At 44.0% G+C, this 60,948-nt stretch overlaps 2 protein-coding genes across 2 annotated transcripts in view; both read right to left on the reverse strand.

Moving 5' to 3' along the window:
• The window catches only part of LOC121271011 (probable G-protein coupled receptor 139), a 4,936-nt gene extending 3,463 nt beyond the window's left edge, over window positions 1-1,473 (reverse strand). Inside the window, exon 1 of the mRNA XM_041176695.1 lies at window positions 1,404-1,473. Within this exon, the coding sequence (XP_041032629.1) occupies window positions 1,404-1,473 (70 nt within the window). The remainder of the gene's footprint in view (window positions 1-1,403) is intronic.
• Window positions 1,474-38,621: 37,148 nt separating this feature from the next.
• Window positions 38,622-59,955, reverse strand: LOC121271012. The gene is made up of 7 exons (XM_041176696.1): window positions 59,871-59,955; window positions 55,503-55,571; window positions 54,450-54,534; window positions 52,857-52,920; window positions 46,722-46,791; window positions 43,843-44,154; window positions 38,622-39,722 (listed from the first exon to the last, which is right to left on the reverse strand). The coding sequence occupies exons 1-7, from the start codon at window positions 59,953-59,955 to the stop codon at window positions 39,667-39,669; spliced, it is 741 nt and encodes a 246-aa protein (XP_041032630.1). The 3' UTR covers window positions 38,622-39,666.
• Between the last annotated feature and the right edge of the window lie 993 nt (window positions 59,956-60,948).

Here is a 60,948-nt window from a genome sequence, read left to right on the forward strand (position 1 = left end):
CTGTCACATTGTAAATGAGCTGATGCCCATGAGTGTTTTCCATGGGAGCAAGTGAGAACGTGCGGGATTGTGTGTTACTCTCAATTGGGTATTTATGGAATATTATAGATTCTTTCTCGCCGAGTCCGCCCTTTGATCTCAGAGTTTGTGATGTGGGCAAGCACAGTCTCACTCTGAGATGTCAACAGAGATCGTAAGGTCAAAACCTGATCTTGCTTTGACGTGCAGAAGAGTTTGGAAGAGTTAAGACATGACTTAGCTGATAAGTAAAACATAAGACCTCGATGATCACTACCTTTTTTAAACTGCCTATCACTGTGGCGCATGGATAACAGAGAAGCAATTGCGGACCAGTGTAGAAGAGAACATTGAAAATAATTGTTTAATATCATTGACTGGATCTGTGAATCGGGTGCATGCAGGCGGCAAGGATACACAATAAGCGTTTGCAATTGCGCAAATCGCCCAATGACTTTACACAATTAAATACTGTTTGGATGAAATGATTAATCCTCATATGTCAGCTGGCTTGTGTCTGGGAAATAATGATCAGGTGAAGCCCGCTTTTTCGCTGATGTCGGTCACAAAACGTGACCGCGGGACAAAGTCGATCCTTATCCGTCATCTGACAGTGGGTAACAAGCGTTTGGGCTGAAATATTCTTAGAAAGTCAGCACGTTTTTTTTTCAATTCGCGTTGCTATGCAATTAGTCTGCAGTGGCATCAAATGCAAGCAAGTGTGGAAGGGAGAGAGGGAGTAAGAAATATCAAGAGTCAGAGGTAGAGAAGGATACGAAAAGTCAAAAGACAAAAGCAAAGTAAGGATATGGCAGCTCCAGTCAAATAAATAGATCCATTGTCTTATTTCCAAATATTTTGAAGTAGTCATGGACAAATGCAACTTAATCTCTCATAAATTGTGTTTCAGATATGCATCAATTGAAAGCTCACTGTTAATTTTATCTTATTTATACCGATGGATTATGACTAGCACCACACGGGTATATTTATTTAGAGATGAATTTTACTCCCACGTGGTGACACAGTCCAAAGTACAATATTGGCTACCCCTTACGTCGGGAGTTTGAATAGTGATCGTGTCCCATTAGAAGTTTAAAGCGAGACATGGCATTCTATAAAGTTAAATGCTGTTTGCTATGTCACAACCTGGCTAAGAAATAGCAAATCGTGTTATTTGGAAATATGTTCTACATTGGAGCGGAAGTAATTATAATATCTAAGAAAAGTCGTGTTGGGTAAATAATGCAAAATCACCATAGTTAAACAATTAAGCGTTTAGCACTGACTACGTTATTTTCAGCAAGCCCAACTATCCAAGCCGATCGAATATAAGCAAGCACATATTATCACAGGTTTGCGGAACTGGGAGGATCACAACTTACCCGGAATACCGATGGCGGCAAGAATTGGATAGTAAATAGCATACACCTGACCAGTAACTGGTTCGTGCATTTTCTCCCAGAAGCGATATCCTCTCAACAGCTTCAACTCCTGTTTTGAGGCTGGTTCATTATATAGACCAGGGGAGCCCCCAGTGGCACAATTAGGCTACATCATAACTGATGGGAGTTTGTACTCCTTTCCACAATGGATCTCACAATGTTACTTTCATTGCAACCCTGTAATGGAAGCGATAAGGATTTGTCCAGTCTCAGCAAACAAGGAAGTAAAAATAAAATGCTGCCTGTTCGAAGGGGCAGAACGAATTAGATGCAAATTATAAATAAAAACAAATTGGAACTTGGCAACATAAATAATTATATGAAAAACAGAAAATGCTGGAAATACTCAGCAGGTCTGACAGCATCCGTGGAGAGAAAGACAGAGTTAACGTTTCGAGTCCGTATGACACTTCTACAATTATATTATAATTAAATGCTTTATTATATTATATATATATATAATTTCCCATAATGACGACATTCTCTACAAACTCTGTTGCTCATCCATTGTGGAAGATTTTAACCCATTGACCAACACAATAAAGTTCCTTATTTCCGTCCACTCGGTCATGCCTACAGAATGAGCCGATGTGACTTTCATTATAATTAGTTCAGTTAGGCATTGAGGGCAAATTGGGTTAACAACCCAAGGAAATAAATTGAACACAGACCCACACACCGACCGCCGACGCCCCCCCCCCCCCCTCCCTTTTTCTTATGGAGGGACACGAGGATAAACGCCCAAACCATAAGAATGACATAAGCCCCGACCAATTTAAATAATGAATGTTTTCTGTTTAACCACATTGTCCAGGTCCTCCAGTGCCCACCCACCACGGAAATCTAATGGTGGCCATGAAACCATTGCTGTAACCCATCTGGTTCACTAGTGCCCTTTGGGGAAGCAAATATGCCGTCATTACCTTGCCTGAACTTCATGTAGCTCACCGTTACCGGCCAAGGATATTGAAGACCCCGCTCATCCAGTCCAGATGAATGCCCTGCAAACATATAAACAACCCATCCTTTTTCAAATTTTACTGTACTGAATATCAATATAGCATCTGCCTATACCGCAATTTGTATTAGTATATTTACTTGTATTGAGTCCGATGTTGGCCCTAGTCGGTCGGGTCAGGCGGTAACCATGGGTGAGGTGGTATCTTTGGTTCAGGGCTGGGACGGTGTGAATCTCTGTCCTGGGACAGTGTGAGTTTCTGTTCTGAGACTGTGTGATTCTCTGTTCTGGCACTTCGTGAGCATTTGTGTTGGGACTGTGTGAGTTTCTGTGCTGGGACTGTGTGAGTTTCTGTGCTGGGGCTGTGTGAGTTTCTGTGCTGGGACTGTGAAAGCTTCTGTGCTGGGGCTGTGTGAGTTTCTATGCTGGGACTGTGTGCGTTTCTGTGCTGGGACTGTGTGACTTTCTGTGCTGGGACTGTGTGAGTTTCTGTGCTGGGACTGTATGAGTTTCTGTGATTGGACTGTGTGAGACTGTGAGCTGTGTTGAGCCCCTCTGCTGGGATTGGGTGAGCTTCTGTGCTGAGACTGTGTGAGTCTCTGTGCTGGGACTGTGTGAGTCTCTCTGCTGGGACTGTGTGAGTTTCTGTGCTGGGACTGTGAGTTTCTGTGCTGGCTCTGTGTGAGTTTCTGTACTGGGACTGTGTGAATATCTGTGCTGGGGCTATATGAGTTTCGGTGCTGGGGCTGAGTGAGTTTCTGTGCTGGAACTGTGTGAGTCTCTATGCTGGGACTGTGCGGATTTCTGTGCTGGGACACTGTGAGTTTCTGTGCTGGGGCTGTATGAGTCTCTATGCTGGGGCAATGAGAGTTCCTGTGCTGGGACAGTGTGAGTTTATGTGCTCGGGCTGTATGAGTCTCTGTGCTGGGGCAGTGTGAGCTTCTGTGCTGGGGTTGTGTGTGTCTCTGTGCTGGGGTTGTCTGTCTCTCTTGCTGGGACTGCGTTTTTCTGTACTGGGACTGCATGTGTTTGTGCCCTGGGATTGTTTGAATCTCTGTGCTGGGACTGTGTGCGTTTCTGTGCTGGTACTATGTGTGTCTCTGAGATGGGACGTTGTGCATCTTTGTGCTGGAACTCGATTCTGGGATGCTGTACGTCTGTACCCGGTGCTTTGGGACTGTGAAGCAGTACCTGGTCGCCCTGTGTATGTGTGAGGGTCTCAAGCTGACGTGAATCTCCAGCTGGTCCACCCCCTGTTCCTTGCTATATCTGGCCCTGGTTGAGCTGTGTGTCTTGGATTTGTGCACTTGCTGTGAGGGACAAATTCCCAAAGCTGTGTGATGTTAATCATTGGGAAAATGGAGGAGTTAAATGAAGTCTGAGAGGGAGAATGACGTCTGCTGCCAGAGCCTCCTTGAAAGGGACTCAAGCATCCTCCGATCGCTTAGTGACCACACAAGACTCAAGTTTCTTTTGACTGGTTTTATTCAAGCATATGCAAGGGAACCGCAACCATTCCATAATATGGCGACCCAGCTCCCTGATTAATTATATTCCTCTATTTTTGTACTATTTTCTGAAAACAATACAGTTCAATACTTTTGAATACATCAAATCAGTGCCTGACACATTGATGCTCTACTATCTGTGCCCTATTGACTTCGTATACATGTGCCTATGTTTATCCAATCATTTCAAAATATGTATACATGATTATACCAGTCAAACATATCCATGGTTGTATTATCCAATCAGATTCAAGACACGTACACATGGGCTTTAACTCCTGTCTGGTCCAGGCTATGACTTGTGATTTTTCAAAGCTACCTCTTTGTCATTTGTATTTGGTTTTTAACCCTTTCGCCTCCCCCTTCACTCCTTGTCTCACTTTGTTCTTGGAATCTCATCTGCTTCTTTCATGCTTCCCAATTTTACTTTTTGCTCACCTCATATTTTCCTCTTTCTAATTTTTTATCTGCTCGTTTTTGAGTCCATCTTTTGCTGCCTTTCTGCCTCTTTCTCTGAGCCATTTTGTATTTATTATCCTTGAATCGATAGGTTTCATTCTCACTATCCCATCGCAACTGAGTATCACTGTGACCCCACGTTCACGTGAACTTGACAAATGTTTTATTTATGCAGCCTCCAAACTTCAATTCGTTGCAACAGTTTTCACTAATTGCACTTTAGCAAACTGTATCCAGATGCAGGCAGCTCCTGATCTAACGACTGAAATACTGAGACCCTCAAACCAACGCCTGTAGTAGCTTCCAACTGCCAGCAGAGGGTGGGGTTGCATCACTTTCTACATTAAGTATTTGATAAACAGGTTTCAGGAGGAGGTAAGCTTTGATACTTCTTAACTCATTCATCCAGGGGCAAGGTATCACCAACTGCAGCAGTCAGCTAAGTGAAAATTGGCACCAAGCAGATCTTTCATTGCACTAGGCTGCATTGATCGAGATGTACAAGATTATGAGGGGCATGGACAGGGTGGATAGAAAGCAGCTGTTCCCCTTTGTTGAAGGGTCAGTCACGAGGGGACATAAATTCAAGATGAGGGGCAGGAGGTTTAGCGGGGCTGTGAGGAAAAACTTTTTTACCCAGAGGGTAGTGACCGTCTGGAATGCGCTGCCTGGGAGGGTGATGGAGGCGGGTTGCCTCACACCCTTTAAAAAAAGTACCTGGATGTGTACTTGGCACAACATAACATTCAAGGCTATGGGCCAAGTGCTGGTAAATGGGATTAGGTTTTTTTTATTATTTAGGTAATTAGCTCAGGTGTTTCTCAAGTGTCGGTGCAGACTCGATGGGCCGAAGGGCCTCTTCCACACTCTGTGATGTGTCTATTTTGTGTGTGTGATAGTCTTTGTGAGACTGGTGAGCGACTCATCATGTTTTTAAACACCCGGGCTAAGTGCATCATAATAAATGACCTTCCTTATTTTAAACCTCACAATAACCTGAATACTGCAATTATTAAATTGGGGTAATCTCTTCGAGGCTACGAAAAGAAACACGCGCCCCTTAGATGAGAAATTGTTGATCAAGAGCAGTAAAAACGAACCCATAAGTTCTACCCGTGGCACAACTAAAGTGAAACATAGAGAGACAGCAATGTTTGCATCACCATGATAATATCAAAGTTCACAGCATGGGGTTAATGATCCGACCCAGATTACATCCTCAGGTATAACCTCGATAATCTCTATATATCCATAATATGCTCAAAATGGGTAGATTCTTATTCAATGTATCATTTCAGTCTCTAACAAGCCTTTTCAATTATCCCCAATATTCTGCTTCAAATTTCAAGAATATTCCATTTCGTAGTCTTCCTTTGGAATCCACAAATAATTTCGGGCTGGAATAATCTCAAGCTATGAGGCCGAACTATTAGGACTAAAAGGAGAAATGTCTAACCTCAGTGAGTTACAATCCTTTGTAGCTCTCTGTCCTGGGGAGCTGTGAATGCTTAGCCACTGAGTGCATTCAAGGTTGAGATATGTTTCGGCACAGAGGGGAATCAAGGGGTGTGAGGAACCCGTGACACAGTGGAATTGAGGTCAAAGGTCAGCTATGACCTAATTGGATGAGGAGTAGCCTCAAGGCAGAGACACAAGAACACAAGAAAGAGGAGCGAGAAGAAGGCCATTCGGGCCCACGAGCCTGTTCTACCATTCAATAAGATCATGGCTGCTCTAACTGTGATCTCAACCCCTCTTTCATGTCTCTTCCAATAATCGTCGACTCCCTTGTCGATCAAAAATATGTCTAACTCAGCCCTGAATATAATCAAAGACCCTGCCTTGACTCCTCTTTGGGGAAGTGAATTGCATAGACTTACGACCCTGGGGGAGAAAAACAAACCTGATCTCAGTGTTAAACTCTGAAGCCCCTAGCTTTTAAACTGTGACCCAGGTCCAGAAAGACCAACAAGTGGAAACATCTTCTCAGCTTCGTCTCTGTCACGTTACCTCAGGATCTTATATGATTCAATGACATCAGTATTCGTTATTTTCAACTACAAAGGGGGCATTGGCCCAAAGTACTCAACCTTTCCTCATGAGATAACTCTTCGCTCAAAGAATCAGACGAGTGAACCCTTTTCTGAACTGCCTCAATTGCAATTATATCCTTTATTAGGTAAGGAGACCAAAACGCTACACAATACTGCAGATGTGGCCTCACTACGGCCTTGTACAGCTGTAGCAACAACTCTCTCCTCTTATGCCCGATTCCCCCTTGCAAGTAAGGCCAGCGTTCCATGTGCCTTCCCAATCTCTTGCTGTACCTACATGCTAACTTTTTGTGACCCCATGTATCAGGACACCCAGATCCCTCTGCACCGTAAAGTTCTGCTATCTTTCTCCATTAAAATAACATGCATTTTTTTCCTTTTCCTGTCGAAGTGGACAAGTTCACATTTCTCCACGTTATACTCCACCTGCAATTTCGCATTTTACCCCACTCACATAGCCTGTCTATGTCCCTTTGTAGACTCTTTTTGCTCTCTTGAAAACATGGTGACTCTGCTTAATGGCATTATGATTTTCTAAATGTCCTGTTGCTGCTTCCTTCATAATGAACTTTTGCATTTTCCATATGGCAGATATTAAGCGAACTGGCTGATGGTTTCCTCCATTCTGTCTCCCTTTTTTATTGAATAGATGTGGTACAATTGAGATTTTCCAATCCGCTGAGACCTTTCCAGAATCTAGAGATTGAGGGAAATTGTAGATGATCAAAAGTTTGGTAGGGAACTGGTTTTAAGCAGGATGGCAAAGGGAGGAGAGTTGTTCCAGCGATTGTTCTAGGTTGGGAATGCCGAGGGTGAAGGTCAACGCGGCTGAAGGCATGGCCTCTAATCAGGGATAAATGTCCCGGATGCGGCCAGAGAGCAAATGTTGGGAGGTGCATATTTCTCGGAAGTTTCTGGGTCTACAGAAGTTAACAGAGTCAGGGAAGTGAGTGCTCATGAATGGATTTGAAATCAGGAACTTTCCTCCAAATTGCGCCATTGCTGGGCCGGGCGTCCCGTGCATTTTATTGTGAATGAAACTGTGTTGCATTCGTCTGATGGTTCATCAGGCTTTCAATTTTCCAGAATTTATCAAACAAGTAACTCAGCTGCAATTTCACCCCGCGCCAACAAGCAGTCAGGTCAACCACAACAGTCCGGGTTTTTCTGCGCTATTCCTGAGATGCAAATTCTGAACCTTCCCAGACTAAATCACGGCATCTATCAGTTCAGATGAACATCTCAATAGGTTTCAATCTGCTTGCTCTCTATATCTAATGTCGTAAAATTCCTCAATTGTCACAGACAAGTACCTTCCCTCAGTTTAGTTGCCACCGAAACACCTCAAAGAGCCTTAAGTATTTAATGTAGAAATATACTAATCCACGTCTCTATTCAAGCATCGCTAGGATCAGTGTTCCGTTTTCTCTATTTATTCTGTCATGGGACGTGAATGTTGCTAAGAAGCCCAGCATTTGTTGAGCATCTTAAATTTCCCTTGAACTGAGTAATCTATTTCTGAATATCAAGGCTGATGAAGACCATAAAAGTATTGTTGTAAAAACATGGATTCACTATTATCCTTTCCGAATGGAAACCTGTCATCCTTACCTGTGGCTGGCTCTTAAAAATGCCTTGTGAGCAAGGGCCATTAATGCATCCACATCCCATGGACGCATTTAAGAATCAATCACGTCTAGGTCAGACCAAGTAAGGACGGCAGATTTCCTTCGCTAAAGGGCATCGGTGAGTCAGATGGGTCTTTACAAAAATCGATAATAGTTCCATGGTCACCATTACTGAGACAAGTTCTCAATTCCCGGCTTTATAAATTGAATTTAAATTCCACCAGTTGCTATGGTGGGATTTCAACCTATATCCCCTGTGCATTAGGCTAAGTCTCCTGAATCCGGACCAGTGATATCACTATCTGCACCTTAATCTGCCCCAAAATGAATTGTTGACTCTGCAAAACCCACACGATTCATAGGTTTGTTTGCTGCAATCTGACTACTGGATTTTCCAGTCTGCATTCTATGCCTGTATGGCTCGATCAGGTTGACTGCATTAATTGAGCTTGGATTAATTCAAAAGAACTTTATAAACACTTATTGGCCTGGACGAGATACAGATGGGCATCTGGGGGAGGGGTTAATAGTGGGGCCTGTGGTAGGGTGGAGTACGGTTTAGTAACAGATTCTGAAAAGAAAACTGGAGTTTCTTAATTGTTTATTTTAATTCGGAAATAAAATGTCATTTTCAAGATAATTGGCAAGTTTTAGGAGACTGAATTTTAAAATGGATGATTCTGATCGCACTGTTTATTTGCTGATTGGTCTTGGATGGAAAGTGCAATTCGAGATAGATTCAGCATTGAGCTGTTAAATGCAGCTGGCCTTTGCTGACACTAATACATTTCAGTTAGTGACTGAGCAGTGACTCTATTATAGTATTCAGCAGGTTAAACATGAACCCTGAGCGTGGAGATGGTATTTGCTGACAGAATCACAGTGCTTATTTGCAGCTTTACATGAAGTCAGGTTTCCAGTTACCGTTGGTAAGACCAGTCTCAGCGAGCTCTGCATCAGGGACTTATTCACCACCCAGGTGATTATTTCCACATCTGACATGATCCCAGGGAGGATTCCCCCATTGAGGCCCCACGTAATGTTTGCAGGTGGATTAGCTCTAATTCTGGAGGTATAATTAGTCCAATCTGCAGAGGTAGTGCAGATCGGACCCACTATTACTCTGGGTTTAACTTAAAAGAGGGGGAAAAGATAACCAATTATAGTTAACAGTTGCATTTTCGTAAAAAAAGCTAATTTATATGTTGAAAGAACCACAATAGTTGTGGCAGAGTCTGAAAAAGAAACACATTTAAAAAAGATAAAATAATGAAAACAATCGACATAGCACCAGCTCAACAGCATGCTATATTTTCAAACAAATCAGGTTACCACTAAGAAGAAAAATTATAGTTAACCTCAGGAATGTCCATCCCAACCAGACTTCTCCTGAGAGATGGATTGGGAGATTGCTCTGAGAAGAGGAAATACAGCTGATATTTAAACGTTTAATGTTCCCAAAAATGTGCTTTAACTGCCAGTTTTTGGTGAAAAAAGTCAAATAACTTCCCTAATTTTGCTCCTTTTAACATCTTCCTTTGTGGTAGACTGATTTATTTCTTCAGCTGTTAGGCTAACAATGTGACAAATCAAACGGTGCAGGCTCTAAATATTAAATTGTTAAATCAACATTGATACATATTTGGAGAGGCTTGAGTTAATTGAGGACACCCAGCTCGGAGGTTGATGAGGGGGAAGCAATAAGTGCTGCCTATATGGCGTCTAATAAAGAGTTTGACGAATTACCACATAAAAGTCTGGTTACCTAAATTAAGGCTCATGGAGTAGGGAGGTGTGTCAGCTTGGTTTAAAAAAAAGTAGCTTAAAGAAAGAAAACATCCAATCTTGGTGAATGGTTGTTTTTAAGACAGCTGGATGGTTGACGTTGGTGCTCCCCAATCTTCTTTCTAGGAGCACAATTATTTTTTTGATATTTATAACCGACTTCTATGTTCCAATAATGAATAAAATTTCAAAATGTTCTCACATTTAGAACTAGATAGGTAGGAAACTAGAGAAAGTGGTGGACAGTGGCAATGATTCTAATCTTATTCAGCTGGGCATAAGTTACCATCATTGGCAGACATGTTTCAGATGGCATTGATTACCGGGAAGTGTGCAGTGACGTATTTGGCTGAAGGGGTAGGGAGAGGTCATATAGACTCCAAGCTATACTCTAGGCAGATAATTCAATTTAGCATCAATAAATGCGAGGATAATCTATCCAGATGGGACTGAACGAGGTATAAATCTAGGCAAGACGGAGTAGACTGCAAATGCTATCAGATTGTGAAAGGGAATCTGACTTTTTAAAGTGTTTATCTTATTCAGAAAACAAACATTTTTAATGTCATCGTTTACTTCTTCTGTTCCTCCAACTTTGCCTTTCGTTTATGCAGCGAGTTTCAGAAAGTACTAATGACTCTGTTCATTGGCTATTGGTCATTAATAGAAAGTGCACCGTGTATTAACTGGAGGTAGATTCAGTATGGAGCTGTTGAATGGAGCTGGCATTTGCTGACACTATTATAATTGAGTTAGTGACTGAGCCGTGATTCCAGTATAATATTCAGCAGATAAAACATATACCCTCAGTGCAGAGCTAGTATTTGCTGACACTATTATCTTTGAGTCAGTGACCGAGCTTTGACTCCATTATAGTAATCAAAAAGGTTAAACATCTACCGTCAGTGTGGAGCTAGCTTTGCTGATAGAATCGCCGTGGTTATTTGCTGCTTTACATGAAATCAGATTTCCAGTTCCCGTTGGTAGGCCCAGTCTCAGCGAGCTCTGCACCAGGGACTTATTCACCGCCCGGGAGATGACTTCCACACCTGACCTGATCCCAAGGAGGATGCTCCCATGGAGGCCCCATGTAATGTTTGCAGGTGGATTCTATATTATCCTGCAGGGGCAGTTAGTCCAATTTTCAGAGATGATTCAGACAGGCCCCCCTATTATTCTGGGTTGATCTAAAACAATTATTATATTTAACAATTGCAGTTTCCAAAAATAATTAATTTGTTTTTTGAAGTAAATGCAATAGATTTGGCATCTTATCTTTTTTTCAAACTAGGAAATAGTACCAATTGTACCTATTGTGATTTTAATGGCGTGTTTTTATATTTACTTAGGTCGGGTTAGTCCTTAGGGACAATATCATATTTAGTCTAATGAATGTTCGTCAAAAACATATTTGTCTTGAGAGACGTTCTGGGAGATTCCTCATGCAGAGCTAATGAAGAATGTTAATAATTTATAATATTCCCATAATGTGTGTTATCTGTCAGTATTTGGGGGAAAAAGTTAGTTTATTTCAACGTATTCCCTAGTTCTTCACTTTAATACCTTTCCCCTTGTTGAGGGCTGCCGTGATTCTTCAGATGTCCAGTAACAAGAGACAATTGGACATGGATAACTAACAAGGGTGGGCAGACAAGCGTCAAATTGAAATGAATACAAGGAACTGTTGGGTGATGTATTTAGGTAGAAAAAAAGCGAGAGGCTGCATTGAATAAATGGCACAGTTCCAAAGTGGGTACGGAGCAAGGGGGACTTGGGGATGTTTGTGTCTAGATCCTTGAAAGTGGCAGGACTCAAAGGAGGCAAAGTTTGTGGGATCTTGAGACACTAAATACAGGGAAGTTATGCTGGAACCCTATACAGATCCAGGTAGGTCACAGTTAGAAGATTGTGTCCAGCTTTGGTCACCACACTTTATGATGGATGTGAGTGTCCTGGAGGGGCTGCAGATGCGATTTGCCAGAATGGTTCCAGCGATTGGGGATTTTCGTTGCAACGTTAGTTCACAGAAACTAGGGTCTTTCTACATTAGTCAAATTTGTGGAATATTTCATATTGTGTACGAGATTATAACAGGAAGCAAAGAAAATATGTTCCCATGAGCTGATGATGGGACAAGGACTTACAGACATGATTTAAGGTTTTGGTCAGGAGAGGCTGCGGGATTATGAGGAAGAACTCACTTGTAAACGACCTGGAACTCAATGTATACGAGATGGACGAAGTGAAGACAATGAATGATTTCAAAATGAAACTGATTGGACTCTTGGAAGAAATAAATTCGCTTTGTTGCCAGCAAGGAGCAAAGGGATGGGTCCGTTTGGATTGCTCGACAGAGAGATGGCATGGACCCAATTGGCTGAATCTCATCATTCTCCACCATGAGTGATTTATAACTATACGACAGATCACTATGAGGGTTGCCATCACTAATCCGATATATTTGGAGAATATATGCTCGTCAAAATGTGAAATGTTAATTCTCTGGAATGAAAAAATAATTCCGTCAGAAAACCAGCATTACTTGTGAAGAATTGGATGCAGAATATTGTCTGCATTAAGTTTGCTTGTGGGCCAAACTCATAAAGATACCATCCGCTGAATTAATGTCACAGTGAGCCATATTCCATTCCTGCCAGCCTGAGCCAAAGCCAGGTTTATTTCTATGATTGGAGCCATCGAGGCTATGCCCAGCCCTGCCTGCACAAAAGGCCCTGCCACTACCTCTGTCCCAGCATCATTCAATTTGCAGCCTTCCAGCAAGGGTATAAGGGAAAGTTGGAATTTAACGCATAGTTCGTGAGATGAAAGGCAAGTGTCAAATTGAGAAGATTATGCACACTTACGCTGCACAGAAATCTGTGTGGAACTGTTTATGGTGCCCAGGTTATATTCAGCCACGCACCAATATTAACCGTCATCTTCAGAAGTCATGCTGAGAAACATCTGTTTTAATTCACCAGTGGAAGAGCTGTTGATTTCTTCACCATTTTTCTCTCATCTTAAACTGTTGGCCGATGTTCCCCTGACGGTGCAGTATAACAATGAGGAGTTGCCTTCCACGACAGAGGAATTGACTGTTGGTTTTACCAATCACCTAAAACAGGCATAAATGCAAAACATGAATGACGAGTCATGTCATTCGGCTCCTAGAGAAGTCATTTTGTTGGCTTCAGTGCTCCTGTCTGATTTGGGAACCTCCGAATTTATTTGTCACGTAGTCTGAAAGGACAAGAAGAATCTATCTTCCTCGGGCATTTTCTCCTCTTCCCATTTCGGCTACTTGTTGGTACGTCAACGTTAGCACTCTTCGCTCTTTCAGGCCAATTCTGAAGTCAAACCAGCGATGACATCTGACGTCATTGAAGAGAGCCGCTGTCGATGCTGATTGTAATAATACACTTAATACTGACTAAACTCAGAGCATCACTGGAACCCACTAGAATCATAAACACCTAACATGTGGAGTCCCCAACTTTGATAAGTGAACTGGACGGCTACATGTGATTCGGAACATTCCTCAAACGGAGGATAAGCAATATCACGGGCGGTCAGTTTTACTGGGGTAATTTCCATTTGGCATTGCCTTTAGTGGAGTAACTATCGCGTTTATTATGAGTGACTCTCCAACGTGTGTTTCAACTATCCTGAACACTCAGCCGAAGAAATGGTAACATTTGCCCACATTTGGTAACAAGTGGTAACATTTACCTTGGTTCATTCACTGGAGTGACAGTATACAAAGGAACAAAATAACCACTCACTTAAAACAGGAACCCGGACTTCAGAATTCTCAGTGCGAAACTTAGAATAAGGCCACTTGGAGGTGATTTTCGCGATGAATTGACATGTCCCCTCATCACTCATGTTAATGTCCTTCTTCAGGAGGGAGCATCGCCCTGTTTGAAGGTTGCCACTGAGTTCAGCTCTCCCACGGAAGTTATTACGCTGCCTGTCTGGGTTTTTCGAATCACAGATAGTGAAACCATCGAGGTTACCAGGAACAGAGGTATCCTTAAACATTTTCCCTCTAATTGGCTGCTGTACTCAGTAATATCAATCCTACACGGGAGCATTGCAGTTGAACCCACCGTGGCCGACACATTTTCAGGCATCACGCTACGAATGACTGAGAGAGAAAAAACAAACATTAGATACCCTTTAACTATTCATTCAAAGTCCATTGCATCAGCTTTAATACCAATTAAAAATTGTATTGATTGACAAACACTTGCCCATTAGAATCGCAATTTATATATCATTTAATGCGTTTTCAGATCAAATAAAGTGCTAAGCAAATACCAATCACAACTTTTAAAATGATTATTGGAACATCAATTTGATTAATGCTAATGAGCTACCCAGTAATATATTCAATCCTCAGCTAAAAGCGTACACGTTGCTCCCTAAATAAATCTTCAATAACAACATTTATGAAATATACATTCAAACACGTTTAATTGAAATGAACATTACATAGTTATTGTCTATCAATCGAAATGCTCAATAAACACGAATCAGTGTTCCACAAAAGTGCATTATAATGCTCGTCAAATGTAATGTGAGATGTCCAATATTTAAGTATTGTATGAATAGGCAACAAAAGACGATAAAACACTTGTAAATCACAAGCTGAACACATTATCACTGCTCGCCAGTTTTCGAATAAACCACCAAAATTAAGTCTATTTTGCGCTCTGTGTTCACTTTCCAGGGGCTATAAATCGTCTGAAACTGAAATTAATAAAAAAGATAAAAAATTTACCCGTGGTCAATGTCAGGAAGGGAACAAACAGGCCAAACAACTGCGTTACTGGTTTGATAAATTCTGGAAAATTGAAAACCTGATGAACCATCAAACGAATGCAACACAGTTTCATTCAAATTAAAATGCACAGGACGCCCGGCCCAGCAATGGCGCGATTCAGAGAAATGTTCTTGATTTCAAATCCCTTCATGAGTTCTCACTTCCCTGTCTCTGTTAACTTCCGAGAAATCTGCACCCCTCAACTTTTTAGTCTCTTGCTCATCAGAGACATTTACCCCGATTAGGGGTCATATATTCAGCCGCCTTGACCTTCATCTTCGGCATCCAAAAACAATCGCTCGAGCAACTGTCCTCCTTTGCCAAATTGCTTAAATGCAGTTCCCTACCAAACTTATAGTAATCTATAAGGGGTTGAGGCCACAATCAGAGCAGCCATGATCTTATTGAATGGTGGAGCAGGTTCGAGGGCCGAATGGCCTGTTCCTATTTATTCTGTTCCTGCGTGTCTATCTGGAGACTACTCCTCATCCAATCCAGTCGTAACTGATCTTTGACCTCAATTCAACCGTGTCGCGAGTCCCTCACATTCTTTAATTCCCCTCTGGTCTGAAACATATGTCAGCCTTGAATACGCTCAGTGGCAAAGCATTCACAGCTCTCCGGGATAGAGAGCTTCAAAGGTTTGCAACCCTCTGAGTTTAGAATTTTCTCCTTTTAGCCTTAACTGCTCGGCCTCACAGCCTGACACTAGTCCAACCCCAACCTATTTGTACATTCCAAGGGAAGACCACGAAACGAGTTATTCTTGAAATTTGAAGAAGGATATTAGGGATAATTGAAAAGGCGTGTAGAGATTGTAATGATACATTGAATAGGAAGCGACCAAGTTTGAGTATAATATGGATATATAGAGGTTATACCTGGGGATGTAATCTAACTTAACCCCATGCTGTGAACTTTGATATCACCATGGTGATGCAAACACTACTTTCTAAGAGTGGTTCACATGAGATGTGTCACGGACAGAATTTATGGGTACCCTTTTACTGAACCTGAACAATAAGTTCCTATATATGGGGTGTGTGTTTACATGCCCTCAAAGAGATTGCCCCGAATAAATAATTGCAGCATCAAGATTATTGTGAGATCTAAAATAAAGGAGGCCATTTATTATCACGCACTTAGTCCAGATGTTTAAGAACTTCACGACCCATTAACTTGTTTTACACACACTACCGTAAACACAAAAAAGGACACCGATGAAGATAAAACAATATGGTTGCAGCTCATAACTTTCCCAGTCCCGTTCGTGGAAGTCCTATAGTTTCTGAGATGAATTGATGCTTGTGTTGAAGTGAAGGTCTTGTGAAGCAAATTATTTTTTGTAAGCTGTAAGGCTTCTTGTGGTGATATTTCCAGGAGATAGGTTCTTGGATCTCAGGTGACCTCGGAGATGGAACGAGTTAGGTGGAGCCCATCCCCAAGTTTCACGGTATTGCTGTCCATTTCTTTATCTTCTGGGATGGTTTCCAGGTAGTTTGAAGACTACAGTTGGAACCATGTCTGCAAGAAAACGCATTCCTTTTTTAAAAAAAGTAGACGACAATGCGGCTTTCTCATCATGTGACTTGGACAATTTCGGTGGTATATAAATTGGGTGGTATGTTGTTTACAAGCCCAAAGTTGTCATTTCAATGATTTTGTATCTTAGTGACCCAATGAATTTGATTAAGGTTTTGAATTATCTTAAGGAAAGGACATTGATTCAACATCACTCTGGAAGGTTCCTTTTGTCCCTCTTGAGAAGGGAAGTGGGGTCAAATCCAGAAAATTACGGTGGCCCTCAGGCTTCATCTTTTTGACGCCTTTTGTGATCAGTTTTAAAATGTGCAAACAAAAATGAAGTTCAGGAAATATTGGGCCATGGCAGTTTGCTAGGGTCAGAAGTTACTGCTGTGATAAAGCATCTTCTCTGCACTGAGAGATTCACAACCTGTTACCGAGGCTGAGAGGTGTAGATGACATTGTATCCGGGCACTCCATTAGTTTTACTTTCACATGAGCTTGCCGTAAATGAAACCAAGATTGATGTAAGCATTGCAGCTTCACGCAGGACACAAAACAGGGCCATACATGTGCCTGAAATCAAGTTCCAAATCCTACTAGGAGGAATGGGTTCAAATGCTGCCAGATCCTTCTGGGGTGAAGAGGCCACAACACAATAACAGAACCACAACAAGCATTTTTAATGAGATTACGTGCTGAGTTTGAGGAAATGGCAGAATTAATCAGACTTCGAATTCTTCAACGTCAATATATATGAAATGTGAATTTACATTCAGAAAGAAAATTTGCCTTGCAACTAAGTTGTAACTTAGGCCAATAATGAACAAGAAGATATTTTTGATTATTTTAGGAACCTTCCCCTGGATAATTGTCAGCCCAGTTGGAACAGTCGCTGCAGTTATCACTCTGATCCCGATCGCGGTGAAGGTACACAGGTATGTGTGTGCTGCATAAATAATTCAACACAGATTTGAAAGGGTGCGGGGCATCAGGATTTCTGCATCGGCGGAGTTATTGCTTACAGGGTTTGCCCTGAAATTCCTCATCCTGAAACTGAGCTAAGAGTTTTGAAGGGTCTGTTAATGGAAGCCAGGCCGTTGTGCAATGAAAAGACAGGAATGACAAAGGCTCACGCCCCCTGGTCAATCCCGGACTGGGCTATTGATCATTTACCTCCTCTGCCAGCAACGATAACTGAATGATTGTGCTTTAGAACGTGGTTTGGAGCCTTTCCCTTCTATATCTCACAATTGTAGGTTCAGAATTCAGAATAAAGTATGTCAACGGGGTCTTCCGGAACACTGCAGTGAGAGACACTGCCTTTGGTTAGAGGCATGTCATGTGGAACAATATCTATCTGCACAAACCGGCGGGAAAACTCACATGGAAACCTCGGTGCAACTGGAGTGAAGTTCTCACTGCCATTCCAAATATCTACCCCAGTTAACCCACGACAACAGAATAAGTGACCAGTTGCTGTTTATGGGATCTCCCCTGCATTAAATGGCTTCCACTCGTCTGTTAGAAACAGCTTATGTCAATTTCAAATCTGATTAATTGGCTGAGAAATGATTTGGAGACATGCTTAAGTAAATGCATTATATGATTGCAGCTCCATAATTGTTACCCCCGACTTTAATAATCATGCAACAAGTTGCATTGCTGAAGCGCCTTGTTCTTCCCTGAGCTTCACAGAGGTAAAATGAAGCATAACTCGGACACGAATTCAAAACTGCAGATAGGGCTAGGAGACAGGGTAGGAGATAGGAGCGATGCTGATCCTCGGCAAAGACGTTTGTTTATGGAGGGCCTTCATGGTGAAGAGGGATCTGGGGAGGCGGCGGGTAAGAGGGGTTAATACCAGTGAGTGTGGGGACTGAATGTCTGAAGTTGTGACCAGCAGTGGAAGACGAAGCGAAGAGGAGAACTGGAAGCTGAAAATAAGATAGGGAGGCTCAGAAACTTTGGGATTGTTTTAGGGCAAGGAGCAGTGACGGCGGCAAATCGGGGAGAATGTATGGATGGCTTCATAAAAATGTAATTATCTAACTAATTGTAGAGTGCGGATAGTCGCATGGTAATTAATACATGTATTCTGGGAGAATATGATAGGGCCAAGGCGTTATTTTTTCTGGTGCCTTCCTACTACAGATATTTAGTTTCAATCTGCTTCCTAGAAGTATATTGCCCGAATTTCTGAATTTGCAAAAATAACGGACTGCTAAAATCTGCAAAAATGCAACTGGGGCCAAGCGAATTGAATGAACTCGATAACTCAGAAGAGGTTACATTCAAAGTAACTTCACGAAAGTTTGTATTTGCAAAGAAAGACTTGGTTCTCCCCTCAGCCTCGTGCATGGTAGCAACTCCAGACAGGACATCAGGTACATCTGAATATATTCTCACATGCATGTGGGATTGAAATAGTTTGTCGTCCCCAGTTCTCCAGCGCCTAAAGAAGAAACAGTGAGCAAATTACATTTGACAAAAGTCATTTAGAATTGAAAACAAAACACAGTCCAGGTTTCCAAACCGAACGCGAAGAACTAAATTGATCGTTTAAGCCCAATTTCCACCAAATCGCTTTTAATCTGTGCAACGTCAGCCATTGATGTTTGAGTACAATACTGGAATACACTTCCTTCTGGTGTGATGGGTTATCGACTCTAGTCCTGCCTTCAATAGGAAATGGCATTAGTTTCTTGCTGGGGCAGAGGTGGATCACAGTGAACATCAGTGTTGTCACAGGTAACACCTGCTCCCGGTTGTCTCCGGGATTGGTTTAGGCAACCTGACGGAATCTGCGAGGGACTTCAAATCATAATGTTAGTCTTATTCCCAGAACCCTTCCTACCTCCCCCTGGAGCCTGCAGGAGGGAGTGTGAGGAAGGAAAGGGGAGACTGTAATTGGAGGAACCGTTTGCCAGGGAAGTACAATCCTGATGGTTTAACCCTGTGACTGGCCCCCTGATCGCCACTTTCTTTTGCTCGTCATTTTCGTTTCTTTCAACAGGAAGTTCTACCTGCTATTTCAGAAGTTTATTTTTTGATATAACATTAATATCTCCCGTCAGCCTTGCACCCAACGTGTTAAACCAATATCGGGAACTCCTGCCTATTAACAATGTGTGAACTGGCCGCAGAAAACATTTGTTTGCTACTTTACATATTAAGGCTCTGCATGAAACTCATAATCACCTCTCTAACTTAGTGTTAACAAACAGTAACACTCCCTTACATGTGTTAGGTGTGCACACGTTTTATTTAAAAATTAATTCATTTATATTTTAAATAATGTTAACTTAATGTGTGGAATGACTGTGCCTGATATTTGGCCAAGTGTTACAAGCTCTCTACACAGGGGATGAAACTCTCTGCTGACTGATGGACCCGCCAGCACTGGCAGAATTTAAGTCATTGATAAACTTTCTGAGGTAGAGGGAAACCTTCACATAATAAGGTGCATGCTTACGAGCAATAAGTAAACAGGAACCAAACTTGGTCAGTGTTAATCAGGAATCGACAGAGGGCAAAGTTCCTGATGGTACAGCAGGCAGCTATAATTGAAAACAGCTCTGAAGAAGAGTCATGTGGACTCAAAAAGTTAGCCCTGCCTTTCTCTCCACAGATACTGCTAGGCCTGCTGAGTTTTTCCAGAATTTTCTGTTATTGTTGCTATAACTGAACAAACTGGCACTAGTAGGTTTATGAAGTTCATTCTAAACAGCTGTGAGATTAATCTTACTTTTATTTAATAATCAGGAAGATGAAAAGTGACATCGCTTGTGTCCCCATGACCAACAGCGATGTGTTGACTTAAGCTGTGGTGCAACATCCCTGGACAACCCAGGTTAGTGAGTGGAAGGAAATTGACCAATATCGAAAGGATATATCGACCTGATTATTAATCTGTTTGCAACCAATGTGAACAACTCCAAAAGTGCAATTCAACCATTTAACGAGTGTTGTGAAACCTTGTTTGACTGAGCATTTTAATAATGGACAGGCCGCCCCAATACCCTGACTGGAGGTGATGCACTGGACATTGTCCCAGTGAATATGTCATGCACCTTTCCTGTCTAGCAGATTTCTATTGGAATTAAACTGTAGAATTTAAAGTACCTTTTCCAATTGAGTATGAACAGTAGATTGGTATCAGAGATACAAGGAAAGAGATTATGATGTAGTGGTTATTACACACGTGTCTTTCAAAATGTGACTCCAATCCCAAATCAAAACCTTGATGCTTAACTACGCTGACTGGCTCCCAAACTGATCCCATCATATCAAACTCAGGACAGGGAAGACTGAGGCGTTAAGTGCTGAAGTTGCCTTTTAATCCTCTGAAGTCAACAATGTGTCTGAAAGTTACATTGATCTTTAGAGAGCCATCCCTACCCCATTTCAGCAGTATGTTGGGAGTGGAAAGAGATTTGGGACTGTAGGTGAAATCTCACCACAGTGAAATTTTAAAATGTAAGCAATTAATTTCTGATAGATCACCACTATCTATATATGATGTGACAATCCCATCCATTCCACTCGCTCTATATCTAATACACAGCTTTCCATTAGAGAGCCATGGCCCGGACATTAATGTTTATGTCCGAGAGACTACATCCAAACCCGCTCCAAGTGGGAAGACTCTGTAAGTGGCACTCAGTTTCGCAAACTTTCACAAACCTGCAAATCATCTCCAGATTCAGGAATCCAGTGAATACGTTGTAATTAAACGCAAATGTGCTGCTGGTGTACTCACCCCATTCACACAAATAGAGCTCATCAATAACTAAACACAACTTGTTTAATGATTTAGAACAGAAAGTTCATAGTGTAGAAAGTGTTTTGAAAGTGGTGATCTATCAGAAATTATTTGCTTACATTTTAAAATCTCACTGTGGTTAGATTTCACCTACAGTCCCAAATCTCTTTCCACTCCCCACATACTGCTGAACTGGGGTAGGGGTGGCTCTCTAAAGATCAATGTAACTTTCAGACACATTGTTGACTACAGAGGATTAAAATGCAAGTTCCACACTTAACGCCTCAGTCTTCCCTGCCCTGAGTTTGATATGATGGGATCGGTTTGGGAACCAGTCAGCGTAGTTAAGCATTTGATTTGGGATTGGAGTCACATTTTGAAAGGGACGTGTGAAATAACCACGACATCAGCTTCGTGGCCACTTTTACGGAAATCAGTGATTTTTATTTATTTCCAGATTTGTGAAAACGGTTCTTCACAATATTAAACTGCCATGGTTGGATTTGAATCCATGTTTAATGGGACACTAGCCTAAGGTCATAATGTCATTGACAGCATGGGTCAGTTCTTACCATGAGGAACAGAGAATTGTATTCAGAAACTTCCTTGGGTTACATTCCTGTGCTCTGTAGTGCAAGAGAACCGTTTAACCTTGATCCCCAGCTTCATGGCGGCAACAGCTTTCAGATCGCTCTGTAGGGAAACTTTAAAAGTCTGTCCAGGTGACTACATTCAATTGGGAGCCCATCCCCGCCCAGAGCAATGAATGTTCTGCCTGGTGCCAATTTTCATTTAGCTGGCTTCTGCATGGGTGATCCCTTGCCTCTGGATGAATGGATTAAAAAGGGTCAAATCCGATCAAATCCTGAAACCTGTTTACCTTGTGTTCAAAGTGATACAACCCCACCCTCTGTTGGTGGTTGGAAGCTACTACAAGCGCTGGTTGGAGGGCCTCAGAATTTCAGGAGCTACATCAGGAGCTGCCTGCATATGGATACAGACTGATGAGGTGTAAATATTGAAAAATGTTGCAAAGAATTGAGGTTTGGAGGCTGGAGAAATAAAACACCTGAACTTGGGGTCACTGTCATACACAGTTGCAAAGGGATAGAGATAAGGGAAACGATAGACTCAAGGGTAATAAAGGCAAAGGGGCTTAGACAAAGAGGCAGAGAGGCAGCAAAAGGTGGACACAAAAATGAACAGATAAAAGAATTGGGAAAAGGAAAATATGAGGTAACAAGAATTAAAATTGAGAGGCATGAGAGAAACAGATGATGTTCCAAGAACAAAGAGAGACAAGGAGGCTCTGGCAGCAGATTGGTTAAAAGAAGCTTGAGTCTCGTGTGGTCACTGCGCGATTGGAGGATGGTTGAATTCCCTTTCAAGGAGGCTCTAGCAACAGACTGCATTCTCCTTCTCAAACGCCATCCAGCTCCACCATTTTCCCAATGATTAACATCCCACAGCTTTGGCAATTTGTCTCTCACAGCACGTCACAGATCCAAGAGACACACGACCTAACCAGGGCCAGATGTAGCAAGAAACAGGGAGTTAACCAGCTGGAGGGTCAGATCAAGTTTGGACCCTCATGCAAACAAAGACCGACCAGATACATCTTCACAGTCCCAAAGCACAGGGCACAGACACAGAGAAACAAGGTGTACCTCCACAGAGACGCACACCATACCATCTCACAGGCACACAACGATCCAACACAGAAACTCACAGTCCCAGCATAGGGCCCCCAGGACATAAATTCGTGCTGTCCCAGCACAAAAACACATAGTACCGGCACAGAAACGCAAAGGCACCCAGCACAGAAACTCACATAGCCCCAGGACAGTAGCTCACACAGTCCAAGCACAGAGGCTCACCGAGTCCCAGGGCTGAAACTCAAACAGCCCTTGCACAGATATTCACAGGTTCCGAGCACAAAAACCTCACATAGTCCCAGCACAGGAACTCACAAAGTCCCAGCACAGAAAGTCACACAGCCCCAGCACAGAGGAACACACAGTCCCAGAACAGAGAGTCACGCCATTCCTGGACAGAAACCCACAGAGCCCCAGCACACACAGTCACAGCACAGAGACTCACACAGTTCCAGCACAGAAAGAAACACAGCCCCAGGGCCGAAGCCCGCACAGCCCCAGGGCCGAAGCCCGCACAGCCCCAGGGCCGAAGCCCGCACAGCCCCAGGGCCGAAGCCCGCACAGCCCCAAGGCCGAAGCCCGCACAGCCCCAGGGCCGAAGCCCGCACAGCCCCTGGGCCGAAGCCCGCACAGCCCCAGGGCCGAAGCCCGCACAGCCCCAAGGCCGAAGCCCGCACAGCCCCAGGGCCGAAGCCCGCACAGCCCCTGGGCCGAAGCCCTCACAGCCCCTGGGCCGAAGCCCGCACAGCCCCTGGGCCGAAGCCCGCACAGCCCCTGGGCCGAAGCCCGCACAGCCCCTGGGCCGAAGCCCGCACAGCCCCTGGGCCGAAGCCCGCACAGCCCCAGGGCCGAAGCCCGCACAGCCCCAGGGCCGAAGCCCGCACAGCCCCAGGGCCGAAACCCGCACAGCCCCGGCACAGAAGCCCGCACAGCCCCGGCACAGAAACCCGCACAGCCCCGGCACAGAAACCCGCACAGCCCCGGCACAGAAACCCGCACAGCCCCGGCACAGAAACCCGCACAGCCCCGGCACAGAAACCCGCACAGCCCCGGCACAGAAACCCGCTCAGCCCCGGTACAGAAACCCACTCAGCCCCGGCACAGAAACCCACTCAGCCCCGGCACAGAAACCCACTCAGCCCCGGCACAGAAACCCACTCAGCCCCGGCACAGAAACCCACTCAGCCCCGGCACAGAAACCCACTCAGCCCCGGCACAGAAACCCACTCAGCCCCGGCACAGAAACCCACTCAGCCCCGGCACAGAAACGCACACAGTCCCGGCACAGAAACGCACACAGTCCCGGCACAGAAACTCACACAGTCCCGGCACAGAAACTCACACAGTCCCGGCACAGAAACTCACAGTCCCGACACAGAAACTCACAGTCCCGACACAGAAACTCACAGTCCCGACACAGAAACTCACAGTCCCGGCACAGAAACTCACACAGTCCCGGCACAGAAACTCACACAGTCCCGGCACAGAAACTCACACAGTCCCGGCACAGAAACTCACACAGTCCCGGCACAGAAACTCACACAGTCCCGGCACAGAAACTCACACAGTCCCGGCACAGAAACTCACACAGTCCCGGCACAGAAACTCACACAGTCCCGGCACAGAAACTCACACAGTCCCAGCACAGAAACTCACACAGTCCCAGCGCCAAAACTCACACAGTTCCAGCACGAAAACTCACGCAGTTCCTGCACAGAAACTCATGCAGTCCCAGCACAGAGATCCACACAGCTGGAGAACAGGCACGCACCCAGTCTCACTCAACTGAATCCCGGCTGCACCCTCACCCACGACTACCGCCCGACCCGACTGACTAGACCCAACATCTGACTCAATAAAAATAAATGCACTCATACAAATTGCGGTAAAGACAGATGCTGTATTTGTATTAACTACAGTACAATTTGATAAAGAGTGGGTCGTTAAATGTTGGTGCAACATACACCCGGACTGGGCGAGCGGGGTTTTTCATATCATTGGCCGCTAACGGTGAGCTACATGTAGCTCATGCCTGACAACGGCGGCAGATTTCCTTCCCTAAAGGACACTGGTGAACCAGATGGGCTACAGCAATGGTTTCCTGGTCACCATTACGTTTCCGTGGCGGGTGGGCACTGGAGGACCTTAACAATGTGGTTAAGCAGAAAACATTCATTATTTAAATTGGTTGGGGCTTAGGTCATTCATTTTGCTTTGCACGTTTGTGCTCGTGTCATTCCTTAAAAAGGGCAGGGTGGGGTGGGGGGTATGTCGGTGTGTGGGTCTCTGTCATATACTTAAAATATAATTGTTGATGAGTCTTAAGCCCTCGAAACTTTACCTTTATTTCTCTCTCCACAGATGCTGTCAGACCTTCTGAGTTTTTCCAGCATTTTCTGTTTTTATTTAATTATGTTGCCAAGGTTCCTTTCATTGTTATTTATAATTTTGACCTTTTTCGTTCTGCCCCTTCGAACAGGCCGCATTTTTCTTTTTGACTCCTTTGCTGTGACTGGACAATCACTTATCGCTTCAATCGCAGGATTATAATGAAAATAACATTTTGAGTACCATTGTGGAAAGGAGTGCAAATCCCATCAGTTATGATGTCGCCCAATTGTGCCACTGGGGACTTCCCTGGTCTATATATTGAACCAGCCACAAACCAGGAGTTGAAACTGTTGAGAGGTGATCGCTTGAGGGAAAATGCACGAACCAGTTACTGGTCAGGTGTATGCTATTTACTATCCAATTCTTGCCGCCATCGGTATTCCGGGTAAGTTGTGATCCTCCCAGTTCCGCAAATCTGTGTTAATATGTGCTGATTATATTCGATCGGCTTGCATAAAGGGGCTTGCTAAACAGTGACATCGTCTGTGCAAAGCGCTCGATTGTTTAGCTATCGTGATTTTGCATTATTTACCCAACATAGCCTTCCTTTGATATTATAATTACTCCCGCTCCAATGTAGGACATATTTCCAAATAACACGACCTGCTATTTCATGGCCAGAAACTAACATGGCAACAGCGTTTAACTTTGTAGAATGCCATGTCTCGCTTTAAACGTCTAATGGGCACCGATCACTTCAGATTCCCAACATAAGGGCTGAGCAATATTGTGCTTTGGACTGTGTCAACATGTGGGAGAAAAATTGATCTCTATATAAATATTCCCGTGTGATGCTAGTCATAATCCAACGGTATAAATAAAGTAAAACTAAAAGTGTGCTTTCATTTGATGCATATATGAAACAAAATGAATGATAGATTCAGTTGCTTTTGTACATTATTGATTCCAAATATTTGGAAATAGTACAATGGACGTATTTATTTGACTGGAGCTGCCATATCTCTTCTTACCTCTTTCTCTTCTGGCCTTTCGTATCCTTCTCTACCTCTGTCTCTTGAAATTTCTTTCTCCCTCTCTCCCTTCCACACTTGCTTGCAGTTGATGCCATTGCACATTAATTGCATAGCAACGCGAATTGAAAAATAAAACGTGTTGACTTTATAAGAATATTTCAGCCCAAACGCGAGTTAACTACTTACAGGGAACGGATAAGGATCGAGTTTGTCCCGCGGTCACGTTTTGCGAAAGACCTGATCGAAAAAGCGGGCTTCACCTGATCATTATTTCCCTGACACAAGTCGGCTGACATATGAGGATTAGTCATTTCATCCAAACAGTCTTTAATTGTGTAAAGTCACGGGGCGATTTGCGCAAATGCAAACGCTAATTATGTGGATTTGCCGCCTACATGCGCCCAATTCACGAATCCAGTCAATGATATTAAACAAAAAACAAAAATTGCTGGAAAAGCTCAGCAGGTCTGACAGCATCTGTACAGAGGATGACATAGTTAATGTTTCGAGTCCGTATGTCTCTTCATCAAAACTAAAGCTAAATAGAAATGTGGTGAAATATAAGCTGTTTCGGGGGGTTGGACAAGGTGAAGCTGGATAGAGGGCCTGTGATAGATATTAATGATATTAAACAATTCTTTTCAATGTTATCTTTAACTGGCCCGGAAATGGCTGCTCTGTTATCCATGCGCCACACTGATAGGAAGTTTAAGAAACTTATAGTGATCGCTGAGGTATTTTGTTTAGCTGACCAGCTAAGTCGTGTCTTAACTCTTACAATTGGGTGAGGGCGGGGGAGGGTGGCTGACGAGACCTGCTCGTCAAAGGAAGCACTGTTATTGACCGTGCGATCTCTGTGAGACTGTCCTGCCCACATCACAAACTCTGAGAGTTAAGGGCGCATTCGGCGAGAAAGAATCTATAATATTCCATAAGTACCCAACTCAGGGCAACATACAACCCCGCACCTTCCCACTTGCCCCATCGGTAACGCACGTGGGCATAAGCTCATTTACAATGTGACAGGCAAAGTATGAAATTTAATTGCAAAGGGAAACTCGGGCGAATATGCAAGCTATTGACGTCAATTGGATTAATTAAATAGCTTTAACATGACAACGGACAACTGGTCTCTCTGTGATGTGGAAATACTCCAAGGCACGAGTGGTCAATCAGCGACGCTTTCATCCTCCCATACACCCCCTGCCTGATTTGCAGATACAATCCAAATTCACTCGATCCAGCCTGTCCCGCCGAATCCAACCATGAGTTTTTAACGGATCCCTGTGCGTATCCTTTGTTCTGAATTAATTTTGGTCTTACTGCGTCATTAAGCATCAGTTTCCTTATTAATCCCAAACTCAGAATCACAGAATCACGGAATTTTAAGGGTGCTGAAGGAGGCCATTCCGTCCATCAAATGAGCATTATGACCTTTTGCCATTGCTCTGCTTTTTCCACATGCCACTGCACATCCAATGCCCTCTTGAATGCCTCGATTGATCCTGCCTCCACCACACTTCCAGGCAGTGCATTCCAGACCCGAACCACTCGCTGTGTGAAAAAGTTTTTTTTTCTCACGTCACATTGCTTTTTCTGCAAATTACTTAAAATCTTTTCCCTCTAGTTCTTGAGACTTTTACGAGCGGAAAAAGCTTCTCCCCAACTACTCTGCCCAGCCTTCTCATGATTTTGAATGGCTCTATCAAATATCCTCTTAGCCCTCTTCTCTCCAAGGAGAACAGTCCCAAACTCTAAATATTTATCTTCGTAAATGAAGTTCTTCATCCCTGGAACCATTTTCGCAAAACTCTTTGGCATTCTCTCCAGTGTGTTCACATCCTTCCTATTATGGCGCCCAGAACTTACCTAAATGTATTATAATTCATTGGCGTAATGCCTTTCAGCTCACTACTTTTGCGTATACGATTACGGATATGTCAATTACTTATTTAAACTAGTTTATGGCACTGAAATCATCTAAGTAATGCAACCTTTAACGTACAATACTTTTCAGCCTATTGTGAGCACCAGGGAAAGTTGTTCTCTGCACAGAAACTTTCCTGAGTAGTCAGGGGGTAAGGTATGATGGAGATAAAAGCCACCATGATTGCGCCCTCAAGAGGGTCCAATAGTGGGAACTAGTCGGCACTGGTATTCCTGAACTGATAGCTTTCTGGTGCCTTGTGTACCCACTTACCCATATAAGTGTTTGGTAAGGGCTAACAACTGGCTCCCAGCATGTGATAGGCTAAAATGTGACTTTGGGCTAAAGTGATTGGCAAGAGGGAAGTGACTTTCCCGCCCCAAAACATTGGGAAACTGTCCTGCGATCATTGGCCAGATCTATCTGAACGGGTGAATTGCATAGAGTACGCAACTAGCCCTCGAAATCAGGTGTACTAATGGGTGTCCGGATGCTGGGGCAGTTCTCGGCAGGTGGCTGCCATTTTCAGCGTGGAAAGAACAGAGAAGATGGAGGATGACCAGGGGAAGATCATCCTAACATTTTGGCTAGTGAGAAGATGGCTGCTGCCACAAGCTGTGGAGATCAACACTCACTATCCATTTGTCCTCTGGGATCAGAAAACTTCTCTCAATTGTCACAGGTTATATGTGCCCCATACGTATTTAACTTTGGCATCATCTCTAAACTGTTGCTTCTTACCAATCTTTCAAAAATATATATTGGTCGTGGTTCTCGGCCTCCCATGTTGCATACTCATTAACCATCAACCAACTTGAAAATTAAAATAAAGCACTGCAGGCCCAACTATTGTAGCATTCAATGAATCCTGCATCTTATTACTTCCAACTATTATGTTTCATTAACACGTTTCTTGCTTGAATTGAAAAAAAATCAGGTCGATATAGTGCCAATCATCACGTTAGATTGAGCCAAAATATTCTACAGCCAATTTGGTAATGGAATCACCTTTTGTAATATGTGCACACACTGCATTAATTCGCCCACAGGAAACTGCTACCAATAGAAATTATTCCAGATCAGCGGTTTAGTGATGTTCCTTTAGGAAGAAATAGTGGCCAGCACATCAGGGGGAGCAGCACTCAATTGTGCCACATTGAAATGCCATCTGAGATAATGTGCTATTAACTTTGAAATGAGACAAGGAAGGAGAAATATATGACCCTAGATGCGAGTGTGTTACTCAATAAGCATCAGTTAGCATTGTTTTAATTTTAAATTTATGGGTACTAGGGAATTCTGGCTATTGTTTTCCATGCAGAGCACTTTAACAAAGCTCAGATTTGAACACACAATGGTAACAAACTGAAACTTCCCCTTAAAATCTGACAACATTTAATTGTTTTGCTCGTTTCTCTTCCCAACAGTTAATCTCCTGGCGATTGTGATCCTGAACCGGAGAAACTGTGGTCTATCCAAATGTATCACTCACTACCTTGCGTCCATGGCAGCGGCGGATCTAATGGCTGTCATCACCTGCGTTATACTCAATCGGATCATTGACATTTACTTTCCCGGTAATTATCTGTTGCTTACTCCAGCGTGTCGGGTCAGGACTGCCCTAGTGTATGCAACCAGAGACATCTCTGTCTGGCTAACCGTCGCATTTACCTTTGATCGTTTCACATGCATTTGCTGGCCGCAGCTGAAAACTACATATTGCACCAAGAAAGTAGCAGCTGCGATTGTAGGTACTGTGTTCACCCTGAGCTGTTTAAAAAACATTCCCTGGTATTTCGTATATGACCCGCTCTATATATTTAATAAGTTGCCATGGTATTGCCTGATCACGCCAAATTTTTATATATCACCCTTTTGGCTAGCCTTTTCTTACTTCGGCTGCATCGCGACCCCTTTTCTGCCATTCTTTATCATTTTGCTGCTCAATATTCTGACCGTGAGATATATATTAGTGGCCAGCAGGGTGCGCAGGGCGTTGCGGGGCAGCGCCGGCTCTGTAAACAACCTTGATCCTGAGATGGTCAACCGGAGAAAATCCTTCATCTTACTCTTTAGTATATCTGGAAATTTCCTACTGCTGTGGCTGCCGTACACGATCCATTACTTGTATTATCGAATTACTGATATTTATTCTTACACGGGTTACAATGACCCCGTTTACATCCTTCAGGAAACCGCTTACATGCTCCTGCTTCTGAGCTGCTGCACGAACACGTTTATTTATACAGTGACCCAGACTCAGTTCAGAGCAGAGCTAACGAAAATGATCATGTACCCGGTGAATCAAATTGTTTCCTTTTTGACTCAATTGAAGAGCTGGATTGGCTGATTGCCACAAGGCAGCTTGCCAGACACCAGGTAGAATCTTCTGCAACTAATAATATCCTTGCCTGCTTCCAGCGGTTCTTCGTGTGAAAATTTAGGTTGCCATTTGTCAATTAGCCAATGTAAACAAACTGGACTATAGACGTCAATCTCAGAATATATTCAGAGAGCCTTAACTGTTGGATTTTCAGACACTTCCGAACGAAGATGAAACAGTTCCAGATATGCTCTTTCGTAGCACGTTCGTGTTGTTAATAATAATTCGATCGTCACCAAAACGCCCAGCACAAAACACACGGGGAAGGCATGTTTTCCCCCGCTGACCTATATTCACTGTGTTTAGTCAAACATCATGAGGCTCCTCGGAAGGGCGCCGTGGACAAATTGGATGGTTAGGCAAGCTTTTGTAACGATAAAAAAAGTCTTATTTGATCACATAGACTAACCTCCCCTTAATTTTCAGTGGCATTACCTTCGCCGAATACCCCTATCAACATTCTGGGGGTTACCAGCGGCCATAACCTGAACTGGACCATCCTATAGATGCAGTGGTAACAGGAACAAGTCAGAAGAAGGAAAATATGAGGCTAGTGATTCATCTCCTGACTCCCAAAACCTGTCCACTTTCAATGAGGAACACTTCAGGAGGGTGTCGGAAAACTCCTCCTGCCACCCACTCTGAACCAGTTGCTGTTGTCATTGATAGACCAGGTGACATGGGGCAGGCACAGCCTGGGCTGTTGGGGAGCCTCGCTCACCTGTCCAGGTATAATATCCCGCACTACCCTCTCCCCCTCACACCGCGAGGACCACCTATTCAACCTCAGAGCGCCGAGGCACATCCTAGGCTTTCGGGAAACCTCACTCACCTGTACAAGTGCATTCTCTTTCAGCTGCTGCTGTCAACATTGACTTTCAAAAGGGAATTGCATAAATACTTAAAGTGAAAGAAAAATACAGGGGATGATCAAGGAGAGTCGGAGATTAAAAGGAAAAGATCACTTCAGGAGCTGATTTGAGAGTGGGATTGAAAAGCCTAAAGTCATTTCAGAAGCAGCTGACTGCTGCAATGTTATTTCTTATGTCTCAGAAAGAATGAATGAAATAAAAATGGTCAGATCATCTCTTTATCAAACCTGTTTCTCGATCTTGTGATTAAGGTCCCCCTTCAGGTGGAGAGACGCTACTACACAAACGGAGGGGAATCATTTTTATTTATTCGATCACCGGAGGAGAGCATTGCTGGATAGACCAACATGTATTGTCCATCCCTAATTGCCCTTCACAAGGAGGTGGTGAGCTGCCTCTTTGAACCACTGCAGTCCATATGGTGTAGGTAAACCCACAGTGCTCTTAGGAAGGGAGTTCCAGGATTTTAACCCAGCGACAGTGAAAGAAAGGCCGATATAATTCCAAGTCAGGATGGTGAGTGACTTGGAAGGGAACTTTCAAGTGGTGGTGTTCCCATGTGCTGGTGGTTCTTCAGCGATTCAATAGGTGAGAAGGATCATGCAGCATCTGTAAGAAATGACGGGAACATCAACACAGGCACACGTTCAGTGTGGAGACTGAGAGGTCAGTTTAAAGAACACTGATAGAAAACTTGGAAAGACTTGATAAAGCTTGAAACCGTTTCTTAAAGTTGAAAAAAAACGTTTACGAAGATAAGGCAAAGTGCAATGGACCATTTGGAAAAAGCTGAGGAAAGGAAAGCTAAAGGTTTGAACAAAGGTGTGCAAAGTAATTAACAGTTTGTTAAAAAAAAGTTATCTTATAATAAAGAAGATGACAGCTCCATATATAGCTGAGAAGGGGAGATGTTATAACTTTATTGCTGAATTCTTCAATGCACACCCTCAATGAGATGGAGGTGAAGTGTCTATATACTAATAGCAACAATTAGGTAGGACACTAGCGACAGTTAGCATGTTGGCCTGGGAGGTGTTTGAAAAGACTATAAGTGCTAGAGCCTCTTCCAGTGCACAGTAGCTCACATTTTACCACATCACTCTGCATCCCTCAAATGTTTGCCCACTAACCTAACCTGTCTGCATCCCTTTGCAGACTCTTTGTCTCCTCCTCGCAATTGCTTTCTTATCTATCTTCATATCGTCAGCAAATTAGGCTGTAATACTCTCTATTTCCTCATCCAAGACATTAATGTAGCCCGTAAATAGTCGAGGCCCCAGCACTGATCCTTGTGGAAATGCACCTGTTACAGTTCATCAAATGCAAATGAGCTATGGTCTATGTGCACAAGAGCAGACAGGATCCAGGCCTTTATAAACAAAGACATACATAGAAAAGCAAGGAACATGTTGAAGCCTCAAAAAACTCTGTTTTGGCCTCAGCAAGAGCACTGTGTCCGGTTCTGGGCACCACAAGTCAGGGCGAATGTGACGACATCGGAGAGGGTGTAGGGAAGATTTAGCTGTGTTTCCAAGGAAGTTGGGATTGTTCTGCTTGGAGAAGTGTGAGGTGAAAGGAGATGCGATAGAGGCTTCGAAAATCATGAGGCAAGTACACAGGGTAGGCAGTAAGAAACTGTTTCGTTTGGCAGAAGGGTAGAGATCAAGAGACGGCCTTCCAGGTGATTTGGCCAAAGAACTGGACGGGGCAGTGGCAGGAGCTGCATGGTGCATGATAGGGAGTAAGCTGTCTTCTTGTGCTCTCACTAAGCTGTGATTCGATCCGCTTGTCCAGGGCAGGTGATTAGATTCTCTCTATTGGTAGATGGTCAGTACCTGGACTATTGGGGCATGAAGTTAAGTTGTCACTGATCAACCAGCAGGAAAGCAATATTAGTTCTAATGTATAGCTTCCAAACAACATGCCTTCCATTTCGTATTTAAAAAACAGCGATGCAGTGTTTGGGTTCCACTCTTGGGAAGACTCTTGTGGTTCTTATTGTTTAAGATATTCAAAAATCGATATTAGCAGACATTTCACGAACGTTTTCAACTCATCCATGAATTTGCATCGAGTCGCTGCACAGAATGCACCTTTTGCTGCAGGAGCATATATCCAACTGAGTCAAAATCCTGGAAGCCTCTTCCTAGCAGCGCTGTGGGTGTACCTGCACCACAGGGAATGCAGCGGTTCAAGAAGGCAGCTCCCCACAACCTTCTCAAGGGAAATTAGGGATGGGAAATAAATGCTGGCCCAGCCGGAGAAGCCCACATCCGGTGAATGAATAAAAAAACTCACTAAGTGATAAACACAGGATCATAGTAACTCCTGTAAAGATAGGCATTTGTGGTTCGCTCGTACAAGAATGTATTCAGTTATTCACAAAAGTATCAAACCACCGGATATGATGAAAAGCAAAATTATGGACATGTAGGAAGAATAGAAAAGCGAAATGTTATTAAATTGAGATGACAGCAGAAATTTGTGGTGCAGAGGAATATGGGTGTCCTCTTGCATGAAATCAAAGAGTTTAGTACGGAAGTACAATAATTAGGAAGGTCTGTTGCAAGAGGGATGGATTATAAATGGAGGATTGTGGACGCCGTTGACAGGGCCAGCAATTGTCTCCCATCCCTAATTACCCTTGAACTGAGAGGCTTGTTAGCCCATTTCAGAGGGCAGTTATGTGTCAGCCACTTTGTTATGCGTCTGGATTCACATACAGGCCAGTCCGGGCTAGGGAGTCAGTTACCCTTCCCTAAATGGCATTAGTGATTCAGATGGGTTTTTACGACAACCGATGATATATGTTGTGGTCACCATTACTGAGACCGGCTTTATATCCCTGATTTATTGATTGAATTTAAATTCGACCTACTTCTGTGGTGGGACTTAAACCCATGTTCCCAAGGCATTAGCTTGGGCTTTCGGATTACTAGTCCAGTAACATTGATGGTGCATTACCACACACTGGTCTCACCCGAACAACTGCACTGGGCATAGGTGAGATTACCGCTAGAGTACTAGTGAACAGAGTCAGTCGTAGTTACGGAGGAACATTTTTGTATTGCAGACTGTTCACAGAGGGCTTATTCGGTTGGTTCCTGTGATAAAGGGGGTGTCTTATTTAACGTTCTGCAGGTTAGCAAAATACTCATTGGAGATTAGGAGGATGAGAGGTGATTTTACTGAAGGGGTGTTCTCAGGGTAGAGGCTGAGAGGAATCCAGGGCTGGTGAGCAAAATTTCAGATTAAGATGTCACCCTATGTGCGATGCAGATGAGGAGGATGTTCTTCCCTCAGAGGGTTGTGAATCTTTGGAAACCTATACCCCAGAGAGCTGTGGACGTTGAAAGTTATTGAAATTAATTAATTTTAAGGTAGACAGAATTATTAAATATGGGGGTGTCAAGAGACATTCGGGTCAGGCAGGGGGTGAATCTATAGCCAAGATCAAATCAGCCACGAGTTTACAGAATGGGCAACAGGCTCAATGGGCCGAATGGCCTACTCTTGTTCCTATTTCTTATCTTCATATGTCGTTAAATCATCCCATTATAAAACAAAATATGACACCAAAACACATTAGGGATTATTAGGCAAATGAACAAAATCCTGGCCTAAGGCTTGGTTTAGAAGGAATGACTCAAAGGAGGAAAGTGAGCTGGAGAAACCAGGAGGTGTAAGGAGGGAATTCCAGAGCGTAGGGCCCAGGATGGAAAATTGAGTGAGTCATCGGTTTAACCATCCGTTTGTTTGGCGGTATTTATGACAGAGGAGTGGTGACGGATGTCTGCAGAAAGCGCCCCTCTTTCATCTGGCTGGGTCCGTGCTTAATATACTCAAGAGGCTGACATGGGATGACCACAAGTCAAGGAAAAAGAAAACCCTGTGGCTCTGCATGGCTCATGGACATCGCTGTGAGAAACTCTAATATCATGTTGACTTGGTCCCTCGAGTGCCGAACTAATCTCAGTAATGATGCCACCTAATTGCCTCACCGGAGACCTCCCTCAAGTATATGTGAAGGTTCCATGGGCTGTCAGGCAGAGCAAGTGAAATTTCTGTCTCTAGCGCCGACAGAACCCTCTCCTCAAAACAATGCATGAACCAGTAACGGATCGGGTCTATCTGGTTTTCTATCCCGTTCTTGCCGCTGTCGGTATCTCATGTAAGTCATGATATTGTCACTTTTATTGCATTATCCCCAACAACAACCTGAATGATCATCTCCTTTCTAGTAAAGTATTGATTTGTTATTTTAATATTAATTAACGGGCTTGTTTTCAATTACATCTAAAGTGATTTGATGACGCATTTATCGCTTCAACATTACCAATGTTTTATTTTCTTCACTTGTATAGCGTCATGTGGTGATGGTATGTTGCAAGGTGCTCAAGTCAGGGTTACACGCACTTTCACATGCTCAGTCGTAGTCTGGAGCTATGGATAGTGATAATGGAAGCTTCAATGATTCTTTCCATCACATGGCTAAACAGGGGTCTCTACCGCTCTTACTGCCTGCCATTGGCGGGCGCCGTGAGGATTTGCAAGTTGACCATCTTATGAAGGCACTTATCGGTGGTCGTAAGTCCTTGAGTAGGACTCGAACCCGGGGTTTCTGGTCCACAGGCAGGGACGCTACCCATTGCAGAGCAGCACTTCCGCATGGCGGGAGTCCACTCCTTAAATTGAAATTCCGCTGATCTGGGATAAACAAGCAGAATGCATATCTTCTCAAATTTAGTCAACACGACAGCTGAAACAGACTGCAACACAACAACAAGGGCTTGTGTTTCTGTTGCGACTTTAAATTAGTGACATGCCCCAAGGCGCTTTACGGGATAAGCAGGATTGGAGGCCATGCCGCATAAGGACGAATGTGGGCGAAAAGTCAAAAGCTCAGTCGGAGATGAGTGGCCCTCAAAGGTGGGGAAACATATAGATCACCATCACTGTAACACCTCGCGCTTTTCTGTTGCCCAGTCACTGGGTCGATCCTTTATTTCACGCCTGCCCTCATCCCCCGGAAATCCATCCCTTCTTCCAACCCCCTGGAAGATCTGCGCTCCCAATACGTCACTGAGCCATTGGCAACTTTACCCATTCTTTACTTCTGACGAGCTGCCTGATCTGCTTTTGGCAGCACAAGCAATTTGCAATGACGCAAAACCCGTTCGCATTCAGCAGCACTTAACACGTGGCCGAGATGGCCAATCAACTGGGCATTCCCTCCAGAGCCGCTGAGCCAATTTAGCATCCTTCCTGGGGGCAACATCACAAATCAGTCATTTCTGTTCTAGAGCTCCCATCCGCACAAAGTGCACCCCCCACCCACTCTTATCCTGTGCTAATCCTTCTATGTCGCAGTGCATTTGTATTATTCGTCGGCAGCTTTAATGTTAAACGTGTTCTTTATTCGATGTGCGCATCCCATAGCAACCAAGTTGTTCTCAATAATGAATTTGAGCAGCTGATTCGTCCTGTTTACCGCCTCACAGTCATCTTTTTGCAGATTTTCGCTGCTCATTGCCAAAATTTATTTCAGCCCCCTTGCGACCACAGCGATTTGACGGTTTTCGTTTTATTAATGGCACAGGTGATATAGGGTTCCACAGCACAGCAACAAGCCATTTGACCGAAACAGACAATTGTGCTCCACATAAGCCTCTTTCCTGTAATTTATTCAAATTAATTCCTGAACAGTATTTTGCAAAATTTTAAACATTATATTAAGTCGCTTGGTGGGATAATGCGGCCTTAATTCTAAATAGTGCTGAAAAAAATACATTTTGCCGGAGATTTTCGTTATGCACTCACCTGGACAATCGCAAGGCTACCAATCTCAGGGCAAGCAACAACTCGCAGTGTGGAACGTTTGTGCGTACTGGAAGCTACATATATTAATACACAGGGCCCTATACTTTGCAAACAAGAAGGAGATGTACATACATTACGCCTCTTTCAGCTAAACAAAACAAGCGACAGACATCCGCTGGTTCATTCTTTGACTGGTCAGAATCAAGCAGCCTGGTTCAAATTTCAAACAATGCTTGGCAATTAACAGTTAGTCACCATTAACAGGCTTACCCTCTTTGGCAGTGCCTCTACCAGAGTCCACTTCCCACCAGTCAGCACCCTCTTCTCATTCAATATAACGTTGTTGCTTCCCCTGACATAGGTATTCTTGCGATTGTCCTGACGAGTGCAAGACGAAAAGCTTCGACAAAATGTATTTTTTTTAGCAATATTCAAGCTTTGTAGTACCAAATGATTATTAATTCTGTTTTTTTTTTTCCTGTTGAAAGTTTGCTTTCATTTACAAACGCTCTTGTGTTTAAGTAATCCTGGGCATTGCTCCACGTAGAAATCGAACAATAACATGCAACTGAATTTATCCCTGATAGAAGAACTCACTGACCAACTGGTCATTAATTGAACTATGTTTTTCCCCTTCCTACAGTTAATGTAGTGACGATTGTGATAATGTCTCGAGGGAAGTGTGGTCTCTCCAAATGCATCACCCACTACCTGGTAGCCATGGCAGTGGCAGATCTTCTGGTCATTCTCACCAGTGTGGTGTTGAGCCGCATAATTGATGTGTATTTTCCAGCCAGCTTCCTGTACATTACGCCGCTGTGTCGGCTCAAAGTTGCCCTCGTTTATGCTGCCAAAGACAGCTCAGTCTGGTTAACTATGGCTTTCACCTTTGATCGGTATGTGGCTATTTGTTGCAGGAAGCTGAAAACGAAATACTGCATGGAGGATGCGGCAGCAGTGGTTATAGGAATTGTGTTTGCACTGAGCTGTTTAAGAAACATCCCCTGGTATTTTGCATTTAAACCTTTGTATTTTATCAACAACGTACCCTGGTATTGTATCTTCGAATCCACCTTTTATTCCGCCCCGCTATGGAGAGCATTTTCGTTTCTTAACCATATTTTAACCCCATTCATTCCATTGATTTTCATATCGTTGTTTAATGCACTAACAGTGAAGCATATTTTAGTGGCCAATAGAACCCGCAAGGCTCTGCGTGGCAAGAGACACAGTAAAAGGGAGAATGACCTGGAAATGGAGAATCGAAGAAGATCCATTATTTTGCTTCTCACAATATCTGGTAGTTTTATACTCTTCTGGATGACTTTTGCCGTGCATTACATATACCATCGGATTACAAACACTTATAACTATACAGGTACCAATGATCCCATATATATTCTCCAAGAAGCTGGGTATGCCCTTCTCCTTTTCAGCTGTTGCACCAACACATGTGTCTATGCAGTAACCCAGGCCAGGTATAGAAGTGAGCTGAAAAAAATACTGACATATCCACTGGTGCTAATTCATCAGTTCTTGAAATAATGCAGAAGGAATAGAGACTTGCTAATATTGACACTGAGTTCCACTCAAATGCTCACTTTAATATTGAATATATAGGGATCTCACGCAAGAATAAGAAACACAGTGCAGCCATAGTTTAAACAAATGGTCCTGCAAAATTTTCAGTCCACGACAGAGGGGCAGAAACACAGTGTCAAAGGGATGGAAGTTTTCATTGGCAGTAGCGTGGAAGGGGTGACTACACTGCCCCGGATGTTCAAATGGGAAAGTGGTGGCAGAGTGGTATTATAATTGGACTGGTAATCCAGAGAACCAGGGCGGATGCTATGGGGACCCATGTCTCCACCATGGCATTTGGTGGAATTTGAATTCAGTTAAGAACCTGGAATGAAAAGCCTTATGGTGACCATGAAACAATTGTCGATTGTCGTAAAAAAAAACCGTCTGATTCACCAATGTTCTTTTAGAGAAGGAAACCTGCTGTCCTTACATGGTGACTCCAGACCCACAGCAATGTGGTTGGCTCTTAAATGCCCTCTGAACAAGGGCAATTAGGGGTGGGAAATAAATGTATGCTTAGCTAGCTATGCCCACATCCCATGAACAGATTGTTTTAAAAGTCCAAACAAGTTCACAGACTCCAAATTTTCGTAGTGGTGAATGTGATACCACCCACATTATGGTGTCCACATTGTACATTTCAGCATGGAAGGGTTCACATGGTGACAATGTCTGCTCTTTGAGTGAGCGATCCAATTAATTCCACATACCTGCACCCACAGGTTCTTCCTTTTGATAATTGCGTCCAATTACTTTCCTCATAATAAGTAACCATTTAATATGTTCCCACTTCATAACAACTCACCGAGCAAACTAAATCTCTTCATCTGCTTCTCAAGGCAATGACCATAAATGTGCCTTCCTCCAGTTCCCAATACTCTTCCCAAAAGTTCCCAAAAGTGGAGGTGCCACTTTTTCTCTCCAAAAACATTATCATAATTTTGCCTGCTTCCAAGTAATGTTCCCTCAACCTTCTTTGCTCCAAAGGGAACAGGCCAAACTTCCTAGTCTTTGCGCAGAATCGAAATCTCTCCTCGGTAGCATCATTCCAGTCAATCTGAACCGCACCTTCCCTCTCTCTCAGAGCAATGTTATTCATGTAATGTGCTGCATTGAATTGGAATCAGTATTCTAGGCGAGGTATAACCTGTGAATGATAAAGATTCAGCATCACATTCGTGCTTTTGATCTCTATGAATGCATTCTGAGATTGTGTGAAATAGGCGCTAGCGCATTCCCAAAGTGTTGTTGCATTGAGTCCAATTCCATATCGTTCTGTCGCCACCACAATTGAGGAGGTTTGATGCTCTTCCTTCCTCTAATTATTGCATCAATCCACCCATATAATGATACCCCCCATATGCAACTTCTTCCGTCTGCACACCTAACAATAGTCCACGGTCATGCCATGCAAGTGATCGGCACAAGCCATTGTAGCGCTATGAGGCAATCCTTGCAAATGGTCGGGGGTGGCAGCAGGGGTTAGTCATGCCTGGAAGCCTTGGGTTAGAATGTCCCTTTGCATTATGGCCAGGGTCTAAAATCTAGAACATGCAAACTTCTCACTGTCCAAAATAGACGAACACATCACTAGCTCCAAGAGAAAACTTATCAATTCACAATTCTACATCACCGCTCAAGAAGTCCCTTGAGGAATGATTGACCAGTTGGCGGATGTTCCCAGCAGGCGGACCTCTCTCTCGTGTGCACTGAGGTACCACTTTCCCCCGATCGCTTGGCTCTGAATATCATGAAATGCATCATGGTCACCCATGATAGATTAGTGTCCTGAATTTAGACCTTAATTATAATGCGGCTTTCCCCTTGTCACCTCGCCCGTAGACTGTTTGCCTTCCCCCTCCCGGGCTAACCACTCTGGTGTGGTGGCCCCTCGCTTCAAGCAAGTAGTGGCTGAAGCAGATCAAACAAAAACAACGAACTGCGCAGAATAGGGATTTGGAGAGGGCTTGCTGTGTTCCACCTTGTCACAATGCTATGACAGTTGATGAAACTGTTCTGTTATCTACCGAAAATGAAAAAGTGCTTATGTAAAATAATAAAACATAAAACTTATAGATCCTTAACCATAACATCCAGGAACTGGCCCCCAAAATGAGAAATTGCTTTCAATTTAAACAGAAGTACAAGCCACGATTCTCATAATGAATCCATGCTGATGCGTTTTTATTTCCAAAAGGAAGGTTTGAAACACACTGTTCCTCAGGACAAATATTGTCCTAATCAAAAACCGAGTTGCTTTCTTTAATTAAAAGACTTTCACAGCTTTTCGCCGCACCGGAGGAGGCTTTCAGTGGGACTTCTGTCCACAGCCACCCTTCACAGCTGAAAACCCTTTTCCATAAATACATTTTTGAACCCTTTCACCTTGGTTCTCCATTGTTTTTAAATATCCCTTTAAGACTCAGATTTCCAAGTATTAAAAGCTTTCATGTTCCTATTTTATCTCCGTTTTGGGCCAATAAAATTTAAAACGCCTGCCTCTGTTTACTCACGAATCTCCTGTAAATTGCAAATGTTCTTTCATACTTTTCAGACTCCTGTGAAATGCAGCAGCTACAAACCAATTCCAAAATGCAAATTTCAGATCTACACTGTTTACTTGTAGGTGAAGACCCAGCAGAAGGCTTCATCATAAATGCAGGAAGGTAACACCTTTAGTCTTACATCCCTTAGATTCTGCAGTCTGACTCCAACAACCACACCTTTGATTAACTCTAGGCACACATACAGACACAGCTTACACTTACTTACAGAGAATATATACGTAAACACACAAATATATAATATATAATCACATCATCTCCGTCTTAAAAGGGAGATCTTATTCTTAAACTGTGACCCCTCGTTTTAGCCCCCACAGTGGAAACAGCCTCCCAGTGCCCACTTTCTCTCGTCCCCCAGGATCTTACTTGTTTGAATACGACCACTACCCAATCTTCGAAACTAGAGTGGGTGTAGGCCTAACCTGTTGAATCGCTCCCGCCGATTTACTGTCGCCCACTTTGCCCTATCCAATGTGGGCGATTGATACAACAATAATTATATTGATATGATCTGATAGGTTTGGCAGTTCTATAAAAGACGAAAATCTTTTCTGAAATAACCAATTCGGTTGTTTCCCCTGATATTAACAAGAGAGGGGAGCAATTGGGACAATTTATAATGCTTTTCCGTGCTTTTCTGTTTTGTCAATTCAGTCTCAGGATGCAGGCATTGCTGGCACTTACCACCCATTTCTCAATACCATGAACAGGTGCTTGTGTGTCATCTTGACCAGCTGTGACTGTGTGGTACAATAAGGCGACGTCTGGGTGATGGTGACGTAGTGGAAACTGCATTGGGCCTGTATTCCTAGGCGCCCAGATTTGCACGCTGGGGGCATGGGTTCACATTCCACCATGGCAGATGGTGCAATTTAATTTCAATTAATACACCTGGAATTAAAAGCTCGTGTTGGCCATGAAAACATTTTCGTGCTTTAAAAGAAGAAAACATCTGGTTCGCTAATGCTGTCCTTAATTTGCAGTCCTTTTCTAGGCTGGTTAAGGTCCAGTCCCACAGCAAAGAGTTTGACTCTTAACTGGGCTCTGAAACAGCCCAGCAAGGCACTCAGTTCAAGGGCAATTAGAGATGTTGCCAGCGAGGCCCACACCCCATGAAAGAATGAAGGAAAAAGTGTCACATCTGCTCCAGAACTGGTACTGAGGTCAAGCTTCATAACGAACCTAAGTGAAACCAGTTGAGTTCTGAAGGACAATCCTAAAACTTTATTTTCACCATTAATAATACCCGTGCTCCGCCTCACAAATGTCCTCCAAATCCATGATACAGATTTCCGTGTTCTGACCACTGTCACGTTGAGGCAGTGTTATTAAGGAGGTAGACATATTTTGGACATGTGATGCGAACAAGAGGTGAGTGTTTAGAAAAATAGATGTAATGCAAGGTACACCCACAGTGCTGTTAGGGAGGCAGTTCCAGGATTTTCACCCAGTGAAAGTGAAGGAACAGCGATATATTTCCAAGTCAAGATGGTGGGTGGTTTGGAGGGGAATTCCCAGGTGGTGGTGTTCCCATGCGTCTGCGGCCCTTGAACCTCTAGGTTCAATCCATGTACACGTTGGAGGCAGAAAACCATTGCAATTCTGCAGCTGGAGAGGCCAGGGAGGGAAGGGGGAGAAGGGGCTTTGGGGCAGAAAATACGTGGAATTGGAGTGGGACATGGTTCAGCCGCATTCCTGCCCTCACCCTAACCCATCCCTACACCCGCTGACCACCAACCCCCACCCCCCCCCCACACACACACACACACACACACACACACACACACTTCTAGCTCCCACCGCCTGCCTACCACCAGCTCCACCCACCCTCAGACCCCACCCTAACCACTCGCCTACCACCAGCTCCCTCGCCCCCCAGCCCAACCCGTCTACCACCAGCTCTCCCCATCCCCAGCCCCCACCTGTCTCCCACTACCTCTCCCAACACGCCACCAAACCCCACCACCCACCGACCACCAGCACTTCCACCCCGCTACCCCATCCCCAAAGCCCCGCCTACCACCAGTTCATCCAACCCCATACCGGCCGCCTTCTACCAGCTCCCACCACACCCTCAACCCCCCAGGAGACGCCTACCAACACCTCACCCCACCCCCACACCTTCCACCCCCCACTACCTGTCCACAAGGACGTCCCCCATCCCCACACCTCATCGCCAGCCAGACTTTGGGCAGAAGCCATTTCAGCCACGCATGGGAGAGGTGCCCGGGGGTCACTGCGCATTCAGGGATACTGGAGGAATTGAAGTCCCCACCAAAGCACTCAAGTAAGAGCCTAGTGGCGATGCCAGGGTAGGCTCATAGCCAGCCTCTGGCTCAGATCAAGCTTCTGCAGGCTCTAGTGGAAAACCTCGACCGGTCCTGGAAGAATACTGCACCATGGGAGGTGTTGAGATTTCAGTCGAGAGGCTCAGCTGAGACCTCGCCTGCCTTCTGAGATGCAAAATCCCCTACTGGCCTAGGAGACGATTCGACTCGCAGGCTTTTGGATAACCTGAAGTTGAAAGTTTGCCCAAGATGGGAGGCTCCCAGAAAAGCAGTAGGACAGTCGAGTGAACTTTCCTAACATGAACATTTATGGCTATGCATGAAGCTAGAACTTGATTCGGCACAAGGTCAACATGGTTATGGATTACCGGGCATGTCGCTCTGCGCCTGACCAACAGGGAATAACATCACTTACCAGAGAGGTCTAAATAGATGGATTGGTTTTTGGTCTGACCATCAGCAGTTACTGCTGTTACCAGATAGACCCCACGGTCTTCCATCTGCAGGTCTGAAAGCTGGAGGGAGCATTCCAGGAAACATGTTACTCTGTTTTGATCTCTGCCGAAGATTTTGTGACCATCACCATTCTGGCAGTTCAGAAATCTCTGTTTGCCCTTGTCCCAGGTGATTCTCCGTATTGGCCCTTCTTCGTGAACGGATAATACAACCGATTTACCCAGGACTCCGGTCACATGCGTTTCTCTTACTCTGATGTCGAATTGATCTACTACAGAGAGAGAGAGAGAATGAGAAAATTGAGTGTTTTTTTTGTGGAGGGACAGCGTCAGGAAAATCTCCATCTTCAATCATTGGTCTGGATTTTCCATTCACGGTAATGATGAGGCGATCTGTGCGCAGGGGTCATTGAAGGATGATGCGGGCAGTGACTGTACCTGTGCACTCAACACCGAAATTAGCACTCTGCTGTCTGAGTTGCCCTAATACCCCAGGAAATCAGCAGAAGCTCGCCATTGAAACACATGGAATGGAATGAAGTGGCTATGCTCACATGATACACCCTTTCACTCTATCTCTCCCCTTTCATCCTATCTCTCCCCATTCTCTCCCTCTCTCTCTTTCCCTCTCCCTTTCAGCCTCTCTCTCTCTCTTTCCCCTTTCTCTCTCTCTCTTTGTCTCACTTTCCCTCTCTTTCTCCATTCCCCCTTTATCCCTCTTCCTGTTTCTCTCTTTCTCCACGCCCGCTTTATCCCCCTTCCTGTCTCCCTCTCTCTTACTCTATCATTCCACTCCCTGCTCAATCTTTCCTTTCTCTCTCCCTCACCCCTCTCTCTTCCCGCCACCCCTCTTTCTCTGTCTTCCCCCACCCTTTCTCCCTCCTTCCCTCACTCTCTCTGTCTTTCCCCCTCTGTTTCTCCCTCAATCATATCTTACTCTACGTTCCTTTGTTTCACATTCTCTGCCTGACTAGGTATTGAATCAAATTTTCTAATTATCACTTCCTAGTTCAAACTGCCTTTTCAAATTGATGGACTGACATTTCGACAGATTTGTAAAGGAGAACAGAAAAAGCGGGGAAGGAAGATTTGAATAGGGAATTCCAGAGCAAGCGCTCCATTACAAAGACCAGTTTTTTCCTCTTGCAGAACATTGCCCGACATTTCCCCTCGCTCAGCTCATCTACCGCCGAAACCCTCATTCACACCTTCCTGACCTCTGGACACGCCGATTACAACGCCCTGATCTCCCACATTCTACCCTCCGTAAGCGTGACGTCATCCGAACCCTGCCGCCCATGTCAAAACTTGCACCACACCCTGTTCACCCATCACCCCACCCCCCCGTCCTTGCTGCCCTTCCGTGGCCCCTGGTTAAGCAATTGCTTCATTTTGAATTATCCGTCCCTCTTTTCCAATTCCTGCATGGCCGCATCTCTCTCGGTCTCAGTGAGCTCCTCCAGATCCGCAACCCTCCCAGGTACTTGTGCCCAACTGCTTCAGAATTCCTGAGCACCTCCGATTTCCGGTGCTCCACGGTGCGTGGCCAGGCCTTCGGATAGCTTGGTCTTAGGCTCTGAAAGTCCCTCTCTAAATCTCTTTTTGGCACATCCCTCCTTTAAGAAACTCCTGAAAACCTGCCTCCTGGATTAAGCAACTGAACGAATGCGTCCTGTTGTGGTCGAGCCCTATTATATCATTTAATGTTCCCATAAAATGTCTCATGGAGTTCTATTGCACTAAATGTGTTTTTTATTTATTCTGTCATGGGATGTGGGTCTCACTGGCAAGGCCAGCATTGATGCCGACCCCTAATTGTCTTTGAACTGAGTGACTTACTAGGCCATTTCAGACAGCATTTAAGAGTCCGGTGTCACATGTAGGCAAGACCAGGTAAGGACGACAGTGAACCAGATGGGTCTTTACAAATATCGACAACCATTTCATCATCAGACTCTTAATTCTAGGTTTTTATTAAATTTGAATTCCACCATCTCCCGGGCCAGGATTCGAACCCGGGTCCCCGGAGCATTATCCTGGGCCTCTGGATTATTAACCTAACAACAATACCATTAACATCGCCTCCCCTAAGAATTTAATTATTCCCACTCTGCTAATCTTTCCCCATGGCTCTGCAAAGTTGTCCCTTTCTCAGTAGGAACATTTTTCACGTTAATTACTGAATCCCCTTCAACCATCCCTCCTCGGCAGTCCATTCCAGCTCTGTATAACTCACCGGGTGCAAACCAAAATCCTCACATTTTCATTAATTTTCTAACAATGTTAAACCTGTTTCCTGTGGTTACCGCCATTCCTGGCAGTGGACAAAGTGTTTCTCCACACTCACTTCCCAAATATCCAAGTATGGGAGATCCCTTATATTCCTATGTCCTCTCATTCTAGTCTCTCCCAAAAGAGGAAAGATCCTCTCCACATCCACCCTGTCAAGTCTCCTTGGGGTCTTTTATATTTCTGCAAGGTCACCTCTGACTCTTCTAAACTGCAATGGATAAAGGTCCAACCTTTCCTCTTGAGAAACCCCTCAGTCCCAGATTCAGCTGTATGAACCTTCTCTGAAATATTTGACCAGCCAGAAATGCTACACCCCTCTTTCGAGTTGCATATTTTCAGTTACAAAATGGCAATTTTCAACTTGGATATGTAACTCTCAGTGAAACGCCTACCAGCTTCTTACCAGAGTCAATAATCAAACTATTGTGATCGCAGCTGCACAAAGCTGCAGTGTAGGCTTCATGTGGCAATTCGAAATGGTTTGTTGCACATTGACTGTGAGCACCAACTTCTCCCTGTCAAACGTAGATGAGACGATATATCTTACCGTTAAGAACTACTTGGCACAGCAGCACTTTAAGCAGGGCGGCTTTCCCCGACATTAAAATCACCTCCGTCTTGATCCAGAGACAAAGCAGTCAATGTGGACTGGTCACAGCCTCTGAAGTTGGGTGAGCGCAGCAGTGCCTGTCCTTGTGGAATTGCAGTCACCAGCTGCTTGCGTCAAGCAGGTTGCCATAGCAACTTGCAACCACGTGCCAGCAGGCACCGGAAGGGAGATTAGTTGTGGTCATCACATCTAGGTCAGTTTCATTTCTCTGAACCTCTCATGCAGAAACTGACAGGCAACTGTAAAGCCTTAAAATATTTTGAATTGTCCAATTAGCACAAAACTATCACATGATTTTCTGTAAGACTCTGCCGGGACAGCGGCAGTTTCTGTTCTGGGGCTGTGTGAGTTTCTGTACTGCAACAGTGTGGGTTTCTAAACTGGGGCTGTGTGTGTTTCTGTGCTGGGACTGTGTGAGTTTCTGTGCTGGGGCTGCGTGCGTTTCTATGCTGGGACTTTGTGAGCTTCTGTGCTGGGGCTGCGTGTGTTTCTGTGCTGGGACAGTGTGAGCTTCTGTGCTGGGACTGTTTGAGTATCTATGGTGGAACACTGTGTGTTTCTAAGCTGGGGCTGTGTGTCATTCTGTGCTGGGACTTTGTGAGTTCCTGTGCTTGGACTGCACGAGCCTCTGTGCCGCGAGTGTGTGAGTTTCTGTGCTGAGACTGTGTGAGTTTCTGCGTTGGGCCAGCGTGAGTTTCTATGTTAGGACTGGGTGAGTTTCTGTGCTGCGATTGTGTGAGTTTCTGCGCTCAGCCTGCGTGATTTTGTGTGCTGCAACAGTGTCAGTTTCTGTGTTAGGACAATGAGTGAGTTTCTGTGCTGGAACTTTGTGAGTTTCAGTGCTAGGACTGTGTGGATTTCTGTGTTAAGACTGGACGAGTCTCTGTGCGAGTAGGTGTGAGTCCAATTTCTAGGCCTGTGTGAGTTTCTGTGCTGAAACTGAGTGAGCCTCTGTGCTGGGACTGTGTGAGGTTCTGTGCTGAGACTGTGTGATTTTATGTGCTCGGATTCTGCGAGTTTTGGTGCTGGGTTTCTGTGAGTTTCTATGTAGGGACTGTGTGACTTTTTGTGCTGGGACTGTGTGAGTCTCTGTGCTGGGATTGTGTGAGCCTCTGGGCTGGGACTGTGTGAGTTTCTGTGCTGGGTTTCTGTGAGTTTCTGTGCTGGGACTGTGTGAGCCTCTGGGCTGGGACTGTGTGAGTTTCTGTGCTGGGTTTCTGTGAGTTTCTGTGCTGGGACTGTGTGAGTTTCTGTTCTGGGTCTGTGTGAGCCTCTGTGCTGGGACTGTGTGAGTTTCTGTTCTGGGGCTGTGTGAGTTTCTGTACTGCAACAGTGTGGGTTTCTAAACTGGGGCTGTGTGTGTTTCTGTGCTGGGACTGTGTGAGTTTCTGTGCTGGGGCTGCGTGCGTTTCTATGCTGGGACTTTGTGAGCTTCTGTGCTGGGGCTGCGTGTGTTTCTGTGCTGGGACAGTGTGAGCTTCTGTGCTGGGACTGTTTGAGTATCTATGGTGGAACACTGTGTGTTTCTAAGCTGGGGCTGTGTGTCATTCTGTGCTGGGACTTTGTGAGTTCCTGTGCTTGGACTGCACGAGCCTCTGTGCCGCGAGTGTGTGAGTTTCTGTGCTGAGACTGTGTGAGTTTCTGCGTTGGGCCAGCGTGAGTTTCTATGTTAGGACTGGGTGAGTTTCTGTGCTGCGATTGTGTGAGTTTCTGCGCTCAGCCTGCGTGATTTTGTGTGCTGCAACAGTGTCAGTTTCTGTGTTAGGACAATGAGTGAGTTCCTGTGCTGGAACTTTGTGAGTTTCAGTGCTAGGACTGTGTGGATTTCTGTGTTAAGACTGGACGAGTCTCTGTGCGAGTAGGTGTGAGTCCAATTTCTAGGCCTGTGTGAGTTTCTGTGCTGAAACTGAGTGAGCCTCTGTGCTGGGACTGTGTGAGGTTCTGTGCTGAGACTGTGTGATTTTATGTGCTCGGATTCTGCGAGTTTTGGTGCTGGGTTTCTGTGAGTTTCTATGTAGGGACTGTGTGACTTTTTGTGCTGGGACTGTGTGAGTCTCTGTGCTGGGATTGTGTGAGCCTCTGGGCTGGGACTGTGTGAGTTTCTGTGCTGGGTTTCTGTGAGTTTCTGTGCTGGGACTGTGTGAGCCTCTGGGCTGGGACTGTGTGAGTTTCTGTGCTGGGTTTCTGTGAGTTTCTGTGCTGGGACTGTGTGAGTTTCTGTTCTGGGTCTGTGTGAGCCTCTGTGCTGGGACTGTGTGAGTTTCTGTTCTGGGTCTGTGTGAGTTTCTGTGCTGGGACTGTGTGAGTTTCTGTTCTGGGTCTGTGTGAGCCTCTGTGCTGGGACAGTGTGAGTTTCTGTTCTGGGTCTGTGTGAGTTTCTGTGCTGGGACTGTGTGAGTTTCTGTTCTGGGTCTGTGTGAGCCTCTGTGCTGGGACTGTGTGAGTTTCTGTTCTGGGTCTGTGTGAGTTTCTGTGCTGGGACTGTGTGAGTTTCTGTTCTGGGTCTGTGTGAGTCTCTGTGCTGGGATTGTGTGGGTTTCTATGCTCGGGCTGTGTGAATTTCTTTGCTGAGCCTAAGTGAGTTTCTGTCTGGAAGTCGGTGAATTTCTGTGCTGGGACTGTTTGAGTTTATGTGCTGGGATTGTGTGAGTTTCTGTGCTGGGACTGTGTGAGTTGCTGTGCTGGGATTGTGTGGGTTTCTGTGCTGGGACTGTGTGAGCCTCTGTGCTGGGGCTGTGTGAGTTTACGTCCTGGGATTGTGTGCGTTTCTGTGCGGGGACTGTGTGAGGTTCTGTGCTGGGGCTGTGTGAGTTTATGGGCTGGGATTGTGTGAGTTTCTGTGCAGGGACTGTGAGAGTTTCTGTGGTCGGGCTGTGTGAGTTGCTGTGCAGGGATAGTGTGAGTTTCTGTGCAGGGATTGTGTAAGCTGCTGTGCACGGACTGTGTAAGTTTCTGTGTTCGGACTGTGTGAGCATCTGTGCTGTGACTGTGTGAGTCTTTGTGCTGGGGCTGTGTGATTTGTTTGTGTTTGTACCATGTGCTTTGAGACTATGAAGCATTTATCTGGTCAGCCTGTGTATTTGTGAGGGCTTATACTCTCTCTGAATCTCGAGCTTGTTCAGCCCCTGCCTCTTGCCGATATCTGGCCCTTGTAGACTTGTGTCTCCCAGATTTGGGCTTGTGCTGTGTGGGGGTAAATGCCAAAGCTTCAAAATGTTAATCAATAGGAGGATAGATGAATTGGATGGAATCTGAAAAGGAGAACGGGTAATAGGGAAAATAAATAGAAATTTGGGCCTTATTTCAAAAAACATGCATTAGAAAAATAGGGAAGTCTTGCTGAAGCTGTACAAGGCACTAGTTGGACCACACCTAGAATAATGTGAACATTTTTGATCCCTTTATATAAGGATAGATATACTGGCATTGGAGGCAGTTCAGACAATTTTCACCAGGTTGATTCCTGGTATGGAGGGATTTTCTTATGAGGAGAGGTTGAGTAAGTTGGGCCTGTACTCAATGGGGTTTAGAAGAATGAGAGGTGACCTTATTGAAACATACAAGATTCTTAGGGGGATTGACAGGGTAGATGCTGAGAGGTTGTTTCCCCTAGGACCAGAGATGAGGAGGAATTTCTTCTCTCAGAGGGTGGTAAGCTGTGGAATTCTTTATTGGAGAGGGCTGTAGAAACTGGGTCATTAGGCATATTCAAATCAGAGATAGACAGATTTTTAATCAGCGAGGGAATCAAGGGTTATGGGGCAAAGGCTGGAAAGTGGAGTTGAGGATTATCAGATCAGCCATGATCTCATTCAATGGCGGGGTAGACTCAATGAACTGAATGGTCTACTTATGCTCCCATGTTTTATGGAGTTGTGGGCTAACTCGTCCTGCTCCGAGAGCCTCCTTGTCTCCCTTTGTTGTTAGAATCTCATCTCTTTCTCTCATGCTTCTCCCTTTTACTTTTCATCACCTCATATTCCCCATGTTTTTATCTGTTCATTTCTTCTACAGCTTTTGCTTCCTCCCTACCTCTTTGTCTAAGACCCTCTTACTTTCTTATCCATGAATCTATGTTTCTCCTTCCCTCCGTCCCTTCACAGCTGAGTACGACAGTGACCTTAGGTTCATGTGAATTTCACGGGTGTTTTATTTCTCCAGCCTCCAAACTTTAATTCGTTGCAGCATCGTTCAACATTTACACTTCATGAATCTGTATCCAGATGCAGGGAACCCCTGATCTAGTTACTAAAATTCTCTGAGACCCTCATGCCATCGTTTGTAGTATCTTCCATCCACCAGCAGAGTGTACGGTTGCTTCACCTTGATCACAAAATAAACAGGTTTCAGGAGGTGATTGGCGCTGATACTTTATTAATTCATTCATCCAGAAGATGAATGCTTACCCATTGCAGCAGCCAGCCGAATGGAATTTGGCACCAAGCTGAACATTTATTGCACTGGGCTGGGAGCGGCTCCCAATCTAATGTGGCCACCCGGGGAGACATTTAAAGTTTCTCTACAGAGCGACCTGCTAGCTATTGCTGCCATAAAGCTAGGGATCAAGGTTAAACAGTGCTGTTGCACAACAGAGCACAGGAAAGTGACCCAAGGAACTTGCTGAACACACTTGTCAGTTCCCTATGGCAAAACAGCTGCCCATGCTATCAATGACATTATGTCATTAGGTGAGTAATTCATTATACAAGGGTTAAAATCTAACTATGGCATTTTAATACTGTGAAAACAGTTTTGACAAATTTGGAAATAAATTTAAAAAAAACACTGATTTCAGTAAAAGTGACCACGAAGCTGATGTGACATGACAGGAGGTTATTTCACTCGTGTCTTTAAAAATGTGACTCCAGTCCCACATCAAAACTTTGATGCTTAACTGCCCTGACTGGCTTCGACCCCATGATCTCATCATATCAAACTCAGGACAGGAAAGACTGAGACGTTAAATGTGGAAGTTGCCTTTTAATCCACCGTAGTCAACAATGGGTAAAAGATTTAAGCATGAAGTCAGGTTTGAAGGATTTAATCTCAGTCCGACTCTTTGTTAATATCTGCTGCAAGTTGCCACTGAGGTCATCGTTCATTACACTGGACGTGGTAAGGGCTTCAATGGAGAGAGTCAACATTTCCAAATGAAGCTATTTCACAAGCCAACCGGGAATCCTGCATGAAACAAGGTCCAACGGAGGAAGCACGAGATAATATTATAAGGAATAAACAGCCGGACAGTCCAATTGACCTATAGAGAGCCGTCCCTGCCCCATTTCAGTAGCATATTGGGATTGGAAACAGATTTGGGACTGTAGGTCAAAACTCCCCACAGTGAGAACTTAACATGTTAGCAATTAATTTCTGATAGGTCACCATTCTCAAAACACTTTCTACAATATGATCTTCCTGTTCTAAGTCATTGAACAAGTTGTGTTCAGCTATTGATAAACTCCATTTGTGAGAATGGGGTGAATCCACCTACATTTTATTTACATTTAATAACAGCATATTCACTGGACTCCTGAATCTGCAAATGATTTTCAGATTTGTGAAAGTTCGAGAAACTCAATGATGCATATAGAAGCTCCTCACTTGCAGCTGATTTGGATGTAGTCTCTCGAACATCAGCATTACTGTCCGGGACATGGCTCTGTAACAGAAAGCTGTGTGTTAGATATGGAACTAGTGGAATGGATATGATTGTCATATCTGTAATAGAATAATCTCTTTCATTCTATCTCTGATACTAATCTATTGTTCATACTCAATTACAAAAAGTGCTTTAAATTCTATATTTCAATTTCAACATAAACCTGTTAGACAAGAAATGTCCATGCCATATTCAGCAGGTCAACGTCCAAGTCATCACCTCCAGTCAGTGGATTGGGGTAGCCTGTCCATCATCAGAAAGCTCAGTCAAACAAGTTTTCACAATACTCGTTAAACGGTTGAATTGCACGTTTAGTGTGGTTAGAAACAGATTAATAATCTGGTAGATATCTCCTTTCGACATTGGTCAGTTTCCTTCCCGTCACTAACCTGGGTGGTTCAGGGGTGTTGCACCACAGCGTAAGTCGTCCAGTCGTCGTTGGCTGTGGGGACACAAGCAATGTCACTTTTCATCTTCCTGATTATGAAATAAAAGTAAGATTAATCTCACAGCTGTTTAGAACCTACTAGTACCAGTGTGTTCAGTTATAGCAACAATAACAGAAAATCCTGGAAAAACTCAGCAGGCCTAACAGCATCTGTGGAGAGAAAGGCAGGGCTAACGTTTCGAGTCTGCATTCTTTTCGGAGCTTTGTTCAATTATAGCTGCGTGCTGTAGCATCAGGAAATTGGCTGTCTATCGTTTCCTGATCAACATAGACCCAGTTTGGTTCCTGTTTACTTATTGCCAGTAAACATCCATCTTTCTATGTGAAGGTTTCCCTCTATCTCAGAAAGCTGATCAATGAGCTGGAGTCACCAGCACTGGGAGAATTTATCAGTCAGCAGAGAGTTTCATCGCTTGTGTAGAGATGTAACACCTGTCCAAATATCGGGCACAGTTATTCCACACATTAAGTTAACATTATTTAAAAGATAAATGAATTAATTTTTAAATAAAACGTGTGCACACCTAACACATGTAAGGGAGAGTTACTGTTTGTTAACACGACGTTGAAGACGTGATTAGATGCTTCATACAGAGTCTTAACAATATATTAAGTAGCAAACAATGTGTCAACCGACTGTACGAAACATTGTTTATAGGCAGGAGTTCTCGATATTGATTTAACACGTTGTATGCAGGGCTGACTGGAGAGATTAATGTAATATCCTAAAGCAAACTTCCAAACTAGTAGGCCGGACTTCCTGTTGAAATAAATGAAAATGACGAACAAAGCTAAGCAGCGATCAGGGGGCCAGTCAGGGTTAGAACTTCCCTGGCAAACGGTTCCTCCAATTAGAGTCTCTCAATCCCTTCCTCACACTCCTTCCCGCAAGCTCCAGGGGGAGGCAGGAAGAGTTCTGGGAATAAGAGGAACATTATCCTTTAAAGTCCCTCGTAGACCCCATCAGGTTGTCTAAACCAGTGCCGGAGATCACCGGGAGCAGGTCTTACCTTTAACAACACTGAAGTTCACTGTGATCCACCTCTAAGAAACTAATGCAATTACCTCTTGAAGGCAAGACTAGACTCGAGCACCCAGCACACCAGAAGGAAGTGTATTCCAATATTGCACTCAAACACTAGTGACTGATATTGCACAGATTAAATATAGATTGGTGGAAATTGGACTTAATTCTTCGCGTTCAGTTTAGAAGCCTAGATTGTGTTCAGTTTTCAATTCCAAATTACTTTTGTCAAATAGAATTCGCTTATTGTTTCTTCATTCGGCTCTGGAGAATTGGGGCCAACAAACTATTTCATTCCCACATGCACGTGAGAGCTCATTCAGATCAATAGCCGAGTGCGGGATTGACCAGGGGACATGAGCCTCTGTCATTCTGCTATTTTCATTACATAACAGCTTGGATTCCATTAGCAACTCCTTCACAACTCTTAGCTCATTGTCAGGGCCAGGAGTTTCAGGGCAAACCTTATTAAGCAATAGCTCTGCCTCGCAAACTTTAAATCTGTGTTTAACTATTAAAGCAGCACACACCTACCTCTGTAACTTCACCGGGATCAGAATCAGAATGATAAATGCGGCGACTGCTCCAACTGGGATGACATAAATCCAGGGGGATATTACTGAAATAGTCAAAAATATCTTGTTCAACATTGCGCGAAGTTACAACTTAGTTGCAAGGCAACTTGTATCTGGGTGTAAATACAATTTTCATATTAAATAAGCATAAATCTGATTTATTCTATAATTTCCTCAAACTCAGGACTTAATCTCATTAAAAATCCTGGTTGTGGTTCTGTTATTGTGTTGTGTACTCTTCACCCCACAAGGAACGGGCAGCCTTTGAACTCATTCCTCCTGATAGGCTTTGGAACTAGATTTCAGGCACATTTATGGCCCTGTTTTGTGTCCTGTGTGGAGCTGCAATACTTACATCAGTCTTGGTTTCATTTACGGCAAGCTCATGTGAAAGTGAAACTAATGGAGTGCCCGAGTACAATGTCATCTACACCTCTCAGCCTCGGCAACAGGTCGTGAATCTCTCAGTGCAGGGGAGATGCTTTAGCACAGCAGTAACATCTGACCCTAGCAAATTGTCGTGGCCCAATATTTCCTGAATTTTGCTTCATATTTTAAAACTGATCACATAAGGCTTCAAAAAGATCCCTGCCTGAGGGCCACCGTACTTTTGTGAACTGACCCCACTTCCTTGCCTCAAGAGGGGACAAAAGGAACCTCCAAGGCTGATGTTGAATCAATGCCCTTTTCTAAAACTGGTTCAAAAGGGTCTGCTTCATCGTCCTTCGCTTCAACTAGGGCATCAACGCATCTAAGAAACTATAGGCCTACCACGAACGAGGCTGGGATAATTATAATTTGCAGCCATGTTGTTTTGTCTTCATCTGTATCTTTGTTTGCGTTTGTAAAACTCGTGAGTGAGCCGCCATTTTTTCAAACATCTGGGCTAAGTGCGTGGTAATAAATGACCTACTTTATTTTAAATCTCATAAAAAGCTTGCTGCTGCAATTATTTAATGGGGACAATCTCTGCGATGGTGTGTAAACACACATCCCTTAGATGCTAACTTACTGATCACGGGCAGTAAAAAGGAACCAAAAAATTCTAACAAAAAGGCGAAATACTGCGGATCCTGGAAATCTGAAACGATAACAAAAAGTGCTGGAAAAAATCAGCAGGTCTGACAGCACCTGTGGAGCGAAAGACAGAGTTTACGTTTCGAGTCCGCATGACTCTTCTTTAGAACTAAAGAGAAGTAAAAATATGGTAAAATATATGCTGTTAAATGGCGGGGTGTGGGGGGGGGACAGGAGAAGCTGGAGAGAGAGCCAGTGATAGGTGGAGACAAAGGAGAGATTGCAAAAAATGTCAAAAACAAAAGGTAGAACCGGTGTTGATGATGGTGATACTGGCTAAAGGAGGTGCTAATGGTGACATTAAGAGTAGAAAGCATGATGAACAAGTGATAGATGGCCCTAGTGGAGCTGGGGTATGGGGAGGGGACGGTGTGGGAAAAAGATCAAAATAGTCTCAGAGGTGCGAATAAAACAATGAATAAAAATGGAAATAAATATTTTTTAAAAATAAATATAGGTCGGAAAATACAGGTTGGAAAAAAGGGATCAAAAAGGGGTGAGGAAGGAGGAGAGAGTTCATGGTCTGAGGTTGTTGAACTCAATGTTTGAGTCCGTAAGGCTGTAAAGTGCCTAATCGGAAGATGAGGTGCTGTTCCTCCAGTTTGCGCTGAGATTCACTGGAAAACTGCAGCAGGCCAAGGACGGTCATGTGACAATGAGAACAGAGTGGTGTGTTGAAATGGCAAGCGACAGGGAGGTCTGGGTCATCTTTGCGGACAGACTGAAGGAGTTCTGCAAAGCAGTCACACAATCTGCGTGAGGAGACCGCATTGGGAGCAGAAAATGCAGTAGACCAAATTGAGGGAAGTGCAAGAGAAGCGCTGCTTCACTTGAAAGGAGTGCTTGGGCCTTGCACGTTGAGGAGGAGGGAATTAAAGGGACAGATGTTGCACCTTCTTTGATTGCGTAGAAAGTACCGTGGGAGGGGTTTGAGGTGTAGGGGGTGATGGAGGAGTGTGCCAGGGTGTCCTGGAGTGAATGGTCCCTACGGAATGCCAAAAAGGGGTGGGGGAGGGGTGAAGAGAAGATGTGTTTGGTGGTGACATCATATTGGAGTTGGAGGAAATGGCAGAGATTGATCCTTTGAATGTGGAGGCTGGTGGAGTGAAAAGTGAGGCCAAGGGGGAACCTATCATGGTTCTGAAGGGAGAGGAAGGTGTGAGGGCAGAGGTGCAAGAGATGAAATGGACACCGTTGAGGGCCCTGTCAACCACCATGGATGGGAAACTTCGATTAAGAGAGGAACCAATAAGTTCTGCCCGTGAGACAACTAACAAGAACCATCCATACATAGCAGTATGTGCGTTACCAAGGCAATATCAAACTTCATAGCATGGGGATAATGACCTAACATAGATTAATTTCCCAAGTATAACCTCGATAACCATCATATATCCATATTATACTCTAAGTGTGTCGCTTCCTATTCAATATATCATTTCAGTCTCTAACAAGGCCTTTCAATTATCCCTAATTTCCTGCTTCAATTTTAAAGAATATCTCATTTCATGGTCTTCCTTTGGAAACTACAAATGGGTTCGGGCTGGAATGGTCTCGGGCTATGATTCAAATGTGACATTTCTAAACTCAGGATTACAAACCTTTGTAATTCTCTATCCCGGAGAGCTGTGAATGCTTAGCCACTGAGCCTATTCAAGGCTGAGACATGCTTCGGACCAGAGAGGAATCAAAGGATGCGAGGAACTCGCAACATGTAGAATTGAGGTCAATGATCATCTATGACCTTATTTGATGAGGAGTATCCTCGAGGCAGATACACGAGAGCACAAGAAATAAGAGCAAGAATAGGCCATTCGGCCCCTCGAGCCTGCTCCACCATTCAATAAGATCATGGTTGCGCTGATTGTGATCACAACCCCTCTTTCCTGCCTGTCCCCATAATCCTCCACTCCCTAGCCAGCGAAAAAATCTGTCTAACAGCCTTAAATATATTCAAGGACCCCGCCTCCACTCCTCCTTTGGGAAGTGAATCTCACAGATTTACGACCCTGAGAGTGAAAAAGATAATCTCATATCTGTCTTAAGTGGGAGACCCCTAACTTTTAAACTATGGCCCCAGTGCTAGAACCCTCCACAAGTGGAAACATCCTCTCAGCATCGACCATGTCAAGTTACCTCAGGATCTTATATGATTCAATGACAACAGCTTTCATTCTGTAAACCTGCAAACCTGGTATAGGCCCAAACTACTCAACCTTTCCCTATGAGATAACCCCTCCATCCAAGAGATCAGTCAAGTGAACCCTTTTCTGAACTGCCTCAAATGCGCTTAGATCCTTCATTGGCTGAGGAGACCAAAACTGTACACAATACTCCAGAAGTGACCTCACTAAGGCCCTGTACAGCTGTAGCAACACCTCCCTACTTTTATGCCCGATTCCCCCTTGCAATAAAGGCCAACATTCCACGTGCCTGTCCAACCACTTGCTGCACCTGCATGTAAACTTCCTGTGATTCATGCACCAGGACAACCAGGACCCTCTGTCCAGTAAAGTTCTGCAATCTTCCTTCATTTAAATAAAATACTGTTTTCTCTTTCCTGCTAAAGTGAACAAGTTCACATTTATCCACTTTACACTCCATCGGCATTTCCCCCGCTCAAGTGACCTATCTATATCCCTTTGTAGTCTCTTCATGCTCCCTTGGAAACATGATGACTCTGCTCAATTGCATTATGATTTACTAAACGTCCTGTTACTGCCTCTCTCATAATGAATTTTAACGTTTTTCGTCTAATAGACGTTAAGCCAAATGACCGATTGTTTCCTGCTTTCTTCCTCCCTCATTGTGGTATTGTCACTGGGCTGGTATTCCAGAGAACGAAGCTAATGCTCTGGCGACCCAGGTGCAAACTCCACCGTGGCAGATGGTGAAATATGAATTCAATAAAAACCTGGTATTAAAAGTCTGATGATGACCATGGAACCATTGTTGTAAAAACCCATCTCGTTCATTACTAACCCTTAGGGAAGGAAAGCTGCTGTCATTACCTGGGCTGCTCTACGTGCGACTCTAGGCACACAGCAATGTGGTTGACTCTTAAAAAATGCCCTCTGAACAAGCGCAATTAGGGATGGACAACCAATGCCCACCTAGCCAGTGGCACCTATATCCCATGAACGCATTGCAAAAAAAAAACCAGAGGGGGCATTTAAGAGTCAACCACATGTACGTCAGGCCAGGTAACGATGGCAGATTTCCTTCCGTAAAGGAGATTAGTGAATCAGGTGTTTTTTTTTTTCAGTTTCACGGTCACCATCACTGAAAACAGTTTCGAATTACAGATTTTATTAATGAAATTTCAATTCCACCAGCTGCCATGATGGGATTTGAACCCATGTCCCCTACGCATTAGCCTGGGTCTCTTGATTACTCGTCCAGTGATATCAGAACATTCCACCCCCTTAATCTGCCCTAAAATGAATTGTTGACTCTATATATTCCAGAGCTTCATTAGGTTGTATACAGTGAGCTGAAACAGTTACTTTTCCAATCTCCATTCTATGCTTGTATGGCTCTATCAGCTTGACTGCATTAATTGAGCTTGGATTAATGAAGACCAGCATTATAACCGCTTATTTTTTTTATTCGTTCATTGCGTGCAGGCATCACTGACTAGGCCATGCACTGGCCCATCCCTAATTACCCTTGTTCAGAGGACATTTAAGAGTCAACCACAACATCTGTTGTGGGCCTGGAATCACCTGTAAGCCAGACCAGATAAGGACGGCAGATTCCCTTTCCTAAAGGACGTTAGTGTACCAGATGAGGTTTTTACAACAATTGGCAATGGTTTCATTGGAAATTGAACCTGGGTCCCCAGAGCATTCCCTGTGTCTCTGAAATACACCGTCTCTCCCTCTTTGGGCCTGAGCGAAATAGAAATGGGCATCTGATGTAGGGGTTTTGGTGGGGGCTGCTGATAGTATAGACAGCGGTTTACTATTATATTCTGAGAAGGAATTGGACTTGCTTCACTGTTTATTTTAATTCAAAAATAAAATGTCATTTTCAAGATAATTTGGCAAGTGTCAGCTGTCTGAATTTTAAAATCGAAGATCCTGATCCCTCTAATTGCTGATTAGTCATTGATGGAAAGTGCACTTAGCGATAGATTTAGTATTGAACTGATAAATGGAGCTGGAATTTGCTGATACTATTATGATTGAGTTTGTGACTGAGCTGTGACTCCATTATAGTATTCAATAGATTAAATAAGTGCCCTCAGTGTGGAGCTGCTATTTGCTGTGTTTATTTGCTGCTTTACATGAAATTATGTTACCAGTTCCCGTTGGTAGGACCGGTCTCAGCGAGCTCTGCACTAGGGACCTATTCGCTGCCCAGGTGATGATTCCCACAACTGACATAATCCCAGGGAGGATTCTCCCATTGCGGCCCCATGTAATGTTTGCAGGTGGATTGGCTCTAATTCTGCAGGTACAATTATTCCAATATTCTGAGGTACTGCAGGTTGACCCCACTATTATTATGGGTTTATTTAAAAAGAGGGAAAAAATATACGGAACAATTATACGTAACAGTTGCAGTTTCTATAATCCATTAATTTAGCTGTTGAAAGAGCCACGATAGTCATGGTCGACTCTGAAAAGGAAATACATTTTAAAAAATAAATAAAGCAAACAGTTAATATAACATAAGTCCAATCGCATGTTATATTTTCAAACAAATCAGGTTAACCCTTAGCAAAAAAAAAATCATAGTTAATCACAGGAATGTTCATCCCAACCAGATTTGCCCTGAGAGATGTTGTGGGAGATTTCTCAGACCAGAGGAAATGCAGCTGATATTTATATGTAAACATGTTCCCAAAAAATATGCTTTTAACTGCCAGTGCTTGGGGGAAAAAGTCAAATTATTTCCCTAATGTTGCTCCTTTTAACATCGTGCTTTGGGCTGGATTGATTTGTTTCTTCATAGGTTCGGCTAAGAAGGTGAAAGTTCATATGATGAAACCTCATAATGTTAAATGGTTAATTCATTACATTGTTGGTAGGTGTCTTGGAGAGTCCTGGCTTAACTGAGGGCACCCAGCTCGGATTTGTAAGAAACAAATAATGCTTGAGTAAGCGAATTGATTTTTTTAATGAAGTAACAGAGGAAGTTGATTGGTGGGGGGCGGGCGGTGAAGCAATAGGTTTTGCCTGTACTGCTTCTAAGAAAGAGTTTGACAAACCACCACATAAAAGTCTGGTTACTTAAATTAAGGCTCATGGAGTAGCTTGGTTAAAAATATTAGCTTAAATAAAGAACTCATCCAGTCTTGGTGAATGGTTCTTTTTAAAACTGCTGGATGGTTAACATTGGTGCTCCCCAATGTCCTTTCTAGGACCACTGATGTT

The sequence above is a fragment of the Carcharodon carcharias genome, chromosome 29, assembly GCF_017639515.1.
Source record: "Carcharodon carcharias isolate sCarCar2 chromosome 29, sCarCar2.pri, whole genome shotgun sequence".
Taxonomy (NCBI): Eukaryota; Metazoa; Chordata; class Chondrichthyes; order Lamniformes; family Lamnidae; genus Carcharodon; species Carcharodon carcharias.

Excerpts from the sequence above, each read along its gene's own strand:
- LOC121271012 (XM_041176696.1), bottom strand. The coding sequence starts at position 59,955 with ATGTCAGTTGTGGGAATCATCACCTGGGCAGCGAATAGGTCCCTAGTG. Across the intron at positions 46,792-52,856 it reads ACTGGACGACTTACGCTGTG|ACGGAGGTGATTTTAATGTC; the intron begins GTGCAACACCCC and ends CTCTGGATCAAG. Across the intron at positions 44,155-46,721 it reads GTGCCAAGTAGTTCTTAACG|TAGATCAATTCGACATCAGA; the intron begins GTAAGATATATC and ends CTCTCTCTGTAG.